This window comes from Podarcis erhardii (genome assembly GCF_964252035.2).
Source record: "Podarcis erhardii genome assembly, chromosome: 6".
Classification (NCBI taxonomy): domain Eukaryota; kingdom Metazoa; phylum Chordata; class Lepidosauria; order Squamata; family Lacertidae; genus Podarcis; species Podarcis erhardii.
In genome coordinates, this window is record NC_138510.1 from 73413805 (window position 1) to 73485510 (window position 71706).

Below are 71706 nucleotides of genomic sequence, written 5' to 3' on the forward strand. Positions count from 1 at the left end.
AATGGCATTTACCTTCCCACCAGAGTGGTATCTATTTATCTACTTGCACTTTGATGTGCTTTCGAACTGCTAGGTTGGCAGGAGCAGGGGCCGAGCAACGGGAGCTCACCCCGTTGCGGGGATTCGAACCGCCGACCTTCTGATCGGCAAGTCCTAGGCTCTGTGGTTTAGGGAGAATTGCTTGCAAAACTGTGTGCCTTAGTCAAAACTGCATATAAAGATGTGCTTATTAGCGAAAATTCACTCCAAAATGCTGGTGCATTTTCATAAGCTTTTTTTATGCTGCAAAATATAGATAACTGAATTTAATATTGGGAAAATGAGAAAATTGACAGAGTCATCCCTACTAGAAGAAACTCCTGGAGGTCCAGGACAGGTGTCTTTCCCAGTTCTGATGTCTCAGGTTCTTTCTTTCTTTTAATGGAGATGCCAGGATGTGCCCGAGCCACGCATCTCTCCTGGGAGTGACGTGGTGGCTTGGGCGCACGCAGGGTCCTTGCTGCCACAAATGGTCTGCCTACCTCCTCCCCCTCAACCGTAGGGCAGCTGAGTGGGAGGCCCCATGAAGCGTTCTGCCCCGGCTCGCACCACCCCTGGGCGCAGGGCAAGCACACCTGATCAGCTTGATCCGCCACTACCCATAATACAGGCTGAGTCCATTAGCTGCCTCTCTCTTCTACATACTTGGTGCCCAGATAGTAGCTTTCCTTTTCAGGTTCAGTGCTGTAGTTGCCAAGGTGGCTAATGTGGGGCCCTCCGGATGAGGTTGGGACTGCAAGTACCCGTTGGAGTTCACAGTCTATGTGCAGCTTGGCAAGTGAGCAATTAGTGTTTTGACTACAGGCTAGGGAGACAGAGCAGAGGAGGAATTTGCCTGGAGATAAGAGTAACAGCTTGTTGATTGGCTGAGGTCTCTCATACAGGCAGCATGACCTGTGAAATTTTTTTTGCTAGTTAGGAGTATTCTGGAGTGCTTGAAGAGTGATGAAGTTCATATCTGTATATAGTAACTTGTATAGAGCTTGTGAGTTTACTGCCATATAAAATAAACTACAAAATCAAGTTACTAGTCATCAGCTTTGTTCCTGATCGTCGTCCTGACTGAACAGTCTCGATCGTTGCCTGGGAAAAACTGCACTACTCTGCTAAGTTGTGCATCATTGAAGAAGTTCAGAGGTGAAGAGACTGGTTCTAGTAGCATGCGAAAGGACTTCAGAAAGTGTTCACAGACTTCAGAGTTTTAGCACTACCATCAGACTCAGTCTGCACAGCCAATGGCCAGGGATGGTGGCAGGTGTTGCCCAGCTGTGTTGGCTACCTCTGCTGTGGTGCATAACTTATAGTTCACAGGAAGTATTCTAGAGAAAGACACACACAGAGAGAGATAGCAATATCCCCTTCCTCTCCCATCTCATGTAATTGCTGTGCTTTTATTATATATTTTACTATTTCGGGTTGTTCACCATCCTGGCATCTGTTGACCCAAAGGTGGCATAGATAAAGAAATTCAAGACGTCCTGCACTGAGATCAGCCCTCCTTGCTGCAAATGGGGCCCTTGTATGCAGAAGAGGACTTGTGCATCCATAGAAACATTAGTTCTGAACTAACGGTTCAAAGGAGCATCTCCACCTGAAGGAGAGTCTCCACCCCCATCGTTCAGCTGAGATTCAGCTCTGAGGGTCTGCTGGTGGTTCCTTCATCACGAGAAGTGAGGTTACAGGGAGCCAGGCAGAGGGCCTTCTCTGTAGTCACACCCTCCCATCAGATGTCAATGAAATAAACAACTACAGTGGTACCTCAGGTTACATACGCTTCAGATTACATATGCTTCAGGTTACAGACTCCGCTAACCCAGAAATAGTGCTTCAGGTTAAGAACTTTGCTTCAGGATGAGAACAGAAATTGTGCTCCAGTGGTGCGGCAGCAGTGGGAGGCCCCATTAGCTAAAGTGGTGCTTCAGGTTAAGAACGGACCTCTGGAACGAATTAAGTACTTAACCCGAGGTACCACTGTACTGTATCTGGCTTTTAGAAGACATTTGAAGGCAGCCCTGTATAGGGAAGTTTTTAATGCTTAGCGTTTTACTGTGCTTGATGTTTTAATTTGCTGCAAGCCACCCAGCATGGCTTGGGCAAGCCAATCAGATGGGAGGCATATAAATAAGTTGTTGTTGTTGTTGTTTCTTTGGCAATGAGATGCTTATTTTCAAACAGGCACAGAATCCTACATAAAAGTCAAGTCTGTTGTTTTTAATGGGATGCATGTGCTTTATTTACAACACCTTGAAAATCTCCATTCTTCCTCGATGCTAGGGTTTTTCAAATTACCTAAATCAAAAAATCTTGAGAGAGCACAAGGAGGGGAGGGGAGGGGAGGGGAGGGGAGGGTGAGAGGTAATGAAACAACCATCATCACATTATCTTCCTGTGACTGCAGGGAAAAAAGAAACTTACCCTGTGAATCCGTCCTTCAGTAAGACAGCCTTCGATTTGGCATCGCAAGGCAGGTCTCAGCATGTATAACTATGATTTCTGCTAACTGGTCACAGCCTTCTACTTTCGCACCTTTTTTGCACTAAATGATTAGAACCGATGGCTGTCGCTAGGACGTCATTATTTAAAATACTAATAAAGCCGGCGGCAACAGAAAGGAATAGCCAAACAATGTTCCCTCTCCCCAATCTTCCTTCCCCTCGCATCATCTGTGCCTCACCAAGCTCCTGCAAAATGCACCCCTTCGCTTTTATTTATTTATTTATTTATTTATTTAAATGCAATTAAGGGTGCGTCAAATGTCTTAACAGCCAGGACAACATCCCAGCCAACAGCCTTGGTCACGTGCTTCCGGACGGCAAGAGTCCTGTAACAATAATTACCTGGAAGGGTGAGCAGGATTCCTTGCTGGCTGGCTGGCTGGCTCATTTTCTCTATCAAGTGGCATAGATTGCTTGCTCGCTCGCTCTCTCTCTCTCTCACACACACACACACACACACACACACCCAAACTGGTAAAAAGCTGTTTGCAAAAGACGCCGTCGCAGAGCAAGCGAGACACCAAGCCTCGCTAATAAATTGTTCTCAGAAATATCAACTCTCAATTTACTACTTGTACACAATGGGCCAGTCGAAACTTGTAGGGTGATCCAATTTGCCGCCGCTCTTGTTTTCAGTCTTTGTGAAGCTGCCTAGTGAGCTCAGCAGGAGCTGCTTGCTTCTCTCCCCTGAGTCAATCAGTGGGGTTTTGTTTCCTGCTGGTCAAAAAAATACCAGGTGGCTTTGAGAGTCTAATTATCAATGAAAAATTAAATCCAGGACAAGGATCTGACCAGGAGTTGCCCCCACCACCACCTCTCCTCCAAGTAGGCGGTTGAGATGAGTCCCAAGTTATTTTGTTACCCCCCAAAAAATGTATTTTCAAACCATGCATAAGGCGAGCGGATATGGGGGATATATCTAAACCTCACGATCCAAAAGGATAATTGATTTTTACACCCTGCAAATTTCCTCCTCTGCTTTATTGGCAGACTGAGGTGCACCCTACTAATTACCAAGGACTATCTCAAAAATTAACAAATGATCAGGGAGTTTCTAATTAAGAATTGTTAAGCCAAGCTTAGCTCAACATTGTTCTATAATTTGCCGGCCTTGGGGAGTCTTATCTCCCAACTTACAAGATTTCTTTTTTTATAAAAAAGGGAAAAAAAAGAATCAGACTTCTGACCTCAGTGCTTATGTAGTAAGGAAGTGAAAGAAGCTAAAATGTGTTCCACAATTAACTGATTTAAACACGGGGAAATGGAATGAAATTATTATTGAGCTCATTCTGGTTTTAGGTATAAAGATGAGTCTGAACTAAACGAGGCCAAATAATCACTCCCTCTAATAGCAAATTTGGGTGTTGAGTGCTGATTGCTAACTAGCCAAAAAGCAGGGCCACTGAGAAACTAGAGGGGGCTATCACTGGGGGAATCCCAATGTTTGTGAGGTACAAAACAAAAATGCATACTTTTAAAGAACCTGGTGGGATAATGCCCACCAAAATAAAACAGCCCAGTGAGGATTGAGCTTAATCAGTGATTAGCAAACAAACAGTTTTGGAAGTCAGTTGGAAAATAAAAATGAGGGGGGCTAGGGTAGAATGACCTGGAAAGGGCTAGGTGGCAACCTGAAAAGGTGTGACCCTATTAAGAGGTGAGGATCCACTATGGCCTTTTGCTGCAGGTACCTCTTCAATCCTCTAAATTAGGGTTAGGGAACCAGCAGCCCTCCAGATGTTGTTGAACTCCAACTCTCCTCACTCCCAACCAACATGACCAGGGGTAAGAGATGAAGGGCATTGTAAGCCCAGAAACACATGGAGAGACACAATTTTCCCCACCCTCGCAAACCTACATGGGAAAGCAATGGGTGGAATCCAACACAGCGCTAAGTCTCTCATTCCAACAGCTCAAGGGTTTCCACTTCTGCAAAGGAACGTTCTCCCTATCTCCATTCCTCCCATCTGTTCTAGGGGTTTCCCCAACCCTCTGGAACTGATTTGGGGAGGGTGCAGAGTTCACACAAAGGAGAGGAGGGAAAGTCCCATTGCACAAGCCGAAATCCTTGTGCCTGATGGGACACAGGACATAGGTGCTTACCACCCAACATTATGTGGCATATACCTAAGAGTAGCAGAGCATCCATTTAAGAAATTGGTATATGCCAGCTACTGCAAGCTGATCAGAATTTTGTTCTGATGCTGATTTGTATCCCAGTGGACAGTGCAATAGAGTATTGTTCTTCTAACGGAAAAGATTTCAGTGAAATTTCTGTGGGTGAGATGTGGAGTTTCGTAGTGCTTACCTTACTTTCAAGATGGCCAAGGGTATTTGTTAAGTGTCCTTTATTTCAGTCTATGGGTCCTTTGTGGTCCATACTTTGCAGCCTTCTTGGGTACTCCCCTTTCCTGAAAACCCCAGGATATCCTCAACTGGGCTGTCCTGCCTATTGTGCACCTGACAGCTGCCTGTTGTTATTTCTACAGAGGAATCTTTGTACTTTTTCAGGAAATCAGAGTGGAAAGGTTTCTTTCAGGTTTATTGCAGGGAGTTGCACTAGATGAGCCTTTGGGCCCCATCCAACTCTACAATTCACGCGGCGGCAGCGGGAGGCCCCATTAGCTTAAGTGGTACCTCAGGTTAAGAACAGTTTCAGGTTAAGAATGGACCTCTGGAACAAATTAAGTTCTTAACCCGAGGTACCACTGTTAGGAGTTTTCTCAGGATGGTGGAGGGCATGTGTGCTGTGTCCTGTCAGTGTAGTGATGGCGGCACTTGACCTTCTGGTGATAGGAAGGAGGGCCAGCTTGTGGGGAGAGAGAAATGTCCCTATTTCCATCTGAGGAATGTTGGAGGGTATGCATTGAGCACTTGTCCTGATTTATATGCAGGGAAATTAGAAGACATTGGTTACTGAATGACCTTTCTTTATTGGTTTTGTTTAGAGCATTTGTACCCGACCCTTCAGCCAAAAAAGGCTCCTGAGGAACCTTAAAGGTAAAGGGACCCCTGACCATTAGGTCCAGTCATGACCGACTCTGGGGTTGCGGCGCTCATCTCACTTTATTGGCCGAGGGGGCCAGCGTACAGCTTCCAGGTCATGTGGCCAGCATGACTAAGCCGCTTCTGGTGAACCAGAGTAGCGCACGGAAACACTGTTTACCTTCCTGCCAGAGTGGTACCTATTTATCTACTTGCACTTTGACGTGCTTTCGAACTGCTAGGTTGGCAGGAGCAGGGACCGAGCAATGGGAGCTCACCCCGTCATGGGGATTTGAACCGCCAAACTTCTGATCGGCAAGTCCTAGGCTCTGTGGTTTAACCCACAGCGTCACCCGCGTCCCTTTGAGGAGCCTTACATATAATCAAATAAAGGCACTCCCCACCCTCAGGCTTACAGTCTAATTACATTAGGGTTGGTGGGTAAATGCTGTTGCGTTAAATCAAGGTTATCCCATGCTATCCAGTGCATTTCACCATTGCTTTTGTTATCACAAAAAGTCTTATCTTCTGCAGGCTCCCCATGGGCATCTGGTTGGCCACTGTGACCACAGAATGCTGGACTAGATGGGCCATTGGCCTGATCCAGCAGGCTCTCCCTATGTTCTTATGTTCTTTTGCAAGACCTCCCCAACAGCTCCAACTATGCAACATGAATCTGCCACCCCAAAATGGTGGCAGTCTGGAAGTGCCTTCCTCCCAAGATAACACACACACATCCCCAGAAAAATGAACCAGTTGTTGGAAGGCAACTGGTTCATTATGAATCTGTTTTATGCTTCTTCCGATTCCCGACATCACAACTAGAGCACCCCAAGGTGGTTTTATATGCTATTTAGGGTTGCACTGCGCGATTTATGTCATAAATTATTAAATGACTTAATGGACAATGCATTAGAAAGAAAACAGGCAAATTACAGAATAATTTAACTGTTGCAAAGAAGCAGAGCAACACGCAGGACGTAAAACACTCTCTTTTGACACAGAATGCCCGAAGCTAAAGCAATTAAGGCTGCAAAATATTGCCGGCTGACATGACGTGTATGTAGATTTGTCATTCATTGGCAAGGCTTGGTAACAATCTCAGGTTATGTGCACAATAAAGCAATCCGTGTGGTAGAGAAGGCTTTTTGCTGGGAGTGCCCTGAAGATGCGGCTTTATGTATCATTTAGGCACATCACCGTTTTTACAGATAGTGTTTGCTGACGACAAAAGAGACTTCATCAGGGCGAGCATCTCCAAGCTGGTCCCTTTAGACGTGGCTTGTTGTTGTTTTGCACTCTCTAGATGGCGATGTAAATATTCTGATCTTCCTAGTGGCTGCATTTAGAACTCTGGTGAGCAAACCCCATTTGGCTGGCTTAAAATGGAAGCTCCGAAATGCAGGCTGTGTTTCACCTATAAGAATTAGGCTGGGGGGGGGGAGCAAATCTACAGAACAAAACTGGCCTACAAAGCAATTTTATTTAGGCACCAGTGATTACCATCCAGGCTTGGCAGTTTCCCTCCCAGAATAAATAGCAGTTGGCAGGCGGCATCGTTGGGACCACAGGCAGTGGGTGTTAGATAAACACTGGGGCCTAATTTGAATAATAGACTGCCTGTCATCTGGTGGGCAGGGCTTTTGTGTTGTGCTCCGGAATTGGCCCCTCCCTTCAGGTGTTCAGTTAAGTTCAGTTGGAGAAACCAACTGTCATTCTTGCTTCTTGCCTCATTCTTGCCTCATGATGTTCTTTTAGTTTTTCTCAGACAGTATGTTATTTGTTTGATATATGCTTTGTTTGACATAGACATAAGGTTGCCATATTTCAAAAAGTAAAAACCAGGGCACCTTTTTTTTAAGGAAACCCCCTAAATTGTTGTCCTGGGTATATAGCAGCCATACATATATGTGAGCCACATACTTTGCTGGGGGGGGGTGTGGAGAAACTCTCCTAAAGAATGGTGGAATATCCTGAACTGGCACCCTGTGCAAGGCCAAAATTTGGTGCCCAGAAATGGATCTTCTCAATTTTGGATCTGCTCAATTTTGCGCCCCCTCAGCTCAGCGTCCTGGGTGCCCTTGCCACCCTCCATCTGGCACTGGTAGCCCCTTCAGACATTCTCTCCCACACCACAGCCGGCATTACCATTAGGCAGAGGGAGGCTATTGCCTCAGGCATCAGATGCAGTGTCACTCCCCAGGCATTACTCCTCATCTTTTTATTTTAAACTTAGATGTCAATAAGAATTGTTCTAGGTTAATCTTCTGCAAGCTTCCCGCATTCTTGGTCATTTGTTAACTTTGAAGTGGAAATATGACTGTTGCTGTTTCCGTACAATAAAGATACGGCAACTTAGTAGGACACCCCTGCTGATTCAGAACGTATAGTATCCCCTTTTACTACCAACCACATATTCCTATTTATCTCTAAAGCACCCGGAGGACACCTGAGGATGAGGTGCCCAAAATTGTACAATTCATGGAGGGAAGAAACCTGGAGTGGAGGAAGCCTCACACCTCCTTCCCAAAGCCCAGCACCTCGCTTACTGGGCTTTGAGATGGTACCCCCTTCAGCCCAGCATCTAGTGTGCATAAGGACGTGGGTAGTGCTGTGGTCTAAACCACAGAGCCTCTTGGGCTTGCTGATCGAAAGTTTGGCTCTTCAAATCCATGCGACAGGGTGAGCTCCCACTGCTCTGTCCCAGCTCCTTCCAACCTAGCAGTTCAAAAGCACACCAGTTCAAGTAGATAAATAAGTACCGCTGCAGCGGGAAGGTAAATGGTGTTTCCGTGCACTCTGGCACTCTTTACAATTTCCTGTTGCACCAGAGGTGGTTTAGTCATGCTGGCCACATGACGCGGAAAGCTGTCTGTGGACAAACACCGGCTCCCTCGGCCTGAAAAGCTAGATGAGCGTCGCAACCCCATGGTTGCCTTTGACTGGACTTAGCAGTCCAGGGGTTCTTTACCTAGTGCACATGCAACACTCATACAGCCCTAAATCAACCCCTGGGTGGTGCCCCATTTATGAAATCTTCTGCCATAGGAGGTGTTTATGTAAGACACCCTAATAAATGTTAGGATATTCAAGTACCAAGAAATAACTATGGATACTGGAACAAACAAACAAAAAAGGATGCCTGTGGAAGGAATTTGGGAATACGCTATAAGCTTGGATTCACTCTTGTTTTTATTAACATGCAGAAAGGATGTAATAAAAAGAGAGTGCACAGGCAAGCATGCTATATGGCGATCACTATTAGGCTAGTACAAGCATGGGAAACCATATTGGGGGCAAGGGATTCATTGATCCATGATCAACCCTCTTCTCAAGTTTGCTGCTTACATATTGATCAGTTGGCAGAGCATGAGACTCTTGATCTTAGGGTCGTGGGTTTGAGCTCTACATCGGGCATCAGGGCCGGATTTAGAAAACAAGTCCTTGAGCCTGTACACTGAATGGTGACACCAGGGACACAGAAGATGCAGGGCTTGTCAGTCCAACCCCTGCACAGTCTCATCAGGGCTGACCTTAAGGCAATTGGAGCAACTGGGCCAAATTGGGCCCCATGGGCCGCTCCTAAGGGGGCCCCCACACCAGGGCAATCTAGATGGATTTTATTTATATCTATAAGATTTTGCAGACTTTGGCTGTGAACTGGGGCCCTACAAAAAAAAATTCAAGTTGCGCCCCACTGCTTCGAATTGGGCCCCACCTGAGTCTCATAGTTGCTGGGCCTGAGTTGCCCTGTCCTTGCATGAAGTCTTGGATTTACAATTTTGGGAGAGGGGAGACTGCAGCACTGGGGAGTGGGCAGGCTGGGGAGGCACCCTAGATTTAGAGGCCTGAGTTGCCCTGCCCTTAGGTTTCAACTTTGGGAATGGGGAGACTGCCAGCTGGGGAGCGGGAGGGCTGGCGAGGCCCCCTAGATTTAGAGGCCCTAGGCTTCAGCCTACTTAGCCTATACAGTGGTACCTCGGGTTAAGTACTTAATTCGTTCCGGAGGTCCGTACTTAACCTGAAACTGTTCTTAACCTGAAGCACCACTTTAGCTAATGGGGCCTCCTGCTGCTGCCACACCACCGGAGCATGATTTCTGTTCTCATCCTGAAGCAAAGTTCTTAACCCGAGGTAATATTTCTGGGTTAGCGGAGTCTGTAACCTGAAGCATATGTAACCCGAGGTACCACTGTACATAAATCTGGCACTGTTGGGCACAAAAATGACTGCATTGCAAGGGGCTGAGCTGGGTGGCCCTGGTAGTCCCTTCCAACTCTATAATTCTATGCTTTAATATAAGAAAATTCACCTGTGATTTAGAATCTTTAAACTAGAAAGCTTGAAACCTTCCCTGATGTGGTTCTCGGGTTTGTGGCACTTCCTTTTATTGAATGGTTCGGCATAAATATTGCACGTATATCTGCTGCAGAAGATACATCAGTAATTAATAACAGTTAATAGTATTATTAGTAATTAGCTTAAAAATTAATTAATGTAGGGTTGCCATATTTCAAAAAAGAGAAAACCTGGACACAACAGTTCTTGAGCTTTTATTAAATTGAGCCCATACAGTACACGATTTCCGACGGACAAATCCCAAATATGTCGGGACATATGCCAGCCTTAATTTATGGTTCGTTTCTGCATTGTTCTCTAGCCAAGAAAGCAACAAAATCTTCTATTGGTGAGAAACTATAAAGGGCACAATCCACTGGGAACTTCCATATAAACTCCACTGTAACAAGTGGGAATAGTGCACACCTCCTGTTCATTGCAATGGGTGCAGCACAAGATATTGTGCCCTATTTCTATTGCGCGGCTACTGTTTGTTTCAGATCTGTTTTGCACTGGAGAACCAGCTGGTGCCCTGTGTCTCGTACCCTTGCCATGGGGGTGTGGTTGAACTATAAACCAGGGACAGCGTACAAATGAGTGGCTGGTTGCAATGTTGGAGCTTCGGACTGAGATCCTATGAATGCTTACCTGGGAGAGTAAGCCCCACTGAACTCATGGGGCTTCACTTCTCAATAGGCATGTATATGATCGCACTGCAAGCAGGTGTATTCATGGAGCTGCCATTCTTTTCTGAACGAGGTCTACCCCCGTGCCACATAAGCATAAATAAGATGTAAGGGGTTATTCAGTGGATCTTCTGTGAGATATTTGTGTATGTCATCCCTCAGCAGAAAGAGATTTCTTTAGCGCCTTTAAAGATTTTCTCCTGTAGCAGCTCTCCAATTAATTGGGTTTTAGAACACAGACAGGATTTGTATTTATGTAGGAAGAAAGCGTGTTCTCATTATACTTTTATTCTCATGTTAGATTTATTACATCTCTCCATTATAATTTATTGTACTGCCTCAGTCTTATCTAATTCTTCATATTTATGCGTCTCATCTAACAAGAATAATAATACATAAATAATACCAGACAACGGTGTGTTTTGGGGGGGTTTTTTTGCAGATCTCTTCTATTTGTATGCTTTAATTCTCCAAACATCGAAGAGTGGAAGCTTAGTGAACTACAAAGGAAAATCTCCACGTGATCTCTGCAACATGAAAAATTATCATTTGAGTTTCTCTCTGCCATCCTCATTCCAGATTTGCAGCACAATAAAAGACAAGAAGGAACAGGCTCCGCACCAAAGATGATTCCCTATGGTTGCTTGAAAAGCATTTTGTTCCGGGGCAATAGGATTGCAGTGTTTCAAAATGGTGCAAATCTCAAAGCTAGGGCTCTGGCACTTTAGCAATGCCTCTGTAGAGGTTTGCCAGCAGACAGAGCTCATACAGCTGCTGCCACTGCCTCATGTTTTCATCAGCTGCTCTTGGGCTCCACCAGCACTGGTGGCCAGAAGGAGGTACTGCAGGCAGGCAGCAGTTGGCATGCTCAAGTGACTTTCCCAGCGCTGGGGACTGGCTGGGGCCTGTAAAGAGACCTCCTATTTTTCCGATGATAGGGGCACCTATTGGTAGCAGAGGGAGAGGTGAAATGAGCCACCACAGAGAGTCTTCTGTAATGTGAGAGCGGTATCCTGAAGATGTTTTTGCCCAATGGAGGGGGGAAGAGAAGTTTCTCATCCTCTTCCCCAGCACCATCACGAGAGCCATGAGAGCCAGTGTTGTGTAGTGGTTAAGAGTGGTGGACTCGTAATCTGGTGAACCGGGTTCGATTCCCCGCTCCTCCACATGCAGCTGCTGGGTGACCTTGGGCCAGTCACACTTCTCTGAAGTCTCTCAGCTTCACTCACCTCACAGACTGTTTGATGTGGGGGAGGAAGGGAAAGGAGAATGTTAGCCGCTTTGAAACTCCTTAGGGTAGTGATAAAGCGGGATATCAAATCCAAACTCTTCTTCTTCCTCTCTTCTTCATCATAGGAAGGGGAAAATACTACTGCTCCTGGCCACCTAGACCAGCATTCCTCTTGGGACCAACACAATTGTGCTGTTCTTCCCCTTTCCCCAGCCATGAAGGGCTAAGAGGAGAGCTTTCTCTTCTTCTGCCCCAGTGCTGCTATGTGGGTGAGGGAGGAAGAACCAGTTCTTTTTCTGGTAGGCAGAAGAATAGGTGGGGTCTGCCTCTGTGGGGGGGGGCACTTCTGAAGTGTGTTCCTTGTCAGGTGGATGAACCAGCAATGTGGCTCTCGGGCTGCAACAGTTTAACGAGTCCTGCTTTAAAGAACGGAAAGACCATTTCTCATCTCTCTCTCATCCAGCCTAGAAGTATGTGCAGTGTGTCCTAAAGGCTGAAGCAATCTTACCATCTTCTCTCCCAGGAATGATGCCCAACCACCCTGAATCCCCGGATTTTACCCTAATGTAACCTTCCCTCTTCTCAGTCCTACGACACAAATCTCGAGGTCATCGGCAATATTATGCCTAAGACGAGCCAATATGAGAGCAGAATAAGGTACCGTATTAGCAGGTGCACGACCAGTCTTGGCTTTCACCCAAACATTCCTGCTGCTTTTGGTGTTTTTTTTTTTTTTAAAAAAATGATTTCATGTTATATATCAGAACTAATTATTCCTGTTGGGCCAACCTCGGGAAATGTCAACAGTACATTGTAAGTGCTAATTGGGGTGTCCATGCTCTTCGGCAGATTTGGGATCCGGCGCTGCTCTGGATTGGTGAGGTTAGGCATGTTTTAGAAGACTGCAAGATAATGAGCTTAGTCTCCATGGAAGAAGCATAGATTTGTTGCTCACACTTTGCATTGCATTCGCACCAGCGCTTTTGCCAGATACAAAGGAAGCCTCCCAAGTAGGCCAACAGCCCAAGGCAAAAGGCAGGCAGGCAGGCAGGCTACAAGGAAATCCAAAGGCAGAACTCTAGGCTACTGTGAGTAGAGGCAAAACACAAAGATATTTGCATGGCGTCTGTTTGTTTGCATGTCTTGAGTCAGGATAGTTTATGCAAATATTATCTTCTGAATTTCTAAGCACCTGTTGGGGGAGGAATCATGCCATTTGTTTTGGAAAGGCGACTTTAGGAGAAAACCTGTTCTCTTACTGATGATAATAATAATAATAATAATAATAATAATAATAATAATAATAATAAAAAATAACAATTTATCTGACTGGCTTGCCCCAGCCACTCTGGGCGGCTTCCAACCAATTAAAACATTAAGCACAGTAAAATATCACTATACAGGGCTGCCTTCAGATTTCTTTTAAAAGTCAGATAGTTGTTTATTTCCTTGACATCTGACAGGAGGGCATTCCACAGGGCGAGTGCCACTACCAAGAAGGCCCTCTGCCTGGTTCCCTGTAGCCTCACTTCTTGCAATGAGTGAACTGCCAGAAGGCCCTCGGAGCTGGATCTCAGTGTCCAGGTTAAACGATGGGGGTGGAGACCCTCCTCCAGGTATACAAGGCTGAAGACGTTTAGGGCTTTAAAGGTAAGCACTAACCAATTTTATTATTATTTTAGTTATATTTGAATTTCCCCTTCCCCCAAGGAACTCCAGATAATGTGTGTGAAATTGTCTCATTTTATCTTCACCACAACCCTGTGAGGTATGCAAGGCTGAGGGTGAGTTCTGGCCTAAAGTAATCCAGCAACAATTGTAATCTTGGGCTCTCCGAGTCCAGCTCATAGTTCGCTGTAAATCTTTAATGGTAACAGATTCCCCAGTAAAACAATAAATGCAAATCAAATGGGCAGACAGCTATCCTTCACCATGCAAAGATGTGAGATTTGTACTCAGAGTTGTTTAAATGAATGAATTGACACAGTTGTCCACTGGAAACCCCAAGTCTGCATTATGGGTAAGATAATACCTATGCCCTTTTCCTCCATTGCTGCTCATGAAGAAGGATTATCTTGACCATGTAGATCAGTTCATCATCAGTTACCAAATACAGTGCTTTCCTATCACATTAATGTATCTATCCTGCGATGGAAAGGAGACTATCAGTAGATAAGCTGATAAAAAGTCACCTCGGCCAATTGTTTGAATTGACCTTGGTGTTGATGGGTTGCAATTGCATAATGTCCAAATATTCCCAGTGGAGGCTCTATAGATAAATAATGACAGACTTATGGGGCTCATGTGTAGGTATTTATTATACAGAATATAGGAAGGTCTTCTTGAGCCCTGATCAAAATTAGTGGCTTTAACTGTCTGGTGGTTAGACCTCTGCATTGAGACCTGAGTAAATTGCAGCTTCTCTGTGATCACATTGTTAGGCCAATAATAATGCAAAAGCAATTGGGAATCAAATGTGATTCATCTTCTAATAATACTGTGCTCCTCTGCAGTCAATGGGATAAGCTCCTTCCATCTGGGTAGGCACTAAAATGCTCAGAATTCCATCTCTGTCGAGTATCTCATCACCTTTCTTGTATATAGTGGGGGGGGGGGTATTTACATGTTAGTTTATCTATCCCACCAAATGTATTGCCATATTTTGTGATTATTAACACCAAAAAGAGCCAGTCTTTCACATGTTTTTCTGCTACCAAAAAAGAAGAAGAAAGAAGTTGGGTTCTAAGAAGGAAGTGCTAAAGAAATACTCAGAAAATATACAATCAGGTCTAAGGTCTACCATGTAGACATTTCTCATTGTCCTGTGTAGAACAGCCAACCTACATCTCCTGGGCAGGGATCCACACAAGCAAATAATGTTTTGGAGAAGGACAGAGAAGGTATTCGGCAAGGTTCAATGGATGTACTCTTGTATATATTCAACCTTGCAAAAGTGTGATGCCCTTTTTTTTAGAGCAAAAGGATTTGTGCCTCTGGCATGCATGTCTCATAGACAGGCCCATTTCCTTGTTTATAATTATGCTCCCACTCAGAGAGCACAATCCAGTCCGAGCCCTTTTGAGCCCTATAGAGTCAGTACAGAAAAAATGTACAGTTCAATTCTATACTTGACTACTGAGAAGTAAGCTATAATAGGCATAGGCCTCTCTTGCCCATGGAATTTAAGCAGACTGGAAAGTGCTTCACTTTAAGCCAATTGGGCCCATAGTCCTTAAAATGACCATTGAGTTTGCAGCTGGGTGCTATATAATGCCATACACACACTTATATATCTATGAATAACAAGCATAGGTACCAACTTCTTGGGGCCCTGGGTGCCTGAGCACCCACAAAATTCCCCATGAATTGGCTGGGCACCCACAAATTTCAGTGCTAGGGCCATGCATGCTGCATGGCACCCACGGCCTCAGGTACCCATGGTGGTAGGGCCGAGTTGACACTCCTGATAACTAGAACTATTGTTATATCGGATTCTCTCTTCGTTTATACACACAGTGTTATTCTTCATTGAATCTTCCCATCCCAGAGTGTCCCCTCACCCTTCAGAGAAGATTTTGGGGTGGTACGAGACGGGTGTGAAGGGAAGGGGGGAATTGATCTACCTATGGGCGTTGCCATAGGTAAAATCCCAGTCAAATAGATTTTGGATCCAAGCCTGTGTACCATCTCACTCAAATTGGTTCGTGGTTGTGATTTCATGAAATAATTCAGGCGTCATGTGGATGCTGAGATTTCCCCCTCCCCACTCCAAAAAAAATTAATTTGGATGTGTGCGGTTTCAGTCACTTAGGCACAGCGTCATCTATAATTTATTAAGCATATTATATGATATAAATAAGGGACATCCTCTCATGAAAGACTCTCTCAACTGCAGAGGCAGAAAATGAATTTGTCATGCAGTTCTGAGCGGTGGCATCCTGAGGCTGGTTGGCTGGGGACTCTCCTTGTCCATGATGGGATCCTGAGGGACTCATCCCGTTTCCTTTTCTGCCTTGCTGTGCATATTCATAAAAAATTAGGGTAGGTTATCTGATTGAATCGTAAACGGTGATAAGTAGTGCTTCAACATGCCCATGTGCAAAATAAGTGATAAATGTATGCTAAGCAGACAACCTGCCCCAGATTGCTCACTCTCTTCCCCCCTCCCTCCCTCCCTCTCTCTGTGATGGATACAGAGATAGATATAAACACATAATGGCCTGGAGATATTCGGCAGATCAATGAACTCTTGCAGCTCTGTGGAATTCTATTACTATCCAAAATCTACATGCAAATAAATGCAATGAGTGAAAAGGTCCCCGATATTTAGCGAGACGTGTGCCATCGTTTTTGTGCAAATCCACAGGTAGCAGAACACATTCAATAACTTGTTTTTGGAGACACGGACAGAGCCTAAGTGCAATGAAAGATAGCCACAAGTGAGAGACTGGCAATTCCCAAATTGTAGCACTCAGGGTGCCATGAGAAAATGTTAAACTAAATAACCCAAGGCCTTTCGCAGAGAAGGGGGCCCCACTGCATTTCTGCGAGATTTAATGCTTTGGTTTTGCCGCCTTCCAGTTGCTCTCTGCTGGAGAACAAGCAGTTCTGACCCTCACAACCCCCAAAGTTTACCATTAGAAGTGTAAAGAAGAGCAGTGCCTCCATTTTTAATATGGGGGAGGGAGTGTGTTGTCAGATATTTGTGTTGTCAGATATTATGCTTGGTTGGCGAGGTTGATTGACAGACGTCTATATTCCGACTTGAGAAAGGGTGGTAAGTTGGTAGTAAAAATTAAAGGCTAACTCAATATTTAATCTAGGGTTGCTTACCATTTCGTTTCAAAGCACTCCTACCATCAACTTACCTACTGCTCCTCTTCAACAGCAGCCAACTTCATTAAAGAACAAAAGTAAAGTAATAAGTCATTTCACACCCTGTCTGACCATTCTCCGGTAATAGCAAGATTTCATGGAAGGGTACAACATTACGCCCATCTGCAATCACAGTCTCTTTGCAAAAATCTTAATTCACACTTCACATGCCGCTAACCTTGTTACCATCCCTTCGTAAATCCATCAGTGTTGCAGCTGCGCGTCTTCACAGCCCAACATCTTAAAATTCATCACTTTGGCACCTTAGCATCACTACAGGTCAGGCTAAGGAAGCCAACCACGAATAATTAAGGGTGCCCAGATGTTTAGGTTTACTCCTTTCAAACATTTCTTTGATTCGATGGGGGTGGCTGTCTCTTTCCCCTTCCTCACTTCACATTGGAAAGATATATGCAATTAGATTAAGAGGGGGGAGGCCAAAACCAAGTTTCAAACTATTCCCACCACCACCACCCTCCAAATCATCGTCTTCTCTTTTTCTCCCCCTTACAAGTATAGCTCTTTGTAGCTGGAATCTGAACAAGAAGCGCGATAATGAGTAGGTTGAGGGAAGAAAAGGTGTTATCTCATTAAGGTAATTACCAAGACATCCCTACCATTATATCGGTTTGAAAATGTGGCAATTAAAGAGCCCTACATGGGTTCCTGGAGACAAGGGAACAAGACAATTCTCTTGGAACTCCTGTGTTGCGGTTAATGTGTGTCATGTAAATGAAAAGGCAGGAGATTGCTTGCAAAATGGCTCTCTCTCTCCCTCTCTCTCCCTATCTCTCCAACTCTTCACATACATACACATATCAGAATTTCAGCCCTCCTTTCATTCATGCCCTATACCTAAATAACAGGTGTCATCCATCTGCTTTCATTGAAAGGCTCCCAAACACTCAGGCTGTGGCCACAGAAGGTTGTTTGAAGGGTCCAGGACCACAGATCATTGTCATCAAGTTTCATGAACCAGACGTCGTTCCCAAAACTTAGAACTCAAATCCAGTCTTCTTCTTCTCCGTCCTCATCACGCAGCTTCTGCCTACCCAGGAAACATCAGAACAGCCAAGCCAATGGCAGCTCCAGGAACCATGACTTCCAGATTTATGGAAGATCACTGTGATAATATCAGATCAGTCCAGTCCTGACTCCAGGTTTCGGGGAGTCTGAAAAGGAGACCCAGCCACTGCACTGGCTCCTATGTAGCCACCTCTGCCACTCAACTGTATCGTGGGCTGGCTGTAGCACCAAACAGAGCTGCCAATCTGTGCTCATGTGCTGGCCAGCAACACTGTGTCAATACAGGTAGGCCAAGTAGGCCTGAAGCCCCACTATTCCAGATGCCGGTGCCAGACCAAGATTATATCCACAGCAAGCCCATGGGATTTGATTATGCAGATCCACAGGTGCCTGAGCACATGTCCCTCCAAACCATCAAGGGTGCTACAAAGCATTTTATTTAGGATACAGAGGCTACCTGAATTCTCTACTGGAGATTCAAATAAGCCCTGTGTGTGGAGGAGCGAGCAAGGCCATATGGTAGTACTCCATCCCCAATGCCCCATTCCATCACTGGCTCCACCCCCACCCCCAGATCTTTACACACACACCCAAGTGGAGAAGCTATGCACCTTTTGCTAATCACCCAAGCTCAAAGGCAGCACTCCCTGCCACATGGAGGTCATCTCCAAGACATCTTCCACAAGATGTGCATAGATTCTTAATTCAGACCTTCTGTCCAGTGGTCTGGAGGTGAAGCTGGCAGGAACTGGGATGGTTTCTTGGAATGAATGGAGGATAACTGCTGAATAGGGCTATAGAAATTTTCGTATGTTCTCATAGACAAGAACAGGACTAGTTTGCCGCTTCAAAACCTCTTAGAAAGGAAAGCACATGATTAGAGATGAAACTGTAGAAGAGTTGAGAGAATTCTCAAGAGGGGCGAAATCTTAACTTCAATTGCTTGCCCAAGAAATTTAAATCTGTATTCTAACTTATTTCTTTTTTTATCTTTTGAACTATGGCTATTTTTGGATTTAGAAGAAGGTATAAATATATTGAAACCAGCAAGTTGATATTTCAGAATCTTGTTTAGAAATCACAACATCTTGCTGTTCTAGCTTTTAACTGTGTCTTTCAAATCTGAACTTCCAAAGCAAATGTTGAAAATTCAAATACTTAATTTTAATTTTAACAATTTGAAAATTTTGAATAAATGCAACTTATCACAAAGAAATGGCTATGTGAACCAACCTGGCACTCCCAATGAATTTGATTTACAATTGTCACACAGAACTACAACCAGAAAAGTGCAGCTCTGGTATAGAAACTTTCCACATGGTGTGGAAGAACTAACTGGCTAGTAGTCACATACATTAGAGCAGTGTGCGAGAACATTTCAAATGAGTTTCATGTGATAAAAAATAACATTTAGACAGCTCTAATGATCCCATGACCTGAGACAAAGCAAACTCTAAATCAGGCATAGGCAAACTCAGCCCTCCAGATGTTTTGGGACTACAATTCCCATCATCCCTAGCTAACAGGACCAGTGGTCAGGGATGATGGGAGTTGTAGTCCCAAAACATCTGGAGGGCTGAGTTTGCCTATGCCTGCTCTAAATCATGAATGCCACTATAACAGAATAAAGTGTTAAATAGCCTCTTGACCTCCGTTAGCCAGAAGTAATCTTCAGTAGAACGAAGAGCCAACGGCTCAATGTATTAAACTTGAGTGTATTGTATGGATGGATTGATTGTAAATTCTTCAACAAAAATCTGGAAACAATCAAACACTTACAGCCTCCAAACCATTCAGAGCAATGCTGTAGAGAACAGGGTGGCCTGGGGGTTTACGCCTTGTTGGCACTTTTTAGATGGTGAGCTGTTTCTTTTCTTTCTCTTACGCAGGCATCCCTAGTCTTCTTACTAAGTAATCTTGATGCAATATCTTGAATGCATTTTTGATGCAATTCATACAATCCAAGCATGCCTTCTAGCCATGCACAACCTAGGCCAGTGATTTAACTTTAAATGCACCATGTTTCTCTGCTCTCAGCTTGAGCCCTTGAAAATGCTTCTTTGAATCTGTTCTTTCTTCTCAGTCTTATTCAAGGTACCAGAGGTGTGTACACCACTGCTTATTATATATGTCATGCATTCCGTATGATACATAAATAATAATTATGAAAAATGAAAGAAAGCCACCTGGTATTCAGGAGTTAACAGATTTGTATTCCCCACCCCCCCAAAAAAGAAAGCCTCTTTGCTTATAAAGAACCATCCCATGGACATATTTTCAAAAATTTCCAAAATCTCAATGTCTCTTTTAGAGCCAGATCATTATATTTTAGAGATATCTATCCCATGAACCTTGCTAAACAAAACAAAAAACCTTGATCATGCTTATGAGCATGGATCTAGAATCTCTATTGATGGGATATTTTGAATTCATGTTAACAAATCAATTGTATTTTTTTTTTTTTAAATCTGGAAAGCTGTGAACTAAGTCACCCTTTTCTAATATTTCCATTCTACTTTTTCATAACATTCTCCTGAATCTTGAAAGATAAAAACAGTTTCAGTTAAGTGTTGTATCAAAACCTATTGATCCATCTTTGGTATGTCTTAGGAATTGCCAAACAAACAATCAGAAGAGTCAATAACTGGTCAAAGGAACAAGGCCAAAGATTTGATTCCACTGCAATATTCACACATCTGGACACTTTTTTTCAGGGAGATGATATCTTCTACTAATGCCCCTATACTAACATAATTTCTTATACTAACATAATCCTTTTCTTATTGAGAGAGAGAACCCCCCGGTTAATATCCTGAGCTTTGTCTTAATTAGCTGTAGCCTACAATTCTGCCTTAAGATTTAATGTGCTTGTTTTAAAAATGTTTGGCAGTAAATGAAAGAATTGTGAAGGAGAAGCCGGGAGGGAGTGCAGAATGATTGCTTTTTGAACTCTGCAAATTGCTGCAAGTGTCCTAGCAACACCCTTCCAGAAATAGTTTGCACTTTTTGCATGTCCTTTCTTTGATAATCAAGAAATCCAGGCCCATCGGCTCCGTAAGCAAAGCAAAAGAAGGCAGACCTTCGCTTGGGATTGATTTTAGTTTAAACTCAGCAGCTGGTCACTAATAGGGTTGCTCATAATCATCACTGTAATGTTAGGGGATGCAATTAGTACCTAAGCCATTTCTGTGTGTCTCTTTGAAATCACTCCTAATTTGGGCAGGGGGAGGATGTGTTGGTAAGCTTCCATTAACAGGCGGGCTGGTGGGAAAATAGGGCATATTAATATGAAAATCAATGGCACTGGTATGCGATAAAAGTTGCCAGCTGGTAATTGGAGCCCTGTTAATGCCCCAGTCCAGACTTTAAAAAACCAATCAAACCTCAGGCTGTCTATCCAGTCAGGAAATGTGATGCCTGGAATAAAAGTTCAGCGGGCATGGATCTGCAAAGAAACACCCAAGAATTCCTCCTTAATATGTAATCTTGCCAGATCATAGGCTGATCCCTACCCCTCCACAAAGAGCCCCAGGTATGATGTGAATAAGACCTGAGGTTTAATCCCCTACATAAAAAGAGAGGGAAAACTTGAGGAGGACCCTTGAATGCTTCAGTCAGTACTTCTTCTCCCTTCTCAGAAATGAAAAATATGAAATATTGCCTGCCTAATGGAATAACACAATGGTATGGTTTGAGTAGTGGGCGTGTTGAAAGGAGGCGGAAGGAGAAGTGTCGTATTTAATTCTGATCAGCTTGTTTAAATACGAGTCGGAATCGGAAAACAAGAAAGATCTAGAAGCTCCCAGTACATTTCTGAGCACAATTCAAAGGATTAGTGTTAGAAGACATCTGAAGGCAGCTCCTTTCAGGGAAGTTTTTATTGGATGATGTTTTACTGTGTTTTTAATATTTTGTTGGGAGCTGTCCAGAGTGGCTGGAGCAACCCAGTCAGATGGGGAGCATATAAATAATAATGATAATGATTATGATTATTAGGATGATTGAAAAGGCATCAGAACCTGCTAAAGGAGACTAAAGGTAAAAGTAAAGGGACCCCTGACCATTAGGTCGAGTCGTGACCGACTCTGGGGTTATGGCGCTCATCTCGCTCTATAGGCCGAGGGAGCTGGCGTTTGTCTGGTCATGTGGCCAGCATGACTAAGCCGCTTCTGGCGAACCAGAGCAGCACACGGAAATGCCATTTACCTTCCCACCGGAGCGGTCCCTATTTATCTACTTGCACTTTGACGTGCTTTCGAACTGCTAGGTTGGCAGGAGCAGGGACCGAGCAACGGGAGCTCACCCCGTCAAAGGGATTCGAACCGCCGACCTTCTGATCAGCAAGCCCTAAGCTCTGTGGTTTAACCCACAGCGCCACCCGCGTCCTAGATGACCTAGATGAGACTAGGGTCCATTTAATTCAGGGAAGCCAGCTAGACAGATGCCTCTGGAAACACAGAAGCAGAGACTGTAGATGATGGCTTCTCCTTCTTCATTTCATTCCAGCATCTAGTGTCCTGAGGTAGAGTATCTCTTCATTAAACTATTATGATTAACAATCTCTGAGATACCATCTTCTGTAAATTTGTCTAATTTATTTCTAAGCCATCAAGCCAGAGGCTAGCACCATGAGGTTGTATTCAGCATAGTGCTAAGCAAAATGTTCCGTCAGCACAAGGATTTCTCCTGCACAACAGAATGTTCTCCACCTCTCCTCCCCACTGTGCACCCCTAAATCTTTTTGGGGGTTCCCCCAAACCTCTGCAGCAGATTTGGGGATAGTGCAGGGCATGTGCAAGGAAAGGAGAGGAAGGGAAAATCCTACTGTGCTGGCGCTATCCTTGCAGAAACACAACTATTTAATTGAATACTGCCCCATAGCTTGCAGTAGCGACTTCCAGGAATTCTTTATCTTTTGCTGGTGTAATAGCTTGACGGTAACTTTTTGAAAAGGCCTTTTCACATACGACGCTAAGAAGCTTGTTTAAGCAACTTTCATACAAATGCAGCTGATGGCTGCTTGTTGGTAGTGTGGGACACATCTGTTCTCAAATAACTAGACAATCTATTGTGGGTGTACATTACAGAATGTGGAAAAGAGGAAGAAGAAGAAAAAGCTCTACAGTATCAGGTGTGGAAATGCCCCAAGCCTTTTCAGTTAGGCTAAAAGTACCTTTTGACCATCGGGGACACTCTTTGTGTCCATGTATGAATATTACTGATGTGAGTTGAAGAGGCAGGAAAGAGCCTTTTAAAAAATGAAATGTACATCCATCCATCACAAGCAAGTTTGGCGCTGTGTTTCAAGCATCGCTGAAAGTGCCTTTGAGCCACTGTCCTTCTCTTTCATATGAACTGTTGTCCATTCTGCATAAAGCATATTCTAGCCAACGTAGGTGTTATATTTGTTTAGCAGGCAAGGAAAATGAAAGAACCCCACTTTAACATGGGTGCCCTATTTGATTTAATGGGAGCTTTGGCACCAAAGATGGGATTTGTTGCTTTCTAGGAGTAAACCGTCATGAGGAATGGAGACTAGAATAGAAACAAAGTCTGATCATTTTTAAAAATAACAGCTTATCTCAAGTTCCGCCTCTGCGGCAAAATAAACAAAACAAATGACTCCTCACTTCTTAGTTCGGAACATGGGTCAGCAACTAAACTTTCCTCAGATAAACTTGACCCCCTAGCAGATAAAACCCAATGGATTTTATTTTTTTCAGTTGGAACTCAGTTCTGGCACCTCTCAGGTGTGCACAGTTGCCATTCTAAGTGAACAAGGTGAGTTCTGGCAACCTCATTTTCTAGGAAAATAGCACCGCATATACCCCGCCTGTTGCACCAGTGGAAGAGGAGAGAATGACACAATATGGAAGGGTTTTACCAGCAGGTTGTTTGAGAGAGGTGCAGCTAAACACTTATTCCATATTATACATTCCCTTATACAACAGTCCACCTTAAAAAAAAAATGCACACAACTAACTGCTGCTAACAAGGACCCAACTCTTACTGAGGTAGGAGACAGGTCTAGGCTGTACCACTTCAGGTGGTGAAGGAGGGTAGGTCACATGATTTAATGCAAAGCATCCCCTCTGCATAGAAAACTAGCTTGTCAGGGCAGAGGGAATCTAGCCTAACTTCTGCCTTATATTCTAGCTTAATATGCGCAGACATAGCTTTGCCACATCAGTCAGGCTGAGAATCTAATCTACAACATGCACCACCACAGTAATTTCAGCCACCATGAGATTATATCAGATTTATGACATTTCTCTACCATCACCTCATACCAGCTTTTTCGGGGATGTAATTTCACAAAAAGTAGAATTTCCCCTATTACACCTTTAACATTGTGTGGGAGAAGGGGCCATTGGCTACTTCTATTATTGCAATGCTTTACAGTTTCTCCAGCCGTTCTTTCTGAACTCCAACGACCTTTTCAATCTTATGTGTTTCCCTAAAGATGTAACTTTGAAAAGCACCTAGTCCAGATGCCCTTTCTGTTCAGAATCTGGATACTGCGGGGGGAAAGAGATGGGGAGACAAAGAGTTTGTCATTAAAAACAAAGACACAGAAATACACCAGAAATAAATATCTGTGTGAACCTCCATTTGTTAGCTAACATGAATCTGAGATCAAAGGAAGATGCCTTATACCAAACCCATCTAGTTCAGTGTTGACTACACTGGCAGTAGTTCTCCAGGGATTGAGACAGGAGTCATTCTCAGCCTTACCTGGATATGCCAGGCATTGATACGGTGACCTTCTGAATGCAAAGTGTGTCTTCTTCTTCCACCTCACTGTTTCCACCAACGGAACTGAATCTACCATTTCCTACTAATGCACAGCATATGTCCAGTGTCAACACACGAAGTTCCTCAGGTATTCAGCAGGCCCTTTGGGGGCAAATATACCACAGTCCTTCTGATCAGACATCCCAGATTAATTTTCCGGAAACAAAAAGTGGACCAGTTTGAAGAACACACGTCTCCACTGGTGGCAGCAGAAATGTTGATCCACTGCATTAACCCTTCACTGGCAAGATCTTCTTTGAAAGGAGCATTAGTTACAGGAAGGGGAATTATGTGGGGGAATTATGCCCCCTTACAGAGGGCATACCTACACATATGGAAAGAAAGAAGAAGAGAAGATACATATATGGGGGTGGGGTGCAACTGGTGTTTACCGCTTTGTGGTTTTCTACAATCAAGCAGTATATAAATGTGTTTTATATATATATAAAAAGCAAAAGCAAAACCAGCGTGTTTACTTTTTTTTCCAAGGCAAAAGGAGGAAGTTAAATGCAGGTGCCTACCGAAGAAGCAGCAGGCGTGATCTGAAATTTTGCTCTGCTCAAGCAACACTTCACACCCGCTCTCTTTTCCCCCTTAGACTCACTGGTGTCAATCCGTATCCCGGAGTGACTCCATTTAGTGAGGCTGCGGATTGGTTTTGCGCTTTCCTAAAACAAAAAAACAAAAAAAAACACCAAAAAGGTGCTCCTGCGTTTTTAATTAAATAAAGAAATCCCTACTACCTTTCTTACCTGTTGTCTAAATTGCAAGAGGAGCGTGTGTCTCCAGTTTGTGGCAATAAAACATGTAACTTACCCCTCCTTAGCCTGATTAGGTAAGGTAAGGGCGTTTCGGGGGGGGGGGGGGGGTCTGCTTTAAAGGCCAAAATCTCCCTTGGGCCAAAAGGATACTTTTCACCATCTGTATTTCTTCGGAATAACAGCGCGTGGAGAACGGCGTCTCTTACAGGTAGAGTCTCATGTGTGTGTGTGTGGTTTAAATTTGGGTTGGATAACGCGTTAAGAAACCTCCCGTTTGATCATGAAGAGGAAGGCGAATTAAAGCACTCATCGGAAATCTTTTCCTCTCTCTTTCAAACTGAGCCTCTGCCCGCCTTATCCTCATATCTTCATAATCGTTCGCCACTAAAGTCGCCGGGAAATCGTCTTTCGCCTTAAGAACATTAAACAGCGTCGGTTTAGCTTGATTTATGGTTGGGAACTCCTCGCTCTCAGGCTCTTCTCTCTTGGCTTTCCCTCCCCAGGACTATATTGATCCTGTTTGGGACTTAGCGACTAATCAGCAAGAGCTGTAAGAGAGCACTTTTGTAATGCACCTTCCGCGCCTACTTTCTTTCTCCTTTGCAGAGAGAAAGCGCCACGCAGGAAGAGACTGGGGAGACTTCGGAACTGTCCAGAACCAACTTGCGTAAGGCGCCGTTTAGCGCGGCAGCCCTTGGAGCTGTCCGTGGTGCTGCAGGGATTCTTGCGCCTTCGCACGCTCCCGTCTCCCGCAAAACTCTGGGGACGGTCGTATTCCGTGTTAACTGATCCGGGGGAAGTGCCATCTCATGACTAATGCGGAGTAGACGCAATAGACTAAGATGGCTCCTAAAAGTGGATGTGTGTGTTGGATCCACGTGGCGGGAGAGGCGTTAGCCCACTCTTTGTCATAACTACACGCTGTTTGTGAACACGACAGGGTGCCGACGGGTGAGTAATAGCCACACGTCGACCTTGGGTTACCTTTGAGTATGGGTCCCTTGGCAGACCGATTCCGAGCTTGACTGCTGGGAAGAAAGTTTTGTTAAGTGGGACTTCCTTCCAAGGAAGTGTACCCAGCGACGTGTGCAGTTAAGCCCCGATGGTCCCCCAAAATGGAGGGTTCCTTAGCAAAGAGTCCAGTGGCAACAGACCTACATCAGTAGAAAGAATTCCAGGTGTAGGTGCAAAAGGAACAAGGAGCTACTTCCCCACCTTCCCCACCCCAACTAGCCTGTGTTGATCGACAGCTGCAGAGATCTTGGACAAGCACCCGAGCCTCTTGCTCCTCTCTTCCTCCCTCTTCGGTAGATTTCTTTGGGGTGCGGGAGAAGGGTCCTACTTCTCCTAGTACGCTTCTGCGACAGTTCCTCTGCCTTGCCCTACTAATTGGGCGTCTATCTTCCGGGTTGACGTTAGCACAGATAATGGGGCAAGAGAGAGATCAAGATGTTTTTAAAAAGCATCGGACTGGCACCGCCCGGAGGCCACAGGAAGTGCTGACCCCAGGCCTTGTCAGCAGGACAAAAAGGAGTCTGGCGCAGGAGCTGAGCCTCAGCAAGCTACTCCATCGCTCTCTCCAGGCCGCCTTCCCTGGCTAGCGGTGGCCTCTTCCACGCACTGGGTGTCTCTGACCGAAGGGAGTCATCCTAATAGGTGAACTGATAATCCTAGTACAGCAATAGTATTATTGAAAAGCAGACATGGAGCTGTCCAGCCGGAGGGAGACCTCCTTGACTTCCTCCACCCGGGGAGTGTTAATGTGCTAAGGAAGAAAGCACGTCCCATATTAGCAAGCGAGTCCCCTTGAATTTCCACCGATGGCCATGAAAGGCAGCGGTGTATCCCCGGCGATCCCGGGGAGGAGCAGGGAATGGGAGGTTCTGAAATATCCAACTGCTGAGGCTGTGGAAAAGGCAGGAAGTTTTTAACTTGGGGGCTGAAGGGAAACGCTGTGATCAAGGGAAACCCGGCCGAGCAGCAAGGCTCGCTAGCAGAATCCAGCGCCTCGTGGCCCCACCAGAAGTGCAGAGATGGCATCGAAGGGGAGGGGGAGAGTGATTTGAACGTCTGTCCTGGGAGAATGGAAGGGGAAATCTCTCTCTCTTCTCTGAACTAGAGGAAGGGCGTGTTTGGGGAAGTCTGTTTAATGGCAAAGCAGCCTCGATTCCTTTCCTGGTTCTTTTGATAATGTTCAGTTGCGAGGGAGAGATTGTTACCCAGGAAGAAAGAAAGCAACTTGCAGGATCTGCGCGCGTGTGTTTGTTCCTTGAGTGCGTTTAAATGAGCGCGCATCTGTAGCTTTTTAAACCTCAAGCCCACCCCTTTCTTCCAAGGAAAGCCTCTTTTAATTAGCTTTCGAAACCAGCAAACGCGTCTAATGAAGTAGGTTTATTTAATCTTGTTCATGATTTAAGTGAGAAGCAATCAAAATTGTTTATCAGCAAAAGTGAAGAGTTCAAATTGCACCGCAGGCAGGGAAAGGGCTAAAGACAGAGAGGATAGGAAAGCCCTGTTTTGGTTTTCCAAGAAAAAATCCTGCATTCTTAAAAGAGGCTGCTTTAAAAAGGAGAGAAGTGGGAAGGGGAGGTTGAAAAATAAATATTTGGGGAAATTTGATCGTTATTCTCAAGCTGCCGCCCCCTTCCCCCCACCTCCCGCCACCACTAAAAAAAAAAAGTTTGAGAAAAAATCCTTTTGGTATAAAAATATATCTTACCACCTAATTATTCTTCATTTTAGCCTTCTTGCTGGTGTTAGGGAAAATGTTCTGGATGAAAATACTAAAATTCTTCTTTTTAAAAAAGGAAGGTTAAATGCTGTGCGATTTCCAACACTATCTGAAGAAGCATAAAGGAAGAGATTGCAGCGTTATTCAGTGATATTGACCCGAATATCACCCGTTCTAAGATAACTTCCCCTTCTGTTCTATTTATTATTTGGGAGGGGGGGAAATAATATAGTCATAGAACCTGCTTCGGTGCCTCAAGGTGTTGATGAGGACGACGGTTTTAGAAAAGAGGATCCTTATTTTAGCAACTTTCCTCCTTCTTAAAAATAATTATAATACAGTAATAATAACCAGGACTCATCTAAGAGCCAGATTTATAATAGGTTTTCAAAACAGAGCCAACCGAATTATTCCCGGCCCATGTGGATCATCTCAAAAACGTAACCCGAATAACTTGGCAACCATTTGAAAGCACTCTGAGACCTCTTTTTCCCCCCTACTACCCACCATTCATTTTATGACATTTAATACCAGGGAGTATTTAAAAAAAAAACTTTTAAAAAAACTTTAATAAAAAAAATATCGCTATGCGCCCTACTCAGTCAGCACTGAACATTTTTCAGCCCGTTCGTTACAATGGAAAATGAGAATATATGCCTAGTTAGATCTCTGCCACGGAGATTTAAAAGTTGGGGGACTGGCTCGCTAGTCAATGTCTCTCCCTCGCTGGCTTGTCGATTTCCTTGGCCACAGGCGCATCTTAGCGCATACCCGCAGAAGGGCTTCTTTTTGGCTGGCTGTTGGGGGGCGGGACACGACTCCGCAGACCCAGAGCCATGTGGGTCATTAACAGTTTGATCCAGTGGGGGGGTGGGTAGGTGGGGGGGGTCCCCGGACTCGTTGTTATTATTTATTTCCAAGCCCTAATTAACACGGGAACCGGGGAATCGCGGGGCTGGCCAAAGGGTTGGGTAGGTTTGGCTGCGCTCTGTGTATAATTTCGTCGCCCGCAGTTCGGTGGCCGCGTAATTGTCCGCTGTGACATGAGCCGAAAATGAGGTGGGCGTTTCCGGGCCCTTTTGTGAGGACGCGGCCAAGGTCAAGATGGTTTTGAACGCGAATTTATTAGCAGGAGAGGTGAGGGAGAGAGGGAGGGAGAGAATCAGCAAACCATTCTCTAATTAGCAAAGCCCAAATAAAATGTGCCCGCAGGCTTTTCTAGCTGCTTCTCTCTTTCTCCTCCTCTCCCCGCTCCCCATCACCTCACACTCGCTTTCTCACCCCCCCGCACCCTCCCCTCCTTTAGAGAATCAAAAAGAAAAGCCACACAAGCAAAGAGAATCAACCACAAACCTCAGAGGAGGTGATAATATTGGACGGGCCTTATGAATGTTTTATAGGTAATTGCTGTATATCTTTCTAATTTTAAAGAGGAGGAGGGGAGGGAGAGATGCGCGCTCGTTCTTCCAAGGTTGGGGCTTTCTGATGGCTTGGAGGGCTGATCCGGATTGGCAGAACGGACGGGGGGGGAGAGAGGTAGGCAGCCCCCCCCCACTCAGGCCAAAGAGGCCAGAGGGAGGGAAGGAGCCGCTCCGCTCGCCTCTCCTTTTGCATCACTTTCAAGCGGTTATCCCGCCCCCCTCCAGTTCCGTCGCAAAGCCAGCCACAGTTTCTCCTTTTCACACACACACACCCCGTTTTATTTTATTTTTTATTTTATTTTTTTGTTCCCCATTTCCCCCGCCTTCCCTCTTGCTCCTTCTCAACCCAGACCCCGCCAAGTCTTCCAATCCGCGCACACACACACACATATACAACCCCACCACCGAATTGCCTGCCCCTTTTAAGAAGGGGAGGTTTAAGAAGAATTAAAAATTAAAAGCTGAGCAAAAAAGATTTGTAGAGGGAGAAAAGGAGAAGCGGGGTCTTTGGAGGGAAAGGGAGAAAAAAGACCCCTGGGGCTGGGGAGAGATCAGAGATCTCCAGGTCTCTCGCCCGCCCCCCTTCCCGCCGCCCCCTCCGCGCAAACATCCCCCTCGGCTGTGGACCGGGGGTGGGTTTTCTCCTGCCTGGGGTCCACGCTCCTAATTGCCCCCCTCGAGCGTCTCCCGCTTCCTGTCTGTCCTCCGCGTTTTTCCCCAGCGCTTTTGCGGCCTCGGAACAGCTGCCAGGCCGGGAGACCACATTTTGGTTTCCCAGGCATCCGGCCACCTTTAGCAAACCATTCAAGTCCTCTCTCTCTCGCTCGCTCGCTCTCTCGCTCTCCCCGCCCCCGCCCCCCCTCACTTTTAAATATTCAACAACGGGAGCCAAAAACAAGAGAGAGAAAGAGAGAGAGAGAGAGAGGGAATTGTACACAGCAGCGAAGGAGGAAAAGCAGCCCCAACATTCCCAGTTTATAACGGCCTATTTAGAACCAAATCCACCCTCCTCAAAAATTTAAAAAACAAACAAAATTGCTTATTTGTCAATGGATCTTTCACCGCACAAGCTTGAACCACAACCCCTTCCCCTCTCCCCTCGCCCAAAGAAAACACTTGATTCTCCCTTCCAATCTGTTGCTTCGAAAAGTCACAAACTCTTATCAACTTTTCAAAAACGGAACGCCAGCAGCACACGTTTTGGTGGGGTGAATTTGAGCATCGCACACAGACGCAGGCGCGCTCTGCGCATTTCTTCGCAGAGTCCCAGTCCCCCCCCCCCCCCGCGGCCAAGCGCGTTTGAATCAAGAAAATTGGCTAGTTTGGACCTACGCATTTGTTTAAAAAAAGATAAAAGTTTATTTCCTTTTTTCCCCTTCGTTTTGTCATTTTTCAGTCATCAAAAATCTATATAATTTTTGTCGTCGTCATCTAAGCATTTATTTTTCTTTTTTACTGAATAAAAAAAAAAAAGCATGGAAAAGGAGAGAGTAGAGGGGGAAGATTTTTGTTTTTGTTTTGCTTCGTTGTCGTTCCCCCACCACCACCACCACTAATGTATATGTGACTTTTCTTTTTTTCTTTTTCTTTTCTTTCTTTTTTTTCTTTTCTTTTTTGGAACAACATATAATAAATATGATATATCACTTCGCACACCAGCCTGTTCAAAATGTACATTTTACATATCTCGTATATATCTATATATGGATATAGATATAGATATATAGATATATATATATAGCATACGGAGCATGCCACTTTCCGGTAAGAAAAAAAGGTCATGAGAAATTCAGTGCAAACTTCTCCGTCTCCCCAAGACCGCCGCCGTCTCCTCATCTTCTGGGATCAGTGTTGGGGGGGGAGGGGCGTCCCCTCTCTCTCTTTCTCTCTCTCTGTGTCACTCAAGAGTCTTTGCTGCGACTGCCTGGATCTCAGTCTCTTTCTTGCACCCCCTCCCCAACTCTCTCCTAGAGACGATCGCAAGCAAACCCCCCTCCCCCCGCAGTTCTCTTCCCCCCTCCTCCTCCGGCCAAGGGACGGACTGACGCGGGCCTGGCTGGATGTGAAGATTCACTTACGGGTTCCAGAGTCCCCGCTCTCGCTCGGAGCCGGTCGCCTCTCTCGCTGCTTGGAGAACCTCTCGCATCCAACGCCCCCCCCCTTCCTCCTCCTCCTCCTCCTCCTCACTCGGCTGGGCTCCATCCTTGGCTGATTAGCAGTTGTCTTAAGTGAGGGGGAGTGAAGCGGGGGAGTCTGTTAGCGGAATGCGCGGGGGCGGGGAGCTGGGGTTGGGCGAAGCTCCCCTCCCCTCCCCCCCAGGGGGAGCGCTTTCACCGCGGGTGGGGGGTCCCCGGGAGAGGGTTGGACAAAGGGTTGAGGGCCGGCTGCCCTCCGGGTCCAAGGCCGTGGATCAGCACCCGGGGGACCAGAGGCCTCTGCAGCTGGGGGTGAGGCGCCGGAGGAGTCCGGTACATGCTACTGTACATAGCTGCGGCCGCCGCGGCCGCCGTGGTGCTGTCCATGCTGCCTAGCAGGCTCGGGTGGTAGAAGTAGGGCGACGGGAACATCCGCTGCAGAGCCGAGTAATTCCCCGCTTCGGCCAGGAGCTCCAAGCCCACGGCCGTCTGCCGCTTCCACTTGGTCCTGCGGGAGAAGGGGAGAAAGAGACGCCGCTAGGCCGGGCCCACAAATTGCAGGGGGGGACTCGGGGGGGGGGAAGGAGGATCGGATCGGAAGGACAACTCCTCACCCTCGTTTTAAAAAGCAAAATAAGAGGGGAGCCCTTCTTGTAAGAGCAGAATCAAGGGCGCCACTTGGGTAGATCTCTGATTTATTTCCCTCCTTTGAATGATTGCGATGATCCTTTCTTCCTTAAAGGTGATAGCGACTCTAAAATTATTGCACCCACCGTCCTGATTGCATAGGCGTAAAGGGCAATGGTTAATGAGGAATAATCGCTTCAAAATAATAGAACATACGAAGCAGTGCGTTACGCACGGATAGAACCAGAAGAAGGAAGAAATGGAGGATGGATGGCTCTAACTGGTCCTATCTCTGAAACTGAAGGCAGGTGACTTGAAAACTACCCACCTGAAAGTCTGCTAAAAGGCACATTTCCAAGCATACAACAAAACTTGAAACCTCTTTTTCTTTTCATTATCAGCTCCTCAAACCAAACAGTCACTCTCTTTCTCCCGCCAGCCTCCCCTCTGTTAATTTTCTGCGCTTTAAAACAGGGAAGGCACAGCTCAGTCCGACTTACTAAAACAACCATATAAAAGGGACAACTAAAATACCCCTAACATTTCCATTCCTGAGGCAATTACTTTTGAGGGGGCAGAGGGTAAGCGCCTCCTCCCTTATATATAAAAAAAGAGAACCGACACATAAGCTCCAACTTTTACCGACAATTCAGATCGAGATAATTTGATTCTGCAAATAATCTCACCCAATACCAAAAAGACGACAAAAACGCTTTGCGTCTTTATTTTGACCGTTTTGGAAGACTTATTGGGATGGGAAGTGTCAGCCTTGGTCATTGGGTCCTCCTGCCACTGAAGTTGATTTTAAACTAAATGGGTTTTAGACTAAATTCTGAGAGGATAATTTAGAACGAAGAACTGAGAATTCTGTTCTTCCAAAATCCTAGTCTTGTGTGTGTGTGTGTGTAATTCACAGCAAGCATCACCCAACCGAAAGAAAATTAAGCCATTTGTTCGAATATTTCAACATACACACATCCAACTCCTGCCAGCCGGCTTAAAGGAACACTGGTAAATAATCAGAGTATATAGCGAGTCAATTATTCCAGAACCATAGTGCAGTTTCCGTGTGTGTATGTGTGTTACACACACACACACACACACACACGTCCCCATTCTGAGTCTCCATGCATCTCTCTCAGCCCCAGTAAGCTGCCGGAGCTGGTGCATCCTGCACACATTCGCTCTCCTCCTCTCTCTCACACACACACAAAATCACGACCCAGCAATTGCAGCCAAATTAATAAACATGGCGCTGCTGTTTAGATTGGCGATAAATGACACTAATGTTTTCCGACAGAATTAGGGTGGCTGCGACCGTATGTAATGAGACAGAAAATTATGGCAAAGACGACAACTGGACGCGCTTTTCCAACGCAGCCGTCATCGACGAGAAGCTAGAAATCCCCGCTTTCTGCTCTTGCAGCGCCTTTGTTGTTGTTGATTTCTTGAGGGGAGGGGTGGGGAGACATACTCATTTAAGACTTGGTTTCTTCATCTAGCCCCCCACCCCAGTTTCTTATCCACAGGCGCCAAGAGCGAGGAAACGCTTGGAAAAAAGGCAGCGCTTTCCAAGTGGGTTGGAGAGGCGCGCCAAGAACCGAATTTTTAAAGGGGGAAAGAAACATGGGGCGAAGGAAGATGGGGGGGAGGGAAAGAGAGAGCGACCAAGAGGAGGCTGGGGCCTTAGGGAAAGGGGCCAGACCCTAGCCTGGAACTCTAAGGTCACCCGTCGAGGCAGGATCCCTCCACGTCGAGACTCCTGCCATGTTAATTAGCTTTCCCAAGAAGCCACGCCACTGATTGACACGTTAACTCTCCACCACTTTCCATCCTTTGTTTTGCTGTGGGGGAGAGGGGGTTGATTCCTGTCTTTTACTTACTACCACGGTACACGTGTAGGAAAGGAGAGGGGCAAACTGGCGGGGGTTTGCGGGGCCCACAGGGAGTGAAGGCAACCGTCCCCAGCTCGATTTGGCGTTGTGGTTGGAGAAACCCAAACACAGAGCACGCGTTCCTTATCTGCGCTCTCTTGGTAAAGAACCTTGGATTGGGGCGGTGGAGTGAAGCGGTTTGGAAACGGCAGACTTTATTTGTCTTCCCCGCTCCCCAAAAAGCAGACTTACGCGCAGGAAAGTCCTTTTTAGGGTGGCAGCCAAATGTGCAGACTTTCCTAGGAGTAAAACCAAGGGAAATGGAAGCAGGACAGCAACTCCCCAGGCTGCGGGTTGCTTTCCTGTTGAGTTCCCCCTTCCTAAATTACAGTTTAATTCAAACATAAGGGAGTCGGTGTATTGGGAAAACTGGGGAGGGAATGCCAAGGAGAACCAGGGGAAAGGTCTTCGCCCCCTCCACGTGCTTCTGCCTGCCCTACCTTCGGTTTTGATACCAGGTTTTGACCTGCGTGTCGGTCAGGTTGAGGGCGGCCGCCAAATCCATGCGGTCTTGGACGCTGAGATACTTCTGCCTCTCGAAGCTTCTCTCCAGCTGGTTGAGCTGATGATCCGAGAAGGCCGTCCGCGCCTTGCGGGGCTTCTTGGCTCGCACCGGAGGGCTGTCTCGGCTGCTGGAGATCTCACGGTCGCCTTCTTCCTTTGTCCCTACGAAAGAACAAGACGCAGAGGTCGGGTTTTAGTGCCGGAGGAAAGCGCGGAGACAGTGCACTGGGGCAGCGCAAACCCAAACACAACATCTCCCCAACCTTCCTTGTTTTGGATCTTGGTTGGATTCAACCGATTTGTTCAGTAGAACTAATTATGGTTTATTTATTTATTTTTTTTCTGGGGAGTGGTTGTATTTTTTCGCCGCAGTCCACAATTTAGTTGGCCGCAGTAGGGTCCCATGGATTAAGAACTGAATCTCAGGGAGGAGGTTGTGACTCAAAAAAAGGATTTCCCAGGAGTGGTGATTCCTCCTGTCGCGCACAAATAACACCCTTCTTTCTGGAGGGGCTTGATTTCCCTCTCCGTCCGACAAATCCCTATTTCTTTCCCCCGCTTTCGAAGTGCACTTGGGGAAAACGGTTATTATAAAGCCAAGCCGTGGACTGCTACGTCACGGGGGAAAGAAGCAAAGTTGGACTTCGCCTGCCCAGGTGACGACGGCGCAAGGGTTGCCGGGTTCTCTTTGGCAACTAGGAGTTCTGTTCTGGGTTGGGTTTTCTGGTGCTGAAATCTTAGGAAATCGATATGTCGATCCATCTGTGTTCGTACTGGGGTGTTTCTCTCCCTCCCCCCTTCTCTCTCTCTCTCTCTCTCTTTCTCGGCGCTCCTTGATCTTCCCTGCAGGAAGAACAATAATCTCTCTAATTGACCCACTGGGGAGGTTGGTGCACCAACTAACCAACAAAAAAAAATTGCTAGACGAGGCTGTACATCTGTTTTTGGACACTCTTATGCTAATGCTAAAATGGCAAAATGAATAGCATACTGGAGCGCCCATCTATTAGCCACTGCAAAATATCTGAAGGCTGTAAAATTAGCAAAATGTGTCTGCTCTTACCTCCGCGTTTCAAAGGCTCCTGCCCTGATGAGTGGGATTCCCTTGGCAGCAGCTTTTTATTATTATTTTTTCCCCCAGCGATTGGCAGAATGTTACAGGGTTGCACACACGCGCCCTTATATATTTGAATTTAAGAAGATGCACATTTCGTGCACACTCCTTAAGATAACCCACGGAACCAGCAATACAGTATAAAATCAGCTGGCGAGGCTGCTTCACGAGAGTTATAAAATAAAAATGAAAAGGGGGATCCAATCTGATCAACCATCTTTTAAAAACTTTTTTTAAAAGATCACTTTCTTTGAACGCTCTCGGAAATGAGTCTTATTAATTAATAGTTCCTAAACTTCTGCGAGCTGTGTTTTTAACATATTGTAAACAGGAGTAGTAATAATAATAACACATATATGCATTTTAAAATATCTAATCACACCCAGCTATTTATTATATTAGTGTTGTTGAAGAGCACACTTTCAGAACACAAATTTCTTGCACCACTACCAACTTTTTAATGGGAGGTAAAGGAAAAGATACGGACAGAGAATAAATATTCCCAGCTATATATATATTCTTTAAATATTTAATTCTTTAAAACGCAAGTTTGATATTCTGTTTATCTATTTCTTTTTTAAAAAAAAACCAAATAAACTGAAAGTGCTTTTCAATGCCCTGACCGGGCTTGGCTTTATTTTCCCGTTGCTTTTTTCTAAAACGTCTCAATTCTTCGCTTATGGCCGAATCATCTCAACGTTCCAAGTCGACGTCCAAAGTTCCGAGAGGAATTTCGTGCAACAGAAACATTCGAGGACGGCTTGATTGGACGCGAAACTCGAGGAGAGCGCCGCGAGAACGTACCGAACGTTTGAAACATAAACAATGGAACGCCGGGAACGTTCGAAGCCTCCTCGCGCGTAAAAAGAAAAAAAAAAGGAAGGCGAAGGAAGAAGGACGGAAAAGGCGCACGCTGCCTTTTACTCACCGTGACATTTCAGCTCGTTCTGGGAGTCGTCGCGTTTGTCCAGTTTGGTTTTGCTGTCGTCCTGCTCCAGCTTTGGCCGGAAGCTCTCGCTGGCCGCGTTGCTCTCTTGTTTGGGGGTGTGATGCGGGGACGAGACGCTGGTGCTGTAAGGTGCACAAGCCGCCAGCGGTTTGCTGTCTCCCAAAATGTCTTTGATGAGAAACGAAGAAGTGGAAGTCCTGGGGGCACAGCTGCCCGAACCCAGTTGCTGCTGCTGCTGCTGCTGCTGCTGGGGAGATGGCTGCAAACTTTGTTGTTGCTGCTGCTGCTGCTGCGGGTGATGGAGGTGAAGATGCTGCGCAGGGAGCCCGTCTTGCGCCAAATGCTGCGGCGGCTGCTGCTGCTGCTCCGGGTGCTCCGCCGTGACCGAGATGGGCGACGAGGGAGGCGTCCCCACAGTGTCTATTTCCGAGCAGGGGGAAGGGGTGGCTTGGCTGCGAAAATCCGCCGCGCGGGCCTCGCCGTGGGCCGCTCGGAAGTCCCCGTTCATCATGCCCGGGCTGCCGGACCTGGGATTAGACAAAATCGTGTCTATTCCAAAACTGGAGCCGCTAGACCCTTCCATGGTCGCCGTTCCAAGAAGCGCCTTCGATCATCCCCCAGACCTCCCCCAACGCGGCTCCTTTTCTCTCTCTCTCTCTCGCACGAACAGGGTTTTTTTTCTTTTTGTTTTTTTGCACCGAGTGGAATCTGGAAGATCGACCGACCCACGGATTTCAAAACAAAACAATCGACGCCGATCAATCCTGGACGACTCGGGAGCTCGCCAAGCACGGCTAAGGCCGAAATTCACATGGGGGAAGGAGAGGGCTTGGGGAGGCAGAGCACGGAGGGGGGGCGACGAGATGCGGACATGAACAACACACAAAAGACGGAGAGAGACTCTGGAGGGGGGGATAACGATGGAGCAAGGGGAGCGTGAAGGAATAGAGGGAAATTGGGGGAGAAATCGGAGGGAAGGCGCGAGATCGGCACCCTCTGGAAGAGCTGGCCCCCCACACTCGCCCCCCACCACACACACACACGCCCCCCACCACCCCCAGCCTGACACGCGTGTTTGGCGTCTTGTTCAGGCAGCGCTAAGAGAGAGCAGCCGCGCTCGCCCCGGTGGAATGGACGGCATCGCCTGGGCGCTGTGGAAGGGGGACGCGCGATGCAGCCGGAGGAAGAAGGTGGCTTGAGGAAGAAGAGGAGGAGGAGGAAGAAGAAGAAAAAGAAGAAGAGGCGCGATGATGCTGATGGCGAAGGCAGAGGCGCAGCGGGGCGGGCGAGCCGGCGGGGCTGCCTGGTGCGGCACCTCGGTCTCCCAGCGCCAGCCTCTCGGCTCTCCAGCTCGCGCGCTCTCTCTCTCGCCTGCGCCCAGGAGTTATTGAACTTTCTTGGAAAGTTGAGGCGTGGTGCAAAAGCAGGAGGAGGAGGAGGAGGAGGAGGAGGAGGAGGAGGCGACGCCGAGCCTCGGCCACTGCCTGCCTCTTCCTCGCGCCAGCCGCCTTCTCTCCTGCCACTCCGCCCGTGACGTCACAGCCATTGCCATCCGCCTGCGCGCACTTTATTCTAAACCATCCAAGAGGGTTTAGGTTTGTTTGGGGTGGGTTTCCTCCCCCCCACACACACACTTTGTGTGGGGGGGGGGAGGTTGTTTCTTTTCAGTTTTGGTCCGCCGTAGAATAGGAGCCCCCCCCCCCTATTGGCAGCCACGATGGTCGAACCTGACGCTCAGCAGTTGGCAGCCAATAAGAGTGAAGGGAAGCTGGAGAAGGGGCGGGGGCGGGGGGAGATGGGGGAGGACAAGGGACCTTGTCAGTTTCAGAACTGGGACTGTTCTTTTTTAGAATCTGCAGCCTTCCACCCTCCCTCCTTCCCTCCCCAATTTTATATCTGGATGTAAATGGTTAGCTATTATCCACACTAGACGCCAATAAAAATCATTAAGAAATGCAGGATTTGTTTTAAAGGACAGAAAGAGAGAGAAATATATTTAAGGGGTGAGACAGAACAGTTACAGTTCTCATATATGTGTGTGTGTGTGTGTGTGTGTGTGTGTGTATAATGTTTGCCAGCTGTTGGGAGGTGTGAGATCTCACGTGCCCTAGATATTTAAATCAAGGCGATGCATTACAAAAGCGAAACAAGCATCCGCACAGGGGATCCATCCATTCCAAAGAGGAGGAGGAGGGGGGGGTCAGTTCAGCTTTCTAGGGATTCCTTACTGCTCTCCCCTATTCCCATATTTTCTTTGTCTGGGAGACAGGTGAGTATGGTGTCTATTTTGTTTTGCTTTTTTAATAATAATAATAATAATGCAACATTCCTGGATGGTGGAAGCTAGGGATGAGAAGGCGGAACAGGGAAACAGGGATGAGAGATGGACCAAATGAGATCTCGGTCGGGAGCCAAGTGGGGAAACGGCTCGCTTCGATTTCTCCAAGAGGCGAGCGAAGAGAAGGGAGCAGCCGCGCCTGGTGAAAAGATGGGAATCGGGCAAAGAGATGCCCATTCTCCGCCTGCATGCCTGGTCCTTTGGAGAGGCAGCGAGGCCCAGGGCCAGATGCAAAGTGTAGGGCTCGGGTGCCGCCTGCCAACTCCTCTCTGCCAGATTCCAGGGGTCTCTAGTGCTTTCCCCCCCTTTTCTTTTCCTTCCTTCCTTTCTTCTCACACTTCACTCTGGTTTCTCCCTTGTACTAAGCTCCCATGGCTTAAAACCGGAATAGTTCCTACTTATCCGCATGAGACTCCGGAAGAGAGAGAGAGTGCATATACTTGTGTGTGTGTGTGACATTTTCCACCGATTCTTTGGAGATCCTCAACTTGCGTCACTTTCTCCAGGACGCCACGACTCCGACCTGTCTCTTGTTGAATGTCAGAGTAATGCGAACTGCCAGTGACAAGGCGACGTATTACTCCCGATTAAGTGCCGTGTCAGCCTAATTAGCAGAGTAATTATAAGGTGCTAATGAATGATTCAAAGTTCGGCGAGATACAGTTCACTCCGCATTGCGCCCTCCTGAAGGACTCGGGGAATCGAAGGTAAACGGGCCAGGAGTCTCCCCCTCCCTCCCCCCCCCTCCGCGTCTCTCTCTCTCACACACACACACACACACACGACAAAATCCAAACCTGGGGGGGAGGGGGGGCTTCTCTCAGCCATTATTTGTAGTGAAAGCGAAAGGACATTAAAGTAGAAACATAGAAAAGGAGGGAGGGACGTGGTGACACACACCTCCTTTTTTAAAAAAAGAGAGAGAGCGATGGATGTAATTTACAGTGGAGTGAGGAGGTGGGGAGACGCAGCGGTGCGCCGTAGCCTTTCCCCTGCGTGCGCCCCTGTTGCAGCGATGGTTCGCTTTTCAGAAAGGAAGAAGCAGATTTAGCTCCTGGCTAAAATATTGGAGAGGGAAGGGGCCGATTAGCTTGCAAGGGACGCGGGCCGGTTTAAAACACCCCCTTGTCCAAAAGAAGAAGAAAAAAACTATAGAGAAACTCACCATAAGAGGGTGGGGAAAGCAAGAAATTCGGAGAAGGAAACCAAATACCTGAGTTAGGTCTCGTCCCCTGCGTCTGGGCAGGTGTCTGCGAAGAACCCAGTGCCAAGCGGCTTGGGACTACATTGAACAGCTAGATCCGAGAGAGGGGTGATGCTTCCGTCTTGTTTGGGCGCCCCCATTGCTTAATCTCTCTCTCCCACCCCCACCCCACCCGCTCACATACACTGCTCTCCCCTTTCCCTGCCCTCCCCTACCGACGATCTCCCATCGCAGGTCTAGCTGGGAATCGCTTGTAGTTATTAGTGGGTTGCTAGCTGGGGGGGGGGGCAGAAAGCAGCTTGGAAAGTCACCATTGTGCTCAGTTCTGTGACCTTTGGTGTGTTTTTTTTAAAGATACCCCGGAGAAGTGCGTGCGTAAAAGTAAGGAGATCGGCCTTAAAATGGGCAAATGAAGGTGGAGGGGAGAGGGAGAGAGAGAGTTTTAATTCTGCAGTAACATTGCAAATCTAGTGTCATTTCAACCGCAGGAACGAATGCCCCTAAAATGACACTCATTGCCTTGGCGTTGTGCACCTTACATACCCGTTTGTTTGTATGTTTGCATACGTTGCAATCTTCCCAAAACACCCACCGAGAAGCCTACTTCCTCGGAAGTCTCCTTTATTTCCACGCGAACCCTATTTAAAAAAAATAGATTTAGGACCGCTGCATTCTTGAGAACTCAAGTTCAAATGAGTGGCGCACGTTTTCCAAGAATTGGTTTGCTCGGGCGTCAAAGTTGATGGCCAAATGGTTTTGTTTTGGTTTTTCTCTGTAAGGGACACTCTCTAAAATATCAGGCAGCCTTTCTCTTCCCCCAAACTCCTCTCTGAAAACAATTCAGTTCCGATTATCTGGGTTTATTTGAGAAGGAATGGAGAGGGTAGCTGCGCGGTTAGGAATATATTGGACCAACGACCTTCCTTTCCTTTGGCAAAGATGGAATAAATTTCTCCCGCAAGACGACATAATGTAACAGGCAGGAGAGCGCTCTTGCCAAGAGACAGGTGCGTGGCCCACGCGCCAGAGCGGCCCACTTTCAGGCCACGTCTGGAGGGCGTCATAATTAGCCGCTTAATCTTTATTAATGATATTTGATTTGGGCGGAATCAGAAACGGTTCCCAGGCGGAGCAGCACGACGAGGTGCTCAGACTGATGAAGTGAGAACAAGGAAGAGAAGCCGGAAAGACAGAAGGAGAGAGAAAAGGAGGGTCCGATCGAGGTTCTCTAACATTCGCGTAACCTACAAATGGGATTCGCCTGCTTCTGCCTTATTTAAGCGCTGCCGTGAACAAAACCCACGTCGTTGTTTTTCCTTGATGGGCTACATTTTAAAGTCAGGAGTTTGGAAGGGTTGTTGTTTTTCAATTCGGCTTGCTATTCTCCCCCCCCCCCGCCCCAAATTCTGAACTTAAACTGCAGAAAGACCTGGGAGGGGGCCCTGGGTGAGTGGTGATTATTTGGGAATGTTTATTCTGTGCGGGAGGGGGGTTGGGACTTTCAGAATTGCCATCCAAACCGACTTTTTCTCAAAAGCTTCAGTTAATAGTGTCTGACTGTGTGTCTGTTCCATAAGTTTCACACACATGCACACAATTTTCGTACAGGGCTTGAGGGGAGGGCAGAAATCAAAGAAGTGAGGGGTGGAAGCGAAATAAAAAAGCCTATTTAATGCGAATCAATTTGCAGATACGGGTGTGTTGTTCTTGTTCATTTGGTTCAAAGCTGGGCTTTCTGTTGAGTTATATTTCTGTATCTCTATATTAGTACAGTTCTCTCTCTCTCTCTCTCTCTCTCTCTCTCTCTCTTTAGGGGAAATTCTGGACAAAATAGACAGCACCCTGGTACGCGCAGAAAAAGTTTCACAACTACAGGGTAAACTCGAGCTTCCAACTCTACGAATATCTGCGGCTAGAAATCAATTCGTCTTTCTCCGCTCTCCTCCCAAAATCGAGGTTTACATTAAGTTAAAGCAATTTATAAAATGTGAAGAAGGCGAGACCGCTATAGTTCCTTCCTTTCACATGTGTGTTTTTTAAAGGAGATTTTGAATGGATAACTCTTCTCAGACTATATGAGCGTGCGCGTGTTGTTTAAACCTTGAGGTGTGGTAGGTTGAAACCCATTTTTGAGAAAGCTCACGTTCTCTGTTTCCACAGTGGGTTTCGGATTGGCTTAGTGCCATGGAATTACTAGAAAGGGTCAGGTGATCAACAGTCCAAGCCCCTCATCCCTTTGCCTATTCTCTCTTAAATTTAAATCTCTCCCACCCCACCGCCACCAAAAAAACCAAAACAAAAACCGCACTCTGTGATTTCCACATAGCTCGTTTGCATTTCTTGTTAGCAAGAGAAATAGCTTAAAACGCGGAAGAGGGAGATATTTTGACGTCGGCTATGAAATTTCCAGAACCTAGGGTTGGGTGACTGTTTTAGGGTTCGGTTACCCCGGTTTTAAAACAAAGTTTCAGCAGCCACTGTCAAAATTGCTCCTGCACTGGCTTATTTGCCCACTAGGCGGCGACAATAGAGGCTTCTATTGTCTCCACAAATCTCTTGGTCTGGTTCTATTACATTTAAGGTGAAGAGCTGTAGAAAAGAGAGGTACTTTTGATGCTCTTTTGCTAATAGCTGGCGATGGGATTGCAAGGAGGCAGCAACTTGATATTGTTTTAATCAGAGTTTCACAATCCCTGCGGCTTTAAATAGGAAACTTTCACAAGGCAGCAGGGAAAACGGACCGGGAACAACGCCTAGTAAATAACCCCAAAAGGCAGTCCAGAATTCTCCGGAGCAAGCCAAAAGTAGGCTCTAGTGCCGCCCGCTTGTTCTGCTCGCATTCGTTTCAGTGGAGCTTGCGGCGGAGAACTTCCAGGTGGCTTCTGGAAGTTGTGACGGATCCCAGTGCAATTCTTATCCGCATTGCAACTATCCCGGTCCTAATTAGTTTTGGTTTCAAAGACGGAGCACCCAGCTCTGTGGAACTTGCTCCTTCCTCTAGTCAAGGTTTAAATATATAAACACTATTGGACGTCCATCCAGCGGCAGGACCTGGAGTTTGAAGTCTTTTTGATCATTATGATGGCCGTATTTTTACACCAGGGAGGAATTTGTTTCCGAAATAGACAGGGAGAGGCGGATGGGTGGCCGGCCCTCTTTTGTCAAGATGGGTTGCTGGATTCACTCTTTTGAGGAGCTGTGTGCTCTTTGTGACACACGGTGTCCTGGAATGGGTAGGCGAGGTGGGAAGCGGAATGAGATTTGGTGGTCCTGTGGCGAAGCAGAGAACGACTCGATGGCCTTTGGAGTTCCTCCTCCATTTACTGATCCTACAGTCATCGGTTCCCTACTCCATGGGCAACTAACTGCATAGAGAAGAAACAAAAGGAATCCCCCGCCCTTTCGTATCAGAGTTGTTCAACTCTCTGAAGTTTCCTAGTTACCCTCCTCTCTCTCTATGATTGTTAATAATGAAAAATAATAAATAAATAATAAAAGCGGGGGTTTTTTGGGGGGGGTCCCCTTTGAAATAGCAAGCCAGCTTAAACTGAAACCTCTTCTCTATTGATTCGCGGGGAAATAACCAGATTCTAGATCCAGATTCTGGATTTCGAATGCAGGGCATGAACTTGGGGTGCTAATCGCGTGGATACGGTGTACAAACTTCTCTAACGGTTTCTCTTTGTTCCTCTGTGGCAGATTTAGCAATAAAAGGAAACTCCCCTGCTCTCTTTTCTCTCCCCCCCTCCCCACTGCTCTCTTCGCGTCGCTTTTAACGCTCTCTGCTCGGTTCCTCGCCGACTTTAGGCGAATTACGGTAGGTATCCTACTGCCGACTGCGCATAGGATTCCCCTGGGCGCCTGATATTAACAGTGTTTGATTTGTGTTTAGCTCCCCCTCCCTTTCTTTTTCTTCTTCTTTCTTTCTTTTCAAGAGCCAAGCTCCACCTCCGGGGCCCCAAAGGAGCTGCCTCCTACCAGCTTCCCTGCCTCATTTTTTTTTTTTTTTGGTGTCTCCACCCAGAAGAAGCTGCTGCTGTGTTTTAATTTTTTAGTTTGTTTGTTCCAACTTCTCTCTTGGAAATAAAGGGGTCCCCTGCGTGGGTGAAAGACCTAAGCGCGCGACTGCTTCCAGGCGAACAGCGAACGCGCCCAAATGAAGGTTCCCTTCCATGAAGGCGGATCTGTCAATTTCATTGCGCCTCCCGCTCGCACGAAGTTGCAGCGGACCCCAGGTACGGCAGAGTGAAATCGACACATGGTCACCTCTTTCTGCATCTGGCAAGCAAATGACTTAGACTGTGCTGGGGAAGGTTAACCAGGGGCGACGTGGCCCCTCGCTCTGCCATTATGGAAGTCCACCTTGGGCAGAAGTTCTCATTGGGTCTCGAACTCCCGTCCGACGGGAACGATGTGCAGAGTGTGGATGAATTCTCATTGCATCCCGGATATTCCACAATATGTTTCTGGCTCTCAGTACATCCCTGTTAAATGCCTTGTTTTATAGGATAGGTTATTGGCTTGTGAGGGCGGGGAGGAAGAGAGAAGATGAGAGTCAAAACCATCTGTAGAGGTGCCACTCTCTCTCTCTCTTACACACACACACACACACACACACACACACACACACAAAAGGGAGAGAGAAAAGAGGAGGGGGAACCCTTTCTCCAATGTTAATTAACAAGCAGCTAATTAAAACGGCACTTTGAGCGCTAATCAATCGCTTTATTAAGCCGGGAGTAGTAACTGGAACAAATTGAATGCTACCAGTTAGAGTATCATGCTATTGAGCTGCTAAGGGTCGATGAAGGAGCGAGGGATTGGAGGGTTGAGCAAATCGATCCTCACCCGATTGGTGTTGACCGAGGTCACGCAGAGACATAGAGGCGGGCAAGATCTCTCCCCACTCACCCCGCCCATCGCGTCCCGTCTTCTCCAGCCCGCCATCCTGTGTAACCAAACGAAGAGGTCTGCGCAAGCAAGGAGCCGGTTTCCTGAGCTAAAGTCTCCTGAGTCCTCCTCTCCCCAGTGCGAAGGACCAAACTCGTGGGCTGATGAGGAATGAGAAAAAGCTCGATGGCCCTTGATTTCGACGCGATCAGAAAGACAGACAAACGCCACCGTAAACAAGAGAGGATCTTGCGGAGCGACCGACCTCCATTAGAGTTTTTGGCACTGGTTTTAAATAGGGTCGCGACGAAGAATCATCCCGATCCTTAGTTGGCTCAATAAGCAGGAAGCCCAACAGTTGCAGAAATTCTCTTTTTAAATGCACAGAATGTGTGTGGAGGGGGTTCCTTTTACTGTAACCTGAAGGCGCCGTCATGCGCGCGCGCCCTCCCCAAAGGCCAGGCCATTGCGCAGGAGGAGATTATCAGGAAAGTTTGTAGAAGGGGTGTTGAGACTGAGGCAATAATACAGTAATAAAAATAGTAATAAAAATACTAGGGATAGATCAGTGTGAGGAGGAAAGCACCAAAGGCTGGAGCTACAAATGAGGGTCACACAATTAGTAAGCCGATTCAGGTACCATTCAAGGAAGTCCCTGGAGTGTTCCAATTCTAGAGGAATCACATTCTCAGATCCTGAAGAATGGGCTCCCTTTTCACTCCTCCTGGAGGAGCACTAGGAGCCAGCCAAGATAAGACAAGCCATAAGAGATTGGTCTGCAAGTGCTAGGCCTGTCCATGCCAAGTGAAAGAAACTGTCCTAAAGCAGCGGCACGGAAGCGTCAAACGCGCTCCTGCCCTTTTACTTGGCTCCGCCGTACCTGCCCTCGATGCTAAGCCGCCTTCCACGTTGACCTCGCTTTCCAAGGTCGGCTTGGCAAGGAGATCCTGCCCGATTTCCACCACCACAAGCTTTCGAAGAGCCAACGACCTGGCAGGCAGGTGCTTTCTGGTAAACAAGGTCCGGACATTTTCAGAGAGAAGACACCGTCGGTCTACGTTTTGCAGGAGAGAAACAAACCCTCGCCAGTGTGAACGCACAGACGTCTGTCAATGGCAGGCAGATCCCAGAATGGTGGGGTGAAGCAAGGTGGGATGTGATGGACATGAGGAGGGATAGGGAACCCGGTAGATTTTAATTGTAACTGTGTTTAGAAGGTTTCAACTGTTTTATAAGAGGGGGGCGTTTAGATTGTGGGTATCTTTGATGCTCTGGGCTACAGTACTTAGAATCATAGAGTTGGAGAGGACCACGAGGGTCATCTAGTCCAGGGGTCAGCAAACTTTTTCAGCCTTGGGCCGGTCCACTGTCCCTCAGACCTTGTGGGGGGCTTGACTATATTTTTTTTGGGGGGGTGAACAAATTCCTATGCCCCACAAACAACCCAGAGATGCATTCTAAATAAAAGCACACAATCTACTCATGTAAAAAGACGCTGATTCCTGGACCGTCGGCGGGCCGGATTTAGAAGGCGATTGGGCCGCATCCTGCCCGGGCCTTAGTTTGCCTACCCATGATCTAGTCCAACCCCCGGGCCTTCCAACCTATGCTTAAAAACCTCCAAAGAAGGAGAGTCCTTGGAGTTCAGGAGGAAGGGTGGATATAAATGATGGAGGTGGTGGTGGTGATGATGATGATGATGATGGATTCCAACTCCAACGATCCCTGACCAGCTGGTGCTGATGGGAGTTGAGGCCGCAGGTTCCTCATCCCTGGACTAGAGGTCGCTGGAATAGCTAAGCGGGCAGAGCGATCCAGTGAGTTTGGAGCAGTATATGCAGCGTATAGGCATCCGAAGCTAAAATCCCTCTGAGGAAAAGGCTTACCTTTAGACGCAACCACAGTCAGCCTATTAGTATGGAAAATTTTAAAAAGCTAAATTCATTATAGGAAATATCTGTTGGGTAGTAAGTAATGAGTTCCTGCTTCTAAACTGGAGATGCAAAGGAGCCGTGCTTATTCTTTCATGTCAGCAGGAGAGAGAGAGAAAGACAGACAGATGGGAGATGTCTCCTCTGTCAAGGTGGGACTGGGAAGAGGAAGTTAGGTCAGCAACCTTAGCATCAGTCTAGGACAGGTATAGGCAAACTCGGCCCTCCAGATGTTTTGGGACTACAACTCCCATCATCCTGGCCACTAGTCCTGTTAGCTAGGGATGATGGGAGTTGTAGTCCCAGAACATCTGGAGGGCCGAGTTTGCCTGTGCTGGTCTAGGAGTTGAGGAAAAGGTCCTCACTGGTTTGGTCAGACAGACAGTCTAGGAAGCTTGGGGGGTTCCTACCTCTGTCTACTACCGCCTTCGTAGCTCAATCTGTAGAGCCTGAGACTCTTAATCTAAGGGTCGTGTGTTCAAACCCCATTGTGGGCAAAAGATTCCTGCATTGGACTAGATGATCCTTGTGGTTTCCTTCCAAGTCTATGATTCCCCATGCATGCCTAACCAGCCTTCAATACAAGTATCCCAATCACTGTAACAGTTTTTGCGCGCGCACAGAAAAGCTACATCTTCCGGATTCCTACTGCAGGCGAATTTCTCTTCTGATCGTGGTGGGATCAGTATGAGCATTAATTAGGCAGCATCTCCACCTTTCCCTGTCTCCTCCCGGATCCCTTTCATTGGGGTAGTATAACTAACTCAATGATGTACACATGACCTGGTCTGTGGTTGTGGCGCGCCTGTACAAACCAACCGTCTCAAACACACAGCGTCAGGTGCGTGCGTTCAGCCCGTGTTTCGGAATGGAGTCAGACGCCATCACTCTTTGCACGCCGCCTTTGCTTTGGGCAGGCGGAAAGGCGGTCAGCAGAAATGTCCACAAAAGCACACAAACAGAAAGACACGGTGCCCTCAAGAGATGAGTAAACCGTCGTTTCTTGAGAGGTCACAAATTACGCTTTTTTAGGACTGGCCCTCAGGACAATATGTCAAAGGGTCCCATTTTTTCTTCAAAGGAACCATGTGGCGTTTGTGAGGTCATGAGGATACCCAGGACCAAAGGGATGACGAACCTGCAAACGTTTTTGGCCTACATCTCCCATCACCCCTAACCACTGGTCGTGCTAGCTGGGGCTGATGGGAGTCTGAGCCCCACAACACGTGAAGGGGCCACGGGATCTCCACACTTGCTCTGTGCAGACGACTCCGCCCTCAACACGATTCTCTTACTCCTCTGTAGACACACTCTCAAGAAAAGTGAGGGATTTTCCCCCAGTTGTTTTTTTAAACACGTTTATCCTAATCTGGATTAGCGCTCGCAAAAACAAACTAAAATCAGGAAGAGCTAATTATTTCACGTCCCTTAATCCGGATCAAACGCTTCTTTATTGCACCGAGGGTTTTACAGCCCGGGTCTCCAGCGCTAAACGCAGAAGGGGGCGCGTTTCTTCCAGGTTCATTATATCCCAGTGCGCGGAAACTGACGTTAAATCGGATCCTCGAACTTCAGGACAGTTTCATTTCTGTTATAAATCCCTCTGCCCGGGGCGCCTCGATGGCACTCCGGAGTGACTGGAGGGTCTCGCAGGTGGCGACCCAGACCTGGACAGACGTCTCTCCTCTTTCCCCTCTCCTCCTTCCCTCCTGCTGTCGCGGTCATGTTTTTCCAAGGAGTTGTGGCTATTTGGGGGGGGGGTGACCTGGGGGAAAGGAGGAGAGGAGGGAGGGAGGGAGGGAGGGAGGGAGGGAGGGAGGGAGGAGGGTCGGGCGGTTGGGGCGGGTGTGGATGGGTGGGGGAAACAGCGCTTTGGCGTGCCGTGAAATGTAACAGTCTGAATGAACATCCGCTTTATTAAAAGCTGCTGCTTGACATTTACACTGTGCCAACAGCCTCTTTCTGGTAATCCGGCCGAAAATAGACGGTACCTCCGAGTAATTGCTGCATTTCCAAGGGAAGATACAGAAATGTTTCTATGAGCTGAAACAAACGACGAAGAAGAGAGCAGCGGGCGGGCAATGGGTAGGGGGGCGGGAGTGGGTGGGCAGGAGCTGGAAGTGGGTAGGGGGTGGAGGGGTGGGGGACGGGGATTTGAAAACCAGGCAGATCCAGAATCTGCCCTTGTTTGTTTGTTTATTTATTTATTTATTTATTTATTTATTTATTTATTTATTTATTACTTATTTACTTTTACATACTTACTTATTACTTATTGACTTACTGATTGATTGACGGATTTAAAAAATATGTATTCTGTCTCTCTGCTCTCCCCCCCCACCCCCCCCAAAAAAGAGATACAGCAGGATCCAGGCGAAGTTACAGCGGAATCCTGCGCAAACTTTAGCTGGGCGGGTGAGGAGTCCAGTAGGACTAGAGTAGGTGCAGAGTGCAGCCTTCAGTATTTTTAAAGGGAGGGTTTAACTCTTGGTCTCGCCCAATAAAAGCGGAGGTAACCCCAAAGCCTTTCACTCCGGATTCCCTAAAACCTTTAAACTCCCTCTCTCCCCTATGTAAAAGAATTTAAATGCACCACCGACGGTAGCTTTGCATTACCTTATCCTCTTTCCTCTGCCTCTCCCCCCCCCCTCCAGAACGTTAACTCGGGTTTAATTGAGCAGAGAAAGGTAGGAGGAAAAGTTAGTGGGTCCTGTTTTCTTTTCTTTTTTAAAGCATCAAATATATATATATATCATGGGCGTAGCCAGGGGGGTGCAGCTGCCCCCCTAAATCAAGTAAATAAATAAAAGTATTTAACAAACTGAAAAAAGGTGTCGCAGATAACTCGGTTCTGCCCCCCCCCCCATATAAAACCAGCCCCCCAACAAAAATAAATCCTGGCTATGCCCATGAAAAATATCCTCCTTTTTTGCCTGCCTGTTGTTGTTTAAATCGTGTAGTTATTATTAGTTGTTTATTATTATTATTATTATTAATAATAATAATAATAACAGCAATAACAGCAACAATCACAATCTCTATCTATCTCCCTTCTCTGTTGCTCAATGTAAGTCCGGAATACATGATCAGAAATGCTCAGGGAGCAGATTCCAGCTTGTTCCGTCCGCAGACAGGCCCTGACAAGGTTGTTAGAACAGTTGGAGAGGTCTATACAATCACTTAATTACCAAAACTGTCAGTCAGGCGGGCCGCTGCTGGCCGCCTCCATGGCTGCGAGGAACATTCCACTACTGCCTTCTCCTCCTTGATTGATCTGTGCTGATGGCATTGCAAAATAATTAGAGTGAATTTTCTGATGTGTGATTTTATCCCAAGTTCATGCTTCAGAAAGGTAATCGGGAGGATGAGAGGGGTCAGTGCCATTTCAGATTACCTGGAGACCAAGCGAAAGGGTAAAAAAAAGAAGAAGGGGGGGAGAGAGAAAGAGAAAGTATATACATTTTTATATATAAGGAAGGATAAGTGTAGAAAGGAGGGAGAGAAAGGGTGGAGGAGGGATGGAGCAAATGGGCCGAGGAAGACGGGAGATGCGATTAAGGATCGCTGAAGGGTACTGCGAGCCCTTCGTCAAACTCCGCAAGTGATTTCCTTCCGAGCCAACAAATGGCAGATTGATTTTGTCCAACGCGGCTTTAGCCACATTTCAAATGATCCAGCGGTTATTACAGCGATTGGCTTCGGAGCTGACAGGCGAAAGGAGAAGGAGATCCGGTTTTACAGCGGAAAGGAAGCCGCGTTCTTAAGCGCTGTCAGCTACAGTTAAGTAAATATCATTAGCAGGAGGAGGAAAAGACCGGCGGTCGAGACGCGCAGAGGCGCACACACTCTCGGTCCAAAGAAGACCCTCTCCGTGTCTCTCTCTCTCTCTCTCTCTCTCTCTCTCTCTCTCCTTGGGCTCACATTCCCGCCTCTCTCCAGACTCTCCTGTCTCCTGTTCTTTGGGGCGGGAGATGGAACGTTCGAACACTTTCACTCGTCTTGGAAGGACTTTCCCTTCCTTCCTTCCTTCCTTCCTTCCTTCCTTCCTTCCTTCCTTCCTTCCTGGGATGCTGATTGAAGCGTGGAGCTGTCCGGGGAAGTGCGGGGTTTTGATTTCCCACCTGCTGCTTTCCAGGGACCCTTCCAGCATTCGCCCTAAGCGCGTTCCTAACTCAGGAATCAGAAGTCGCCCCCCCCCCCCATGAGGTCAGACTCGCCAGGACAGCCTCGCTTTGAAGCGAGATAACCCTTTCTCACCCACCCCCACCCGGTAATCAGTGAGACTGGAAGAAGCCTTCCCCAGCCCAAGAACTTCGCTGAGAGGCAGTCAGTGGGTGTTCAAAAAATTAATAATCATAATAACGATCAATCCTGCGGCAGTCAGTTCCAAAGATCGCTTTAGGATTGCGGTGTAAACTTCATGATCCAGATCCCTGGAGACGTCCTGAAGGGCTCTTTTGGGGCTGAAGTCCCCAAATTAGCTGAAAGCCAAGTCTTTAGACCCCACGCCCCCCCCCTTTGCCTGTTATCCTGGCTCTCTGCTCATCCCCTCACCTTCCCTGAACACGGGTTGTATTTAGCCAGAAAGAGCCCTCTCTGGTTCCAAAGGTCATCTTTCCACGCGCTTCCCCCTGATGGTTGAAATCGGGTTAATTCAGCCCAGATCCCCCTTTCACTTCTCAACTGTACTGCACAAGCAAGCAGTGAAAGCGTGATAGACGCGGCGTTAGGTGTCACCACCACGAGGCTTCTCAGCGTATGTTTTCGGGCAGTGGGGACTCTAGCCTGAGGTTAGTGACCATGATTCGAAGCAGATTCCTTATTATGGAGCAGAGGAAAGACGCCAGGGCCTATGCGACCTTTTGGGAAGGAAGAGCCTTTTCCTCTTCTCCGGTGCGAGGAGGTCAGGAGGAAGAGGAGCAAGGTCGGTTTCACAACTCTTGGGGGGTTTTTTGCTGTTGTTGACCAAGACGCACAAAAACTCATCGGGGTTGCGCAAGGCCAATTCCCATTATCTCCCTCCGAGATTTCCAGCCTGAAATCGTGGACAGCCTCTCCCAGTCAGTGAAGCCAATACAGTACTGACCTAGACGCATCCATGGTCTGACTCGGGATAAGGAAGCTCCCTCTGTTCCTGCGCTTAAGTCTACTGACGCTTGGTAGTCTGAGTTGACGCTCCCGTGCTTTGAAACAAGTATCCCCGCGCTGCGTGGGGCTTGCTCCCCTGTTACGAATGTTAGTAGTATTTCTAGCGCCTTCAAAGCACTCTGCAGTACTCATTGCCAGTGGCGTAGCGTGGGTTGTCAGCACCCGGGGCAAGGCAAGTAATTTGCGCCCCCTAACCCATGGATTTGCGCCCCCTAACCCGTGGATTTGCGCCCCCTAACCCTAACCCCCAGATGTTACGCCCGGTGCGGCCGGGCCCCCCGCCTGCACCCCCCCCACGCTACGCCACTGCTCATTGCAGCAACCCTGTATGAGAGGTAACAGCTGTTGTTGCCTACTTCAATAATCCGGGCCTTGAACTTGTTTATTTGGGAGCAAGCGCAACCGAGTTCCCTAAAATCCAATCCCCAATAAAGGGTCGGCTTAAACGGAGATTCTCCAGATTCCATTCTTCCTGGATTTAATGGTGCTGGGAGGGGAGGTGTAGAAGGCGCAGGAGAAGCGGGGCCACGTGTGTGCTTGTCCTGAGGATCAGATTTAAGGCGAAGCGGCCACCGCACGTAGCAACCTGGGCTTCAGGGGGATCAGCAGGTCGGTGGCTTTTCATTCGAAAAGAAATCGCCTTGGTTTCAGTGTAACGTCGAGGTTAGGCCGGGGTCAACCGGTTTCTGTTTCGGTTTCGCTTCTGGTGTGCTAGGGTTGTCGGTCGAGTTGCAGACGCTTTGCAGACGCGTAAGGTAGCTCTCTATGTTTAGGATTCGGGATCCGAGCGCCTAGAAGCCAAGAATTGGGAGCCAAGAAAAACGCGACCACTCCATCCTGCGTTATTTCTCTTCCTGTCGTCCTTCAATATAGCAAAGGCAAGGCCGTCTCGTAGGTTGGAAAGCACAACCGAACCGCCTCTTCGTTTCTCTCTGACGCAGCGAGGACCCCAGTTTTTCTGCGGGTCTCGAGAAAGGGGTTTTCGGTTGGGGAAAGACGATTCAAATTGTTTTGCTGTGGGACACACGCTGGGAATCAGGCGCTTGTGGTGCTGCGATCTCAGCCCCTTCCCAAACACCATCTGTTTTTAGAGGACTGGGGGGGAAGAGGCTGGAGTCGAGGGAAAGAGGAGAGGGTCCCAAGAGATTCAGACTAGATGGTCCAGGAGTTTGGGGTGCGGTAGTGGAGGTCCCTCAGAATAGCGATGGAATCGTAGACTTGGAAGTGACACCTAAGTCAGTGCTATCTAGTCCAAACCCCTGCAATGCAGGAATCTCAGCTAAAGCACCCGCGACAGATTACCACCCAACCTCTCCAAAGAAGGAAGGTCCACCACCCTCAGAGGGAGTTTGTTCCACTATTGAACAGGTCTTACCGTCACAAAGTTCTTCTGCTGTTTAGTTGGAACCTCCTTTCATGTAATTTGAAGCCAATGGTTCGAGTCCTAGCCTCCGAAGAAGAAAACAAACTTGTTCCCTCTTCCATGTGACACCCCTTTATATACTATCACATCGCCTCTCAGTCTCCTCTTTTCCATGCTAAACATACCCAGCTTCTTCAACCGTTCCTCATAAGGCTTGGTTTCCAGACCCTTGATCATCTTGTTCCACTCCCCAGCACATGTTCCCCCTTGTCGATATCCCTCTTCAGTTGTGGTGCCCGGAACTGAACACAGTGTTCCTGGTGTGGTCTGACCAAGACACTATAGAGCAAGTATCATTACTCCCCTTGATTGGGACACTATATTTCTGTTGAGGCACCCTATGACACTCCTGGCCTTCAAGATGTTGCTGAATTACCACTCCCATCATCCCTGACCACTGGCCATTCTGGCTGGGGCAGATGTGATCTGGACTCCAACTGCATATGGAGGACCTCAAGTTCCCCATCTCTGCAACAAAGGATTTCTCCAATTAGACCTGGAGACTCTGAGATTCTGAGGCAGCAACAGACATATAGTATCTGTTGTGGGGACACCAGCTTGTCTCCCCACAAAATAGCACATCTGAGAAAGGAAGATTGGCTGTAGTCAATCCTCCACCTAATTATAATATAATATAATATAATATAATATAATATAATATAATATAATATAATATAATATAATATAATATAATATAATATAATATAATATAATAATAATACCCCGCCCATCTGACTGGGTTGTCCCAGCCACTCTAGGCAGCTTCCAATAAATATAAAAGCATAATAAAACATCAGTAGGCAGAATATAGTCATTGTGGCTAATAATAGCCATTAATAGTCTTCCATAGAACTGCCACTTCCTAATTGACTAGACTGAATTAGATTTCATTAAACTAGGGGGTCCTCTTGGTTCCGGGATAAATGTCTTCACCTGGACCCACCTGCAGCTTTCCAGCTCTGATTTTTAATACGGTGTAATCTCCTTCAAATCAAAGGGCCTGTTTCGGCCTTCTGACAGAGTATTTCGATCCCTCGTGATCAAATCCCGCTCGTGGATCGGATTGTCGATTGCTTCAAATCCGACTCCTTCCCTCTCACTGGTCTGCGAAGTCGGGGTGTCTGTCTGTGGGAGGAGTCCTTTCTTCAATGGGAGGGGGAACCTCTCAAGGAGGGCAGCCCATTGGGGCCTTACTCCAAAAAGTCCGATAAAGCAAACCGATCCATTTCTACTGCATGATTAGCTCTAGATCCGGGAAAATCTGCTTTCAAACGGCTTTCATTCATCTTGGAGTAAGGGGGCACAAATGGAGGGGGGTCTGAAGTGCGGCATTTAATTTATTTTGTCAACCCCCGCCCCACGAAGATAGAGAGCCGAAATCCTACTGATTTCATCCGGTTGCTCTTACCAGGACTCAGCTAGGAATCCTGTGCTGCGTAAACCTGAAAAGCGAGAGCTTCAGAGCATATGCAAAGTGCACTCTCGCCACTACAGCAGGGTGATCCTATCACACGCATTTAGAATTAATGGGAGAATTTCTAGATAGACCCAGATATTGCCTCTCAGTAACCCCCCCCCCCAATTTATTTATTTTTTACACCAACAACCAAAAGAGCCACGGTCTAACCTCCTTTGGCCGTAGATATAGGGAAGCTGTTGAAGGAGTGGCCATGGGAAGCTGATTCGATTTGGTTTCCTGTGGCTCCCATCTGCCAAGGAAATCCAGCACACGCAGAGAGAGTGTGTTCCCCACACCAGCCACCGGCGTGCTTCTCGAGCATAGGATGAAAATCTACAAGGTCTTGCATTTATTTTATTTTATTTTACTTTATTGCTTTTGGAATGCAAAAGAGAGAGAGAGAGAGAGAGAGAGGGAAAGGGGTGGGGAAAGACCCCCTCGTTGCTTTTCAAAGCGCGGCTGCATTTTTAAAGTCAAATAAGTACAATGTATGTGGCGAATCAAGTAGGTAAACAACTTACATCTGGTTGCTGCACTTGAAGGAACCATCCGTTCCCGTGCACAGCAAATTGAAGAAACAATGGCACTAATGAGCCTTGCAAAATGCAACTGTGAATCATGAAAGACAACACTGCATTTTGCAAGCGCCGGAATAAAAGGTGAAATAATCAGCTAGCAAAGAGGAAAAGAAAGCGAGCAATGATTAAATGATCAAAAGCTGGCAGAGTGAATTCAATGTCACTGCCAGACGCAGCCATCTCCCCCACAAGTGAAAGTTAGGTTTCAAGCACAGTGTAATTATAGCCGAGGTTGTCAGTTTGACATTAATGCAGCCAGCAGAAATTTCCTAATTGGCCTCAGAGGAGAAAGTGAACCAGAAAATATATTAACATTTTAAAAAAGCATATTTTGCCTAATCCTTTCACTTTCCAACAATATTTGAAGACCAAAATGCCCCAGGCAGGAGAATTTAAATGAGCAATTTTGTTTTTGAAGGAAACGGCCAATGAGACAGAAAATAGACTAAAGGGAAATCATTAGTGGATGAGAGATACTGACAGCCCTGCCTTGCTGACTGGCTGGCCTGTCACTTACAGTCTGTGTTCTTTAGTTCCACGCTATGAGCTAAGTTGATAACATGAAAAGACCCATAAACGTGCAGCCAGAAGTCAAAGCCTATTATCTGGAAATTCAAATGCAAAGAGGGAGAAGGAGAGGCGATGTGGGGTTGGGGTTGGGGGGGGGGGTGCGGAGAGAGAGAGAGAGAGGAGGATTTGGTAGGTGGGGGGGGCGGAGGAGGAGGAGGCGACAGAGAAGAGCTTCCTTCCTTCCTTCTAAAAGTAGCCATATCAAGGAGAACAATAATAGGCCATTATCTGACATCAATGTGCGAGGGCCTGCCAAAATGTATATATATACATTCTCTCTCTCTCTCTCCCCAAGCCCCCCCCCCGCCTTCTCCACCGCAAATTCCCCACCCCCACCCCCACTCATCGCCAATCGGCAATGTGGCTTCCCAAGCTCTGCAGATAGCAACAAAATGCTTAAAGTTACGGCTGTAATGTCACATGCGGCCCGCTTGATGTGATATGACCATCTCAGGGAAACAAAGCTAAGTGCAGTCAGGAGCCGTTAGCCCAGTGGCTTTGATGAAGCAGCTGAGGCCAGCATCGCCCGTGGCAGCAACTGCGGGGCAAAACGCTCACGACCAAGACTTTTGCCCTTTTGAAATGAAAGAGGAAAGGGGGGAAAGGGCCGCGGAGAGAGAGAAGGAAGGAAGGAAGGAAGGAAGGAGGGGTCAGCTACAGTACAGGGTCCATCAGGAGGATGAACCTTAGCAAGGTGATCTGGGGAAAAGGCAAGCCAGGTCGCTAATGTCTGCACCTCCTGTGATGCCATTGAGTGGGGAAATTCTTCTTCTTCTTCTTCTTCTTCTTCTTCTTCTTCTTCTTCTTCTTCTTCTTCTATAATGATAATAATAATAATAATAATAATAGTATTTTATCCTAAGCACGGGTATGGGCATAGCCAGAATTTATGTTGGGGGGGGCAGGATCAATGACGCGGCTGGTCAGTTAAGTATTTTTATTTATTTACTTGATTTAGGGGGAGCAGCTGCCCCCCCTGCCTTTGGCTACGCTCATGAACACGGGGTGAGCTGATAGACAGATAAATAGATAGAAAGATTTGATTTATATATGCCACCCTTCATCATAGGAACTCAGGGAGGTTCACACAGTAAAATACAGGATAAAAAACGTGTTGCTCTTATTAGGTAGCTCTTTACTATTGCCATGAACAAAGAATCCCATTTTTTAAAAAATCACCTTTCATTTAATTAAGATAATAATCAGCTATACATTTAGTTAACAGAATAAAGACTGTCTATAACTCCTTCTTTGAGAAGAACCAGTTAATGGAACTCTTGTGGAAATACACAAGTCAGGGTCAGATGGAGGTGGGAACACCATCCCTAATCCTTCTCTCCTTGCGAAGAGCTCACGGTTGCTCTGCCCTTCTTGCTCATTCACAACACCCCTGTGAGGGGTGACTTGACTTCAGGGAACATGGTAGGATTTCTAAGCTTTAATGGGGCGGCGGGGATCTCCCGGATCTCAGCCTGCAGCCGACCTGACAGTGGCTGGCTCTTCATTCCATTCTGGGGTTTCTACTCTGGGTGGCAACGAGGCGATTTTGGGAAGACGTATCCGAGGTTGTCACGACCGGTGAGGTGGAGCTCTGCTCGCAGGAGCGAGGTGAGGCTCCAGCTCAAACAGAAGCTCTTGCAAATACAGAGAATTTCCATTTGGGCACATTTTTGAGCTCCGCGAAACTGACCAGGGTTTTTAAACGGCGCAATTCTGGCCATGTCTACCCAGAAGTAATTCGATTGGGGGAATGAGGTACCCACAGCCTTCAGAAGTTCAGTTCCACGATCTTGACGCTTAAGAGACCCGGGATCCTCTTGGCGAACTCATTGGAAGCCCGAAGTCTTGTCTCAGAACTAGGGTTGAAAGCAAAGACCCCCTAGAAAAAGGACTTTTTGATAGCTTATAGGGCAGCTGGGTCACCCTTCTCCAGCCATTTAACCCAGAAGGGTCTCAGTTGCGCTCCCATGAAAACCAAACGGGCTAAATCAGAAAGGCTAAGCTTTTAACATGGAGATCCGAAATCGGATCTGAAGCTTAAGTTCCGATGCCTTTTCAGCAAAAGATCAATTCCTTTTTTTTGAAGCGGCTACGATCCTTAAAATCCTTGCACCGGAAAAGCTGCATTAAAATCAATTAGATTACAAACTGAGCGATCCTACACACTTTGGTGGGACGTGTCATTACTAGACAGTCAAGTACAACATCTTCCTGTTGCCTAGAATGGACACACAGGGGAATGTGGCTCCAGACAGGGAGGACTTCCTGTCATACCTGCTCTGCAGCTTCCTCCCCCTGTGTGCGACCAGGTAGATGGGTGTGACCCTACCGACCAGATAAAAGGGCCGGCCACGCAAGCATCTCTCTCTTAGACTCTTGGACTCTCCTGGCTGTTAGCCAGCACATGGCTCAACCTTCACATAGGATGGAGCCCACTGCAGAAAGTCTCAGATGTAGCTTGGACTTCTTTTCACTGTAACCAGAAGATAAAGCCCGCCTTCAGATTACTGCTGTGAACTGAATGTGAGTAAAGGTTTAGTCTTACTTTTAAAGAAGAATGTGTTGTGTTATTATTATTTTGAGAGGGAAAGAAAGGGGAAACTTACCAAGAACAAGCCAGACTGAACAAGCCAGACTGGACTCCTTAATTAAAGGATTCCAACAAATCATCAGTTTGCTTCCAATAAGTTGCAAAGGGAACGTGCTCTGCTGCTTATTCACTAGCATGAGTGAGGAGGGATAATATCAAAACAATATATCCTCCCCTACCTTCTTTAACATTACCACAACTTCTACCCAGTTCAATCAATGGCGCCTATATCCAGAAAATGGGTATCAACCCCAAAGGACCATATGGACCAAATGGGTTTCAGGAGAACTGCGGCCTAATTCATCTTGAACCACTTACCTACTTCTAAGGAATCCTCCCTCAAATCAGAATTGCCTCTCTAAAGACTTTGGAACTATTGTGAAGTCAAGACGATTTAGCAAGGGGAGGCCAGACAGTGAAGAAACCCAGATCACTTCCTTGGAGAAATTTCACTGAGCTTTCGGGCATCAACACCCCTCTGGGTGAAGTGGAGTAATGCGGATTGCAGGCTTGAACAGCAACTCAAAGTAGCTTAGGTCGAAATGATGCACCCCTTGCCTCACTTGGGACACCACTGCCCTCCTGAAATCCTCTGTGACCACCGTGGGGTGTATTTATTTTATTTTTAAAAATCTGTTACTCTGGATTAATTACTCCAGAGTTAATGCGTAGTGTAGACCAGGGCAGGCAGAGTTCTCCAGGGGAAATAATAGCTTTGTCTGTTTCCCTTGCCAGCCTCCACTAATAAGTTTTAATGGCTTCCTCCTCCACCTCTAATCTCTCTCTCTTCTCTCTCTCTCTTTTGGTCAGATCCAGCGCAACTCCTGATCAAGAAAGAAGAGAAAAACTGCCTTGTTTTGATTCCTATGGCAGGTTGGGGAAGGGAGGGAGGGCTTGGCTGCTGCTCCTGCTGCAATAAGACTCGGCTCGTAGATAATATTGATGAGAACCATGCCTGAGTCTGACATCAAATTAGTGGCCTTCATGTACAAAATCTGAGAAGAGGTGTCTAACACGCTTAAAGCTGGTGGGAAGCGAGGGGGTGGCAGAGGGAGAGAGTTGGGAGGGGGAGAGAGAGGGAGAGACTTAAGGCAGCGATTTAAGACTGGAAGAAGAAGGAGAAGGGGAAGGGGAAGAGAAAGAAGAAGGCAAGAGGAAGAGGGGGGGAGAGAGAATCAGGCGAAATCCAGGCGTCGAGCTCTCTCATTACGACTTCTCTCCTACCTAACGGGGACACGGAAATCCTCCTGTACTTCTTCTCATCAATACAGCGCAGCTCTTTGTCAGTAATTTGCAATAAGTGTCTGTAGCGGTTTCTGTGGGGGACCCAGGAATCATTATGGGCTGCAGATCCGCTCGCCCTCTAATTGGAAGCGTTGGGCCTTATCAGCGGAGGATTTTCTAGGACCTTTGACAGATACCAATACGAAAATCATTGTTCACTTGTCAATTTAAAAGACCATTAAAGCGGCCCTCTGTTTTTTTTTGGTTTGGTTTTTTTGTTTGTTTGTTTCTGGGGCGGAGGAGTGTATGGGGGGGAGGGCTAATTGGAACCACCCCCCTGATTGAACACACTTAAGGGGGGGGAGCTTTTGGGAGGGGAGGGGACCAAAGAATGAAACATTCAAGAATAAATATTATATACGGTAGGTCAAAGTGAGAAGGGCCGGAACCTTTTTTTTTAAAAAAAAACATTGGAAAAATGGCAACAGGGGAAAAGTGTATATTGAAGGATGAGTTTAGTTCGTGCACACTTGTAAGCATGTAAAGGTAGGCACCATCCAGATAGGACTTTAATAATAATAATAATAATAATAATAATAATAATAATAATACAGTGGTACTTCGGGTTAAGTACTCAATTTGTTCCGGAGGTCCGTACTTAACCTGAAACTGTTCTTAACCTGAAGCACTACTTTAGTTAATTGAGGCCTCCTGCTGCCGCTGTGCCACCGGAGCACGATTTCTGTTCTCATCCTGAAGCAAAGTTCTTAACCTGAAGCACTATTTCTGGGTTAGCGGAGTCTGTATCCTGAAGCGTATGTAACCCGAGGTACCACTGTAATAGTATACCACCCTAGGAGAAAAAGTCTAGGGCCCCAACTCAGCAAGAATGAACAGAGCCCACCCCACCCCGCAATGCAGCAGCGTTGGCTTACCACATTTTGAAATAAATATACCCACACCCAAGGATGCCAACTTGAATAAAACATTGGGATACCCAAGGTATAATCAATCATAAGACGTGGCGTGCGCACACCATTTGAATGGCAATGCCCATCCACTTTGGGGTGGGAGCTTCAAATATTTTATGGGGGGAACTCGGCCCCTAGGATTTGGCTCCTATGCCAGCATCTGAAGAAAGGAGGCTCTCAAAATCTTAAAGTCCATAGAGTCTTAATATTGGGGGTTGGACTAGATGATCCTTGGGTCCCCTTCCCACTCTACAATTCCTTGATTGAATGATCTAACATGGAAGCTCCGCTAAATTCAATGGGGCTTACTCCCATGGAATTATGCTGACAACTGCATCTGTACTGCCATATCATCTACCTGGAAGTAAGCTCCATTAGTTGACTTTGCAAGAAAGTAGACTTTCTTGGAAGGGAGGAGAGTGTGAATAGAAGGAAAACGATCTCCTATTTACGGTATCTTTCCAACCACGGCTGAAAATAATTTCTGGCCAGTAAAGGCTGGTTTTGTCACTTTCCTATGCCTGTTTAGCATTGTTCCCTCCATTGCTGTCCTTACCCCTGCTTCACAATTGAGCTCAAATGCAGCTTCCTCAAACTATATAGTGATGTGTTGCACACATAAGGTTTTTAAACTCCAATGCAGGGAGAAAATGGTCCCATCTGTGCCTTGACTGGGTTGCAAAGCAGATAGCACCTCTACATTGGGCAAGCAAAGAAAATGGTACCCTTGTAATTATGGGTGTAGTCAGGATTTTTTTTGGGGGGGCAGGCTTTTGTTGGGAGGGCAGAACCTCAGATATGTATTGATTTTGATTGATCTGGGGGCAGCTGCCCCCTTGCGCCCCCTCTTGACAACGTCCATGCTTGTATGACTTAGTAGTTTGGGCAAGGTGTGGAAGTGTTTTCTTCCCTGGAATGGAGTTTAAATCAGGCACGTACCATGCAGTTGCTTCTTCCCAGGTGGGAGGGCAAAGGCCAGTGTGGGGATGACAGCCTGATAGATAGAGGAAGCAGCTGCCAAGAACACAAGACAAGGGAGCTCAAAGGAGCTCAAAACAGAAGATTGATCCTTGCCAAGAGGAAGATGAAAAATGGTGCTTCCGTAACCACACTTGGCCAACCAGTCAGCGATATGCTGCAAGGTCAACAATGAAAACCACCGCCATTCAACTTCCAAAGCATATATCACTTGCGGTGGTCCTTCCTTACTGCCATTAAACTCTATCTGGGTCACTTATTCACCTGCTGTTTTAATTATAACACTCTGAGGACCCTGCACACTCCCAAGTTTGGTTACTTTACATAGGGGGATGTGGGTGGCGCTGAGCCTCTTGGGATTGCTGATCAGAAGGTCAGCAGTTCGAATCCACACGACGGGGTGAGCTCCCGTTGCTCTGTCCCAACTCCTGCCAACCTAGCAGTTCGGAAGCACACCAGTGCAAGTAAATAAATAGGTACCGCTGCAGCGGGAAGGTAAACAGCATTTCTGTGTGCTCTGGTTTCCGTCAAGGTGTCCCATTGCACCAGAAGCGGTTTAGTCATGCTGTCCCCATGACCCGGAAAGCTTTGGACAAACTCTGGCTCCCTTGGCCCAAAAATGAGATGAGCTCATAGGTGCCGACTCCATGGGGCCTGAGGGGGCCCGAGCCCCCTCAAAAATTCGTTTGGGGGGCTCCGCCCCCCCAATAATTTAAGAAAATTATTAGTTATATTATGCTTTGTAAAATCACAAAATTATGTTGGTATTTTTTATTTTCCTTGTTTGACGATAGTTACCTTTTAAAATACATTCAGTAATGAGTTAAAACAAAGCCACTCCCGATCTAGAGAGGGGGTGGGGTTGCGGGCTCTCGACCCATCAACAATTTCGCGGGGCTGGCGTCAGCCCCGCGAGAAGCGGGGATTCCCCCTAGCTCATTAATATTCACCGCCCACGGCGGCAGCCAATCGGCTGCCGCAAAGGGCGGGCCCTCACAGGTTCACTTAAGGTCGGGGCAGCCCGGGGCTTGCCCCTTTCGTTCCCCCAGCAGCAGCGGTTTGGAGGTCTTGGGCCCCCCAATATTTTTTATAAGTCGGCGCCCCTGGATGAGCTCCACAACCCCATAGTCACCTTTGACTGGACTTTACTGTCTAGGGGTCCTTAACCTTTTTAGCCCCACCCCCCTTTTTTTAGATAGGCACAATCTGTGTTTGAAGTTACATACAGTGGTACCTCGGGTTACATACACTTCAGGTTACATATGCTTCAGGTTACAGACTCTGCTAACCCAGAAATAGTGCTTCAGGTTAAGAACTTTGCTTCAGAATAAGAACAGAAATTGCGCTCCGGCAGCGCGGCGGCAGCGGGAGGCCCCATTAACTAAAGTGGTATTTCAAGTTAAGAACAGTTTCAGGTTAAGAACGGACCTCCGGAATGAATTAAGTACTTAACCTGAGGTACCACTGCATATGCAAAAGTGACCATGGGTTCCACCTCCTTTTAAATCCCGCCACTTTCATTGAGAGAGATTTAAAGTTAGTGCTCTCACTGAATTCAGTGCTTCAGGATCCATTTATTTGAAGGACTGCACACGCGTACGAAACCTACCAAGACCCCGTGATCTTCAACCCACCACTAAAATTGGTTGCGTCGGTAGGTAACAGAGACAGGGCCTTTTGGGTGTGGGCCCCCACACTTACGGAATTCCCTCCTACAAGAACTTTGTTTTGCCCCCTCCCTTGCTACCATTCCTCATTCTTTCATTGCTTTTTTATCTGATGCCATTAAAAAAAAAAAAGATATCACTATTTACCACATTGGATTGCTTAAACTACTTTATTCCCAACTGCTTAATGGAAGCTTGTCCTAAAGACAAGGTAGAAGAAGGAAAGCTTCTGAAACAAATAAAGAAATGCACGTACCAAAACACTTAGCTTAAGTTGGATGTTGCTTTTGTACTGCAGTTATGGATGACTTTGGATCTGGGTTAGAAAACATACCTCGGCCATCGACAAGTCACTGTTGGTTTCAGCGCTTTAGAAGTGGGGTGTAAGAGTCTGAAATCAATCCTTGACAGTAAACAAAGTTGTACTGCTGAAATCTTCTAAAGGCTTGTCATCCCTGAAGTGCACTTGAAAATAAAAGGTTATTGAGGTTTGAACCACAAGTTGGAAAGGTGTCTGAGTTTTGTGACTGGGCAAAGGAAAGGGATACAAACATAATGATGGTTGTCAGTTTCACCTGAGATCGGCAGAGCAACCCTATATGTGCTTTATTCTGAATTTATTTTATGTTCAGTGGGACTTACTCCCTAGGAAGTATGTTTAGGATTGCAGTCCTAGGAGACAGCGTACACAGAAACCCCACACACCTTCTCCATTCCCCATCTTCATTAAAAAGAAAGGAAATGAAAAGCATTTTTAAAAGGACCATCATTATCACTATTTGCAGCCTAATATATCTCCAGTAGCTCCTTCCTATTTTGCTAATGTTGGCACAAGCAGTAGCTAAACTAATATGTGTAAACGCTTTCAAGCACTAATCTGCTTCCAGCGACACTCTCCTCTTACAGTAGCATGGGTGGCGCTTGGGGGAAGAATGGGAATGTAGAAATTTTAAGGGTGACATTTGGAAGCCTAGGAAAACAGAATTGATTTGACGCTGTCGTTGATAAACAAATGAAGTTGCTAATGTGTTAGGAAGATAATTATGTGGACACGCGGACACACACATCTTGCCAAAAGCTAAATAGTGAGATAAATAATAATGATGTTACCCCTAAACATAAAACTATAGTGTGATCCTTTACATGTCTACTCAGAAGTAAACGCCATTGAGTTCAATGGGACTTGCTTCCAGTTGGTGCAGCCTCAAAGTTAGAGCCTCCTAGACATAGGTGCCAATTGCCTGTGACCCTGGGTGCCCAAGCACACACAAAATTCCCCATCAAGGAGCCGGACACCCACCAATTTTGGTGCCAGGGCCATGGCACCCACGGCCCTGGGCACCCACAATTGTGGGACCAAGCTGGCACCCCTGCTCCTAGATTTTCTCCCAAACTGAGATTGAAGTGATTGGATTTTATGCAGGGCTTTTTCCCCCAGCCAGAACTCACCAGAACTCAGTTCTGGCACCTCACCATTGCCATTATAAGAGAACATGGGAGGTGTTCATGGTGAGTTCCAGCACTTCTTTTTCTAGAAAAATAGCACTGGCTTTAAGCCTTCTCCTAAATGGAGAGGGACACACCCTCTGCTTTCTCAGCACTCAAGGACCAGCAGATGAATGTGTGGACTGGATCTACTGAATGTTATTGTGCTCAAGGTAATATGAAAGCCCTTTATCTATGGTGTTAAGAGCGGTGGTCGCTCTTTCACACATGCAGAAGCCACCACCTAATGCTGCTGTTTGCAGTTATCCAGTGATGGGCATGAACAAGGGATCCAGGCCTTAGGGTGGCGAACACCCATAGCAGTCCACCATAGGACTTGTTGCAGAGCCAGGAGTATCTGGTAGAGAAGGGAACCTGGGCTCACTTATTGTTTTGACTTGTGAGTGGCACTCAGCCTCTTTGTGTTCCATGAGGATCGCACACTAATTGCTCATATTTCAAATGAACATGGCCATGCAAAGCTATTTGCTTAGCCGCTCTCCTAGTCAGAATACATGTGGGTTTTCATTTCCTCCTCTCTTAACAAAAATCACACTGTTTTGATTTTTTTTTTCAATTTTTTTATAAAAAATACACCATTCTGGCCAATTTTAAGTAGCTGACGTTTTGTTTGGCTGCTGTTTTATTTGCTGTCAAAAAGGATTTGATGCAGAAACCATTTAAGCATGTATACAACCCATGGAGGGATTCATTTGACCTCATTAGACTGCAATAAAGAAGAAATCCAGTTTGTTAAATATCACCAAACTGCATGCATTTCACATCAGATCATAGGAGCGATGCTTCAAAAGACTCTTCCAGGTTTTTTGTGTTGTGGGTATTCTTTGTAAAAAAATATATAAAAAAAAAATAAAAAATGGAATTTTTAAAGGAAGATGGAATGGGTTAACTCAGCTTGCCAGAAGGTGTTCTGACAAACACAGGAAAAAGTGAGGGAGATGCAGCCTCCTTTAAGAGCAGAGCCACTGAAGAAAAAAGAGATTTATGCTTTTAATTAATGGCAATTAAACCATGCCTGTTGGCTTGGCCTATGGCAATTGTTCCCTGCAAAAAGGAGGCCGAGCCGGTGACAAGCATTTGAATCCGCTAAGTTCTGTCAAGGGAGCTGACTCTGCAGGCATCAAAACCAAACTAAATCAATAAAAGAATTAAACTTTTATAAATTGCATTTTGACAAGTATCAGATACCGTTAAGCTTTGATATTATGAATTCCTTGGAGGTGATGCAAACAAGATGGGCCGCAGTTAGAGATCCAAACAATCAAAGAGGCTTGTTAACATGCGCTGTCAAATGCATCAGTGCTATTAATTACTACAAATTAATGTGACTCTCTCTCTTCCTCTGGTGATTGGAATAATAATCAGCTGGATTCATGGAATGAGCACAGGGAACATATGCAGCCCTGCCAAAAATAATAAGGCAAGAAACCAGCAGACATTTTGCAATCTTTCAGCTCAAGAGCTTGGTAATTTGTCGGGTAAGAGTGTGGCCCACTTTAGCCAGTCACACTGATTACTGGGGAGGCTGCCACCCCAATGGACAGGAGAAGAAATCCACCTTTCCAGTATACACTGGTATACCTGTATCATGATGTATGTTGAGAGGCTGTGTCTCTCTGAATAGTAGATACAGAGGAACGTCAACGTTGAGAGAGCTGTAGTCTTCGTGCCTTTGGGCCTCCCAGAGGTATTTGACTGACCACTGTCGGAAGCAGGATTAAATGAACCGTGGGTCTGATTCAGCAGGGCATGTTCTTGGGGGGGGGATCACTTCCCCAGGCTACCAGAACGGAGGAGAATTTCCTCTTCTTCCCCGGCAAAGGGCAGTTGGAGCCATAGGCTTGAGCCACACAAGGAACAATATGGCCGCTCAGCTCGCTGAGGAAATTAACCAAAGTCCCTCATTCGGAGTGTAGCAGAGCTGTGTCTGAACACAATTCTTGAGAATTAAGGCCGGTCCTATCATTAGGTATGGCATGGCAACCACCTTAAGCAACTGGTTTGGGATGTCGCAAAGGGCAGCAAATGGTCGGCTATTTAATTTGTTGTTAAACTCCAGGGAGGTAGAGGAGTGTTTACTGGATTTTGTATTCACAGAGATGGGGAAACATGGATTTGATTTTCACTGCGTCATATATACAGTACATATATACAGTGTGTGCACGAATGCATGTGTGTCACGTTCCACTTAGGCTAGCTTCTAAGTAAAGCCCTCTTCAGCTGCTCAGGAAACCATCTAACTTAACATGTGAACGGCATACGGTGTTCTCCCATCTCCATTACCCTCCAATGTAGGTTCCTCATGTGAGATGGAGCCTGATTTTCCAAGATTCTAAATCATGTAGGGGGCCTAAATGAGCAGAAACAGGTTCCCAGCTTCAGTCTGTCCCCTTCTAACTCACAGAAGGCTATAGGGATGGCAGGTCAAGGTAGTGTGCTTGGCTATGCACACACACACACGGGGGGGGGGGGGGCTTGTTAGACCAGGTTAGACCAGGTGTGGGGAACCTTTGGCCCTCCAGATGGTGTAGAACTTCAAAATCCATCAGTCCCAGCCAGCATGGCCAATGAGCAGGGATGATGGGAACTGTAGTTCAACAATATCTGGAGGGCCAAAGTTCTCCCACACTCAGGATAGGTAGCATAAACCCACAAACAATGGCATAGTCACATTTCAAAGACCTGGGGAAGTAATTTGTTCAGTTTGTTTAATTAATAACTCTTTAGCCCAGATTTATACAGAATGCTGTATATCAGCGCACTACAATATTAACATTCTAAAATTTTGAAATAGCAATAAACCACAAGGAACTACATAAAATATAACAGCAGGTAAAGCCAGTTAACTGAACACAGCAATCATAAATTCACCCAAATGCACACTGGAACAACAACAACAACAACAGGCTTTAAGGCCTTCTTAAAGGCCAAAAAAGCGGAGATCAATTTTATTTCCTTGGGAAGAATATTCTAGAGATATGGAGCAGGCAAACTCGGCCCTCTAGCTGTTTTGGGACTACAACTCCCATCATCCCTGACCACTGGTCCTGTTAGCTAGGGATGATGGGAGTTGTAGTCCCAAAACATCTGGAGGGCTGAGTTTGCCTATGCCTGATATGGAGCCTTACCAGAAATGGCTCTGTCCATGGAACTTACTAATCTAACACTTTCACCAATGGAATCTTTAGGATCTTGATCCAAAACTTCAGGCGGACCTTCAGATAACCTGGTCCCAAATTGTTTAAGACTCATATCAGCATCTTCTATAGGTCCTGGAAGCAATGGACAGCCAATGTAACTGGTGCCAAAGAGGAGTAACATGGTCTGATTGCCTAGCTTCTGCAAATATACCTGCTATTGTGTTATGAACCAATTGAAGCTCCTTTGGCCATCGTTAAGAGCAGCCCCATATGCTTCTTCAGAACCAAGCTTGTGAGTGCATTGGATTTGTGCTACTGGCTAAGACGGTGCAGATTACCTTGGCAGTTCCTTAAGAATGTAACACACATCAGACAATGATATTTTGTTGGACCACAGCCCTGGTCCAACAGCTCCAGGATGTGCATTGTGCTCGTAGTCTTTGCTGCAGAAGTCTATGTGTGTAGCAAACTTGCCCTCTTTAGCACCAAGACTTTGGACAACACTCCAGGCTCCCAGAGAATTCCGCACCATTAAAGAGAACATGGTAATTGATGACTGATTGATTGACTCGATAAAAGGAGCAGCTGCTACCTACAGGAACCATCATGTGCTCATTAGAGTTTCTACAGAATTTCAGGTGGTTGCCACCATCAACAATAGGCATCACCTTTTCAAGGTACCCCCAACCACCTCCTCGTTTCCCAAGGAAATGAGCACTTAAGTGACTGGTCCAAGACATTTACTCTCATGACCCAATGAATACATGAAGTTCTCCTGCTTCTGCAGCAACAAAGCAAGCTGAGTCAGGCAATCTGGTCCACCAAGCTCAGCACGGTCCTCACTGACTAGCAGAAGCCACCACCTAATGCTAATCCCAGATTTTTGTAGACTCACAGACTCATAGAATTGTAGAGTTGGAAGAGATCCCAAGGGTCATCTAGTCCAATCACCTGTAATGCAGGAATCTCGATTCAAGCATCCATGACACATGGCTATCCAACCTCTGTTGAAAAACCTCCGAGGAATGATGGTCCATAACCTCCTGAGGGAGACCATTCCACTGCCAAACAGCTCTTACTGTCAGAAAGTTCTTCCTGATGTTTAGTCAGAATCTCCTTTCTTATAATTTGAAGCTATTGGTTCGAATCCCACCCTCCAGACAGGAGAAAACAAGCATGCTCCCTCTTCCATGCGACAGCCCTTGAGATATTTGAAGATGGCTATCATATCTTCTCTCTGTCTTCTCCTTTGCAGGCTAAACATACCCAGCTCCTTCAACCGTTCCTCATCAGGCTTGGTTTTCAGACCCTTGATCATCTTGGTTGCCCTGCTCTGTGCCAACTTGAATAAAATATTGGGGGGCCCGGGTAAGTCCCATCCTGCATAATCAATCACACAATACAGTGCATGCACACCATTTGAATGGCAATGCCCATCGACTTTGGGCTCAAATATTTTATGGGTGGGCAAAGACCCCTCGGCCCCTAGAATTTGGCTCCTATGTCTGTCAACATCCTTGTTAAATTTTAGGCAGGGGTGTCTCCCAGCTCTGCCTGAAGATGCCATACACTGAAGCAGGGACCTTGTGCATGATAATGATGATGAAGAAGAGTTTGGATCTGATATCCCACTTTATCACTACCCTAAGGAGTGGTGCTGTGGGTTAAAACACTGAGCCTAGGAATTGCCGATCAGAAGGTCGGCGGTTCGAATCCCCGCGACGGGGTGAGCTCCCGTTGCTCGGTCCCTGCTCCTGCCAACCTAGCAGTTCGAAAGCACGTCAAAGTGCAAGTAGATAAATAGGTACCGCTCCGGTGGGAAGGTAAACGCCGTTTCCGTGTGCTGCTCTGGTTCGCCAGAAGTGGCTTAGTAATGCTGGCCACATGACCCGGAAGCTGTACACCAGCTCCCTCAGCCAATAAAGCGAGATGAGCTCCATAACCCCAGAGTCGGCCACGACTGGACCTAATGGTCAGGGGTCCCTTTACTTTTAAGGAGTCTCAAAGCGGCTAACAATCTCCTTTTCCCTTCCTCCCCACAACAAACACTCTGTGAGGTGAGTGAGGCTGAGAGACTTCAGAGAAGTGTGACTAGCCCAAGGTCACCCAGCAGCTGCATGTGGAGGAGCGGGGACGCGAACCCGGTTCACCAGATTATGAGTCCACCACTCTTAACCACTACACCACACTGGCTCTCTGTCTACCACGAAGCCTCAACCCTTGTTGAAGGAAATACCCTGCTTAAACATATACATGCTCCACCCAAGCTGTGCTTGAGCATGAGCTTGAAGACGCAAAAGAGGGAAGAAAGGCAGCCTGTCACCTTTCTTTATGTCCTTATGGGAAATGCAAAAGAGATTCATTGTTTTTAAAAGCCATGCTGTCCCCCCTCCCGTTCAATTACTTGGCGATGCCGAAAAGGCACTATATCCTCCTGTCTTGCTGTTTTATTGCAGGCGGGCTCCCATCCCTTCTCATGCCTTTATGGATGTAGAAAGACGGCTTAGGATTTGTCACTTATTTTTAACAATATAATTTTCTTTGGAAGGCACGAGCTTGCTAAACTTGACATGTGATATTTAATCACATATTGACCACTCAGGATTGTTTTAATGCTTCCTGTCAGCTCGAGTGCAGCTGGCAGAGTTCAAACAACACTTTCGCCCGGAGTTCAGTATCCATTTAAATCAAATTTGTCAGCTTTCAATTTATTTGTTTTTTTTTAAAAAAAAAACACACACGCACACATACCAAAGAAAAAAAAAACACCACACACGTTGTTTTCATTTTTTAATAAAATGCAAGTTAATAATGCCTTGTCAGGCCAAGGGCATGTTTTAATGTGAACAACTTAGATGTTAAATGAAACTGGAGTCTGAATGCCTCTCTGAATATACTCACAGACTTGACTGGGTGCCAGAATCTTAATATAAACAATCACTTAGTGCTACATTATTGTTATTTTTTACTGGAGAAACCTATCAGCTATGCAAGGCAGAAATTTCAAGGAAACATGCATTGCCTTGTGTATGCCTGTATTCCATAGAATAGTTTCCACAAATATTTGGCCACCAGATATATTTATAAATGGTTACACGTTTGCAAGCCATACAGTTGTTTTTGCAGATACAGTGGTACCTTGGGTTAAGAACTTAATTCATTCTGGAGGTCCGTTCTTAACCTGAAACTGTTCTTTTTTTTTTATAAAATATTTATTAGGATTTTTTTAAAAAGAAATACAAAGATAATAAACAGCATTGCTTTGTTTTAACAAAATTTCATAACTTCTTTGGACTTCCTCACGTCTCCCGCTCCCACTTACATCGTTAATAATTTTTTTCAAGCAAATTATCATCTTATTTGCAAATTTATAACCACTCAATTCAATATAGTGTAACAATTCTCCAACAAATTTGTGTTTCTCTTAATCTCATTTATCGTCA

General features: G+C 46.5%; 1 protein-coding gene across 2 annotated transcripts; it reads right to left on the bottom strand.

The window, feature by feature from the left end:
* Positions 1-30760: 30760 nt before the first annotated feature.
* On the bottom strand, positions 30761-40375 carry BARHL2 (BarH like homeobox 2). 2 transcript variants are annotated; one of them, XM_081866091.1, is made up of 4 exons: positions 40198-40375; positions 36626-37173; positions 34520-34745; positions 30761-32026 (listed from the first exon to the last, which is right to left on the bottom strand). In XM_081866091.1, the coding sequence occupies exons 2-4, from the start codon at positions 37155-37157 to the stop codon at positions 31714-31716; spliced, it is 1071 nt and encodes a 356-aa protein (XP_081722217.1). In that variant the 5' UTR covers positions 37158-37173; positions 40198-40375; the 3' UTR covers positions 30761-31713. The 2 variants fall into 2 exon arrangements, with proteins under 2 accessions (XP_081722217.1, XP_081722216.1); XM_081866090.1 differs by lacking the exon at positions 40198-40375 and having other exon boundaries at positions 36626-37674.
* Between the last annotated feature and the right edge of the window lie 31331 nt (positions 40376-71706).

Coding starts and splice junctions, on each gene's coding strand:
- BARHL2 (XM_081866090.1), bottom strand. CDS start 37,229: ATGGAAGGGTCTAGCGGCTCCAGTTTTGGAATAGACACGATTTTGTCT. Junction 34,746..36,625: donor GAACGAGCTGAAATGTCACG/GTGAGTAAAAGG, acceptor GTTCTTTCGTAG/GGACAAAGGAAGAAGGCGAC. Junction 32,027..34,519: donor ACCTGGTATCAAAACCGAAG/GTAGGGCAGGCA, acceptor CTTCTCCCGCAG/GACCAAGTGGAAGCGGCAGA.